The following is a 60,948-nucleotide window of genomic DNA, read 5'->3' as shown; positions in this document are numbered from 1 at the left end:
GTGGGGTGAGAGGGTTCGAGAATAGCTATTCTAGAACCCCTTTTAAGGGGGGTTCGAGAATAGTTGAGCTCACAATATATATATCTCTCTCTCTATATCTCTATATATACTACTTAAAAAGACTAAAGTGGTTCCTTATTCTGCCACATCCACGATACGATTCGTCGTAGTCTTCGTCGAGCATCTCTTTTCCGCACGGCCTCAACTGGGCCGAAGCCCAGCTACCTTGTCGTGATGGAACATGAAAACAGCACCCGAAACCCTCGCTCCTGAGCTCGTGATCCTCCTCCCCCTGCTCCATGACCCGAGCCGCCGCGCTGCACGAGCTTGCCGCCGCCGTCGCGCGAGTCTCCCCGGCGCAGCCGCTTCAATCCTGCACGATCCGACGCGACTCACACAGCGCATCCGGATCCGCGCTCGGACACAGGGAGACCCGCTGTCCTCCGCAGATCGTAAGCCAAACAGCAGCATGGAAGCGCGACTAGAGGCATGGATTTGGGCATAGCTGCCCGAGATCGTACACCCTCTCTTGAAATTCCCCATCTTCGTACCTCCGCGATCCCCGGCGTCGGCGAAGACCTCGCCCGACGTTCGGCGGCGGTGGGGATCAACCGGTTGCCATGGCAGCGGTTATCGACGGCGCGGAGGCAGCGCGGCAGGTCTGGGCCTGATTTTGCAAGCCCTCCAAGATGGAGTCCTCGACACCTGCCGGGTCCTTTGGCCGGCTAGATTTTGAAGAAGGTGCATGTGCCGGCGGTGAGGACTGAGGAGCAAGCTCTTCAAGAAGAGCAGGCTCCTTTGTGCAGACTCTCCCTACTGCTTCTTATTGCCGTGGTTCAGTTCCAGGTGATTGGTACGTGTGTTCTTCCGTCTGTACCATGCTTATGCATTGTATTGATTTTTTTCAGACATATATTTCTTCAGTTCATGTTTGATTCACTGACTCATCATTTGCACATCAATGAACATTGGTTTATCGCTCTTGATAGGTAGCATGCGAGTATTCAGTGCCGCAGGTAATAAGAATCGACATGTTTTCAATCTTCTACAATGTGGTTGTTTGTTTCCTTAAGCCACGGAAAGAACCATAGTTTATGATGTCAATTTGTGAAATGCAGAGGAGGAGTTCATCCCAGAGGCCAGAGCCACACCTGAGCTACGGATTTAATGGCACGAGGTCCGACAGCTGCGAGCTAGCAGCAGGTCCTTGACGGGAATTACTCATCCAAGATCATATCAGTCAATAATGGGCCCGGTAGCCAGCCTGCTTTGTACAATGCATGTTCGTTCATAGATATCCAGCTTTGTATATCACATGATCATCCATTGTCTTTTGTGAATACAATACTTTTGCCGTATCACGTGTGTTGTTAAATTGCTAATTTTGAGAGCAGATTTGGTGCACCCAGGTGTCAGTGCTCCTGACTTTTGTAATATTTAAAAATATATTTATGTGTTTCAAAAGAACATAAATTTTGTTCCACAAATACATACACATGTTCTGAATACTTGTATAAATTTTTGGTAGAAATTGTCTTGTATTTTGAGCTCAGGAAAAATAACAAATTTATAGGGATGGAAACTTTAAATTTTTGTCAGAAATTTGTCTTTTTCGTATGGCTCAAAATACAACATATTTTCATCTGAAATTTACAGCATACCTTCGGAATGTTTATAAATATGTAGGCATTTAATTCAGATTTTTTGGAATTACAGAAATATGTTTTTGAAATACTGGGATCACTGGAGCTCATGTGCCAAAGAGACTTTTGGGCTGATTTTGTGTTATTCAATTAACTGAGATTTCACTGCATGTTGTTCTCTTTTTCATGCTCATTATTCAGAAGCACATATGGTGGTATCTTCAAGACCGCTGACACTCATATTCAGAAGCTTTAAGGTAACTCTTACTTTGAAAGCTTCCAAGTACGTAGATATTTATTCCTTCATAAGTAGATATCCCAAGTATGATACATGCTACTCAATTTTCATGCTCATTTGTTTCCCTAATTTTGGCTGACTCTCAACCTAACCAGCATATGCATTCATATAAAGTCACCACCAATTACATTAGATGGGATATTAATTATACCACTCTTCTCAAAACTCTGATCTTATAGAAGGTTCCCAGAAAATCTACACTAAGAGTTCTGGCGAATTCGGCGGAACGAGATTACAGCGAAGCGGTCATAATAATGAAACATCGGCGAATACATGGTGAGACGGCGGGGTTCCGACGAGGTCGGTGGAACAGCGGCGGAGTCATGGCGAGATGGCGTTGGTCGTATTGCGCGATTTCCCTGCGATTTTGATCCATATTTGCATGTTAATTCTATTGGAGACAGTTGAGCCCTATGGATTTGCGGCTCTTTTTTGTTGTGGTTTGTGCTGAAACTGTCATGAATCTGAGTTAGGCTGGGGTGTTGCTGGCGCGTGGGCATTTTCCTTGCACATATTATTTGTCATTTCATTCTTCGGAAGGTGTTTTCCCGATGTGCAGAACCCGTGGCTTCCAAGTTAACTGATGAGCTTCACAGAGACAAGCACTAAAAAGGATCGTCTACCTGGACATACTTTAAATCCTGCTGCTACATAATTACAAATTGTATTGCATGACTTGTATCCATGGAAATTTCTGGAGGGCATCTCTTACATGATACATATACTTGATGACACAATTTCTTATGGTGCAACAGTCCTGATAACATGATAACAGATGAAATGGATTACGCCTTCGATAACTATCATTCCAGCCGTATGATCAAATGTATCATACTTGGTACGGCATTTTCTCGTGGAGACAGGTATCTTGAATTTACTCATCGATTACGCCTTCGATAATTATCATCCCAGCCGTATGATCAGAGGAATCATACTTGGTACGGCATTTTCTCGTGGATACATGTACCTTGAATTTACTCATCAATATGTTAGTTCTTTAATGCCTGTCAAATTTGTGAACCACGCGCTGAATAAATTTTTAACCGTACTGCACTTTATTGGTCTGATACTTTATGAAAAATTATGTTTTGATATTCTTTGAATTTGGTTACTGCAGTTCCAAGGTAGAAACAACATTTCTGGGATCTCATGATTCCAAGGTAGAGGATCTTAGAAAACCAAAATTATAGGTGCTTTTTTTTGCGAGTATAATGAAAACCCTGGACCATAAAGCAACGAAGAAGTGAGGGCCTTTCTGGGCCTAGAGTGCAAAAAATCATGGTATGTTTGGATATCTAGGCCTAGAGCGCAGAAAAGTATGGTATGTATTTCGTTAAATCTGCCTGTCACCTACTCCCTCCGGTCCTAAATATAAGCCATATAATTTCTGGTACGGAAATTAAGAATCGCATATTTAGGAAAAATTACACCATGTTTGGCTAGGATTAACCGTAAGTAATTGTCGTGAGCTAACAGAGGAATTTGCATAAGATAAGTAAACCTAATCAAATCTCCAAAAATATTGTCCATACAAGTAGGGCAACGCAATAAACCTTATATTCTGAAATTTTTGTCAAAAAACTATATGGCTTATATATAGGAACGGAGGGAGTATTAGATTGCAGGCGAGAATGATGAGCTTCATAAAAACAACATTGTAACACACATGCATTTTACTATATCCATTAATGTCCCAGATAAATTTTATGTGCCAGCAATGTGGAAGTTCACCTCATTATCCTTTTTACACCAGCAGTAGCTTATGAGAAAAATATAAGACTCTTATATTTAAGTAGGCATACAAAACTACCCTCTTAATTGTATTTATATGTGCCGTTCTACAAGTTTTCTGTGCTGGAACTTGGGTTTATCTTATGAAATTTGGATCTCTGCACTATAATTTGCAAGCTTTATCTATGCATGTGAAGTTTGATGTCACACCGTTGTACTTATCAGTAGTTTGAATCTTGTCCAGGTCATTTGGGGTGTGAGACTCCTGCAGCTGAATGTATACTGCTTTAAAGAAGATATGTTGTTGATGAATATCCTAAACCAATCATACTGTCCAAAGTTCTGATTCATATTCATCAATTGACCGAGGATAAACTTTCTGGCTATTGTTTCTCGCAAAATGCGGCTCAAGAAGTTTCGCGTCCCCAACCAGGTGTGTCTCGTCCCTTCCCTGTTCTGGACACTCCTTCGGTTTAGTTCTTGTGTTATTTGTAGTTTCATAGAAGTCTTGTGTGGTTGATGGATATGTTAGTTTCTGCTTCTTCTATTCCATGTTAATAGTTTTTTTTTCTAATTGCTTCAGCCCGGCATTTTCTCATAGAAGAAAAATGAGAACAAAATGAGGTTACCTTGAACTGGTCTGCACTTCTTTACCCTTCTTATATAGTAAATGGTTGTGAATATAATTTTTCAGTAAGCAATGAAAGCACCACTGTACAGACTTTCCAGCACAATAGGAAAGATAGTTTTTCTGCACGGTGGTTGTTCTGTATGAATTGAGATTCCACAATGATTTGAAAGATGCTCTTAAAGATGCAGTTAGTAAATGGATAACTAATTTGGACGTTTTTCAAAATGATTTGAAAGACTGTCCCATGCCCCTTTGTTTCAATTTCTTCTCCAGCTCCGATTTTTGATGTTTGGCCTCATCAATTTGCTGTTGTAAATGAATAATCTAGGTATCTCTATTCTAGATCAATGACTGGAACTTCTTTATCATGATCTCAGATGTCTTGAACAAGTTCTTCTGCTCATGTATTTTAGAAAACAAGCGTGAATCTTATGGTGATGGTGCTATTGGTTTAGGATTTTTTTTCTCTCTGTAAGTATGCTTAGAGTTATGAAAGCCTCGTGAGGTCATCTGTGACAAGCTTATCAGCGGTTTGAATCTTGTCCAGGTCATATGGGGTGTGAGACTCCTGCAGCTGAATGTATACTGCTTTAAAGAATGGGATATAGTTAGCTCTGGATTTTGCAATAAAAGAATGATATTACAGCCACAGGCTTTCGTGGTGGTGTCATATACTTCGGATATTTTTTACCAGACAAACACTTTGGGTTGTGTCCCACTCCCAACTATACCGACAGCGTGGAAACTTTGAAGAACACTTTGGAGGCCTCTTCCCGAAGCATGGAAACTTTGAAGAACATTTTGCATGACCACGAGATTAGTTTGGGGCAGCGTGTCAACCTTCAGAAGTCCTCCATTTTCTTTGGCAATGGATGCCCCGTGGAGACGAAAAATAACCTCAAGCGGGCAGTTGGTACTGAGTGCGAAGCCCTCTCCGAACGATACCTGGGACTGCCCACGGTTGTCGGTCGCTCAAAGGAGGGGTGTTTCAAACATCTTCGGGAGCGTTCATGGGGAAAAGTGAAGGGTATAAAAGGTCAAGGCATGTCCAAGGCCGGTAAGGAGACTCTTGTAAAATCTGTTCTCCAAGCAGTCCCCGCCCATACCATGAGCTGCTTTATGTTGTCAAAAAAGATGTGCCATCAACTAAGCTCAGTCTCGTCGAACTTCTGGTGGGGGGATACAGAAGGAAAACGCAAGGTCCATTGGATAGGTTGGGATCGCATGTGCAAAGGAAAACATCGAGGGGGCTTGGGTTTTCGTGACTACAAATGCTTTAATCAAGCGTTTCTCGCCAAGCAAGGATGGAGGATGGTGATCGAGCCCGACTCCCTATGTGCACGAGTTTTAAAAGCACGCTATGACAAGGAAGGTGATTTCTTGAGTGCCGCCTGTCCAAAGCGTGCGTCAGACACCTTGAGGAGTATTATCCATGGTCGAGAGGCCGCGTCTTTGGCTTAGTCTCGGCGTATTGGAGACGGCTCCAATATCCCGGGCCTGACCAAAGAATCGGATCCCAAGAGAAGGACTCAGAGGCCAATGGGACGAAAGATTGAGGAGTGCCCAGTATGTTCGTGATTTCATAAAACCGGTTAAATCACAAACCGGGTGAGAACATATGGGATGAAAATAAACCGAGAGTACATTTCCATGACCCGTACGTGGAAGACATTCTTCGCACCCCCTTAGGAAATTCGGTGCCGTTGATGTGCAGGCCTGGAATTTTACGAAGAATGGCCAGTTTTCCATGAGGTCAGCATATCACTTGGCGATTCAACGGAAAAACTTGGCAAGAGGACGTCCTTCTTCTTCTAGGTCGTGTGATGAACATGGGGGTTGGCTCACACTTTGGGATGCACCAGTACCAAATAAGCAGAAGATTCACACTTGGCGACTGATTGAGAATGGACTAGCGGTGGGAATTGAACTACACCATCGAAAAATTAAAGACGGAATCGTCTGTCTAGCGTGCAGGAGAGAAGAAAGTTTAGTGCACCACTTCTGGTCCTGTCCTCATTCAGTTGCAGCGTGGAATGCCCTCACGGAGCATGTCAATGTCAGCCTGGGTCAATCACCGAAGGTTCTGCGGTGTCACTCTGAACTGAAGGGGTGGATTCTGGACTGGATTGGGAAGAGCAATGATGATAAGAGGGCTTGGTTTATTACAATGCTTTACAACCTCTGGATAGCGATAAATGATGCGAGGTATACTAAGAAACTAGCTTACCTCAAGTCTGTTGCCATGAAAACAATTGCTGGAGTTGAGGAATGGCATAATCTTCATGCACCATCTACGACGATGTCCGCAGCGAAGGAGCGCTGGCTCGTACCTGATTATGGTTGGTGTAAAGTCAATGCGGATGGTGCTTTTCACTCAGCTCGGATTGGGTGGAGGTGGGGTGGTTCTTAGGGATCACCATGGAAGCTTCATAGCTGGAGCGACCCATTTTTTTCCTCACACCTTTGATGCTGAGGATGCAGAGCTCATGGCCTGCAAAAGAGCGCTCCTACTCTCGCAAAGGACATGCAGGTTCAAAGGATCTCCCTGGAAACGGACAGTGTCGGGGCTGCGGTGAAGTTAAACAAGGAGGGACAGGATCGGTCGATTCATGGTCCTCTGGTCATGGAAATAAAAGCTCTCCTTGGAAGCTTTGAAGCATTCTCGGTGCGTGCTGTGCGGCGATCAGCTAATGAAGCTGCTCATAGATAGGCAAAAGTAGGCTGCGATAATAAAGTTTGTAAGATCTGGATGGGTGTACCACCGGATTGTGTTAGGAATTGTCTTGTACTGGATATGTCTGAAGTTTAATATAATCGCAGCGTTGATCTCAGAAAAAAACTATACCAGTGTGTATTTAGACCTGGTGTGAATACTTTTGTAAAGCACGCCCGCTTCATTGTTGAAACAAGTACACATTGAGACATTGAAAGAAGCGTATGTCTATTCATATTTGTTAAAGGTGAAATAATAATAATCTTTATTGAAACCCTATGATTGGTTATGAGTTCCCCCTGCCTCCCAGGCCGCGCGCGCAGGCGACTCCGGAGGCGACCGCGAAACCCTAAAAGAGCGCGTCGCGACCCTCCCTGACCGGCGTAGGTGGTGGTGGTGGCGCCTGGCCGCCAAAGGCGGTGGGCTGTGTGGCGTACCACTATGAAATCCCTTCGCACGGAGGGGTGTTGTCGCGCGCGCCGGGAGACGGCGCGGTGATGGAGCGGCGGATGATGGCCTGTTGGCGCGACAAGGCGATGCTAGAGGCTACATGGCGGTAGTGTTGACAGTTAAGTAACAAAACTTATCTCAACTACTTACAAAAAAGCAAACTAAGCAAGCCAATTAAATCTTAATCGTCCATACGCATCCATCCCAAGCTTCCGGCATGGCTCGGTCATTTTCTTTTTATTTCATTTTCTTTTCTTGCTTTGCTTTTTATGTTATTATACTTATCTTTCTTGTCAGTTGTGATTACATATGTGTATTGAGAAATAAATTTGCGGACCCGTGGCAACGCACGGGCATTTGTACTAGTATATATATATATATATATACATACATCTAATAAATGCACCTTAAAAATGAAACCATCTTTTGGGGAAATATATTTTTGTTCATGTTCTCATGTAATATCATTTACATTTCTATTTTCTATAGAATTTGAATAATGGAGCGAACTTTGCATCTTTCTTGTAACCTAATCTAAATACATTGATGAAGGAAAAAAAGTTAGTACGTATTAGTTTACAATTCAAATGTTGATTTTGCGCCGAAGTCGTTTCAATTTCCTCGCAAACTCCACAGAAATACGTGGCATTTTTTCAAATTCCCTCTCCCAAATCGTTTTCCGCCGACGTCTGCAGCCTCTCCAGGTGCGACGGCGGAAGCTAGGGTTAGCTCAGCGCCGCCCACCTCCGGCTGCCCCCTGCGCCCTCAGATCTCCCGCCAATCCTCTCCGAACCCACCGGAGAAGCCGCCCCGGACACCGGCGGCAATGGCGGCATCGTCGACGGCCTCGGCGGGCGGCGAGCCTCCGGTGGAGCCGCAGTCGCTCAAGAAGCTGAGCCTCAAGTCGCTCAAGCGCTCGCTCGACCTCTTCGCGCCGGCCCGCTCCCTCCTCTTCGCCCCCGATGCCGAGAGGTGACCCAGCCTCCCCCCCCCTACCCCAGAAGCCCTAGCGCGCGCCCTGGCACTACTAACCGCTTCTCCTCGATTCCGGCTGCAGCAAGCGGACCCGCGTCAGCTGCAAGGTGAACGCGGAGTACGGCGCGGTCAAGAACCTGCCGGCCGACCAGGGGCGCTCGCAGGGGAAGGGCGCCGCGGCTCCTTCCTCCACCGCGCTGGCGCTTACAGGTAAATAAATAAATGCTGCCGTCCTTCTCAGATCAATGAATGAAAGCGCCTACTAGCTTACCAAAATGAGCAATAAAATTTGACTAGCTAGACGGGGATTTCATGCATTGTGATTTAAGGACTGGCTGATTAACGGTAGCAAATTTAAGTGTAGATTGTTTACATAATGCTGAAAATCAGGGCAGCTGTGAGAAAGATAGCAGGCTGTTTTTACTGGCAATTCTCCATCGGACTGCGGGTGCTATTTTATTCATTGGCTATGTGGGTTTGGAGATGTTGTAGATTCTATGTGTTTCCTCTGTTTCTGGGTGTGAATCTTTTGATGTGGGTGACATGAATATACACATTTTTGACATGTCTAATAGATCCCAGCATAAATATGTATGCCTGTATTCTTTTCATACATCAGGCCTTTCTTTTCTGCAATCACATATTAGTTACGTTGGAGGAAATCAAACAGAGGAAAGAAAGTTAGGATAGTCTAGCTGAAAACTATGCTTGTTCCATTGGAAGTGATGGAGGAAGCCAAACCTGGATGTTCAAATGTATATTAGTTAATCATTCTGTTTCCACGTTAATCCGGTGGAACTGATTGGCGTACTTCGGTGCTTGCTAAAATATTAATTGATATTCATATAGTTGAAACAATTGTTTCAAGCTGTTCCTTGCGCTTCTGTACTATGATTTTCCATCTTTGTAAAAGATGTATTTTCTTCTATTCTGGGTAGTGGGTACACTGGATATGGGAACTTTTGCATAATATTAGTATGTGTATTTCTTTTATTCTAGCTCACACTTATTTAATCAGGTACGCAAGACACAACAGATGCTCGTAGGGAAGGCACCAGTAATGCCATTATCCCTGCACCACTTATGCTTCCTAAAGCACCGTAAGTGCATTCATACCCTCTTCTATGTTGTTAACATGTTAATTATGTTATTTTTTTATTGCTACTAAAGTGTCAAATTTTTGATTTCTCATCAGTGAATCTTCAGTACCTGGCAAAAATACAACAGTACTATCGATTCCTGGGTCATCTGACAGGTTTGTACACTTGCATTTCCCTTGTATCGCTGTCTGGTCATTGTACAGCATGACATCAATATTATTTCTGATATTTCTATTAGTTGTATTGACTGTGGGATAATTGTTGTACGCAGTTCCTGCTGTTACTTTGAGTTGCTCATGTCTTGATATCTCTTTCAGATTCTCGACATCTGCGCTGATGGAAAGGTTACCAAGTAGATGGCCCAAACCTGTATGGCATGCTCCATGGAAGAACTATCGGGTAAATTTATGTCATTCAAGTGTCGGGTTTCTTATTGTTTGTTATGCCTAATAGGTTTGGCACCTCAGAGTTTCCTGGAATTTTGATGCCATTTACTGGAAAAAAGGGATTTATTCTGAGCATGGATCATGTGGTTCTAATATCTTAACTCTGAATTTCTATATCAGTGTGAAGTGTTAAACCCTCCCATGTTCTTCTGCATGTGTCATTGGAATTAGTCTGTTCTATGAGAACACTCTTGGTTCTCTCTAGCAGTAAAATACATCATTTATTTTCCTGAATTTTCTTATGATATTTCTAAACGTATGCAGGTCATCAGTGGTCACTTGGGATGGGTGCGATCTATAGCATTTGATCCGGGGAATGAATGGTTCTGTACTGGTTCTGCTGATAGGACAATAAAGGTGAGCCCCACAGCCTGGATTCCTGCTTTGGAAATTTAGGTTAGTTGATATCACAACCTGTATTCGCACTGTTAGGTGCTCAGATGTTTGATTTACAGGTGTCTGCAATATTTAATGTTTTGTAATTCTATTTGCATGACTCAATTGTTTTCAGTTTTGGGGATCTTGTTGAACCTAATAGGATAGTTATAGTTATATAGCTTTCTGTGGACGCAGTTCTATGAGAGCCAGAAAGTAGGTGCATGTATAGTATCTGAGTTGCCTATGCTTCTGGTGCCCATATGGTTTTATTCTGATATCAATTTTTTATTTGAATTATTTTGCTTCATGCAAGGATAACTACTATTAGTGCCACTAGGCTTTGTGCAATTGTACATTAAGCAATCCAACAGCCCCTACATGCCACGCTACTTTCTCGTGTCGTTCATTTACTGATCCTATGACTACTGTCTTGCTGTAGATATGGGACCTTGCATCAGGAACGTTGAAGCTTACACTGACTGGTCATATTGAACAAGTTCGTGGTATGTTTCTCTTGGCTTTGGCTAGCAGGATCTCATCAGGCACTCAGCATCCTTTTCAATATGATTTTTTTACCCAATCTGAAAGTTCACTAGCTGATGAACCTAATGTGTATTGATGTAGGACTTGCTGTCAGTCAGAGGCATACGTATTTATTTTCTGCCGGTGATGACAAACAAGTCAAATGTTGGGATCTCGAACAAAACAAGGTTTGCATTATTTTTTTAGTCCAGCTTATATTGTGGCATATTGACACTTTTGTGACGCCTGATCTGTATTCTGTTAAAGGTTATTCGGTCTTATCATGGGCATCTCAGTGGGGTTTACTGCCTAGCACTCCATCCAACAATTGATGTCTTGCTGACAGGTGGCCGAGATTCTGTTTGTAGGGTATGTGCACTTCTAACTGTTGCTTATTATGCAAAATCTGGCAGCACACTATGCACTAAGATATTCTCCTTTCATACAGGTGTGGGACATCCGAACAAAAGCACATGTTTCTGCTTTAACTGGTCACGATAACACAGTTTGTTCAGTGTTTGCTCGACCAACGGTAAGCTATTTTTACGAGTAACAACTCACTGTAATATTGAGTTTTTGCCACTCTCTGGCTTCTGTTCATCTAATGGTATGTCAAAGTTCAATTGGACTCTTTAATTCTTAGTCATGCTGTAAGTTAGTAAATCTGATGTGTTACTTCTTTGAGTTTTCTCCTGAAAATTCAATAAAAAAACGTTAAAGAAATATCTTGGTGCATGCATAGAGCTCTGATTTGTTCACTATGATATTCTCTAGACCGGGCTTGTAACATCTGCTTGGGGTAGTATTTCCTTGTCTATTGCAGTACTTGTTGATACTTATCCACCTTTTCCTTTCCCTTTCTCAGGATCCACAAGTTGTCACTGGATCACATGATACAACCATCAAGTTTTGGGATCTTGTAGCTGGTAATTCAACTATCAAACTCGAAGATGTTCGCCAAATGATTTCCTCGCTGCATATGTTTCTGTTCCCATTACAGTTTGTTTGTTTCTACAGGGAAGACTATGTGTACTCTTACACACCATAAGAAGTCTGTTCGGGCTTTGGCAATGCATCCAAAAGAGTGAGTTTTTTTTTCCACGTGGTGATTTTCATATTATCTACATTGTTGGAATCTTAACAATAACCTCTTGTATGTAGGAAATCTTTTGCATCGGCATCAGCAGACAACATAAAGAAGTTTAGCCTTCCCAGAGGCGAATTTCTGCACAATATGCTGTGAGTTCATCTATCTTTTTTCATATATTCTTTCTACCTTGTGTGTAAGTGGCATGGTTATGATTTAGTTAACCATAATTTTGAAACATCTAAATACTGAAATGCTAGTCAAGTTCCATTATCCATAGTTAAGATATGTTTAGTTATTCTTTGCAATCCATATAGTGGCCTTTTTTGGTGAATGAGAGCATGCCATGTATGCTGATCAGGATGTCTTTTTTTTGTCGTCATGTGTACTGCGACTTTGATATTTTCCGCGATTGTATTGAGTATATTTGCACGTTTGAACTGTTTCAACATCTGAGTATGAATGTATATGATTTTTCTTGCTCAGTCCAACCTAGAGATGGTGGAGAATGCACTAACTTCTAATCTGCTATCACAACCAGGTCTCAGCAAAAGACAATTCTAAACGCCATGGCTGTTAACGAGGATGGTGTCCTGGCAACAGCAGGTAAATGCTGTGATAACTTACCATGTTCTTGCTAGTTTCAACTTCTGCAGGGGCTCCCCTCACCATGCTTCCTTAAACGTACATGTTTTGTTTGGTGAACTGCAGAGGTCACAACTGTGTTCTTTGTTCCCTATCTAATGGCTGAATCCTAATGGCATCTAAGAGCACATATAGAAGAACCATTTCACAATCTCTAACATGTTTTTAGAGTTGAGACCATCTATTTATAATGGAATATGTTCGGATTTTTCGCTGTTGCAGGGGACAATGGAAGCATGTGGTTCTGGGACTGGAAGAGTGGCCATAATTTCCAGCAAGAACAGACTATTGTCCAGCCTGGTACGTGTTACTTCTCTGCACTCCGCGTTGGTTGGTAATGGGCTAATTAGCGGATAAGTGGCATTTAAACGAACGGATATGTTTGTTAAAGCAGTAGAATTATTGATTATCCACATCCCTGTTATCTCCAATTTCAGGATCATTGGAGAGTGAAGCTTGTATATATGCCCTGTCCTACGACAACAGTGGATCGAGGCTCGTGACCTGTGAGGCGGACAAGACCATCAAGATGTGGAAGGAAGATCTGACGGCGACGCCAGAGACTCACCCTGTCAACTTCAAGCCACCAAAAGACATCCGGAGATATTGATGATGGCCACAAACGTAGATTACAAGACTGTAATTGAATTCAACTGCCTAGATTCTACTGCCTCTTGGCCCAAGTCATAACCAACGTCCATGTCACCAACCATGATACAAATATAATGTTGTAGTATTTGTTGCTGAGTTGTGATTCTGTGAAGCATGTTTTCTACTGTACTAGCTTTCAAGTCAAATTTTGTTGTATCACATTGGGGAATGAGTTTTTGTGATGTATCAAAATAAAAATAAAAGATCAAATAGAGAATTTGTCACGCTGGCTTATATCACATTTGGAAATTCCGCTCCATCAGAGTTACAATAACTCCCAAGGAATCAGAGGTTAAATTTAAATTAGTTCCATGGATTATATCACGTTGGGATTTTTTGTGATCCTGTTGCTCTATAGTATGTACTAGTATAAGAAGAATCTTTACTGTACTATAAGAATTGCAATCCTAACAAATGCCCTTGAAAATGTTTTGACCCAAGTATGGCTGAATCTTCCACAAGAGAAGTTCAGTGAAGTGCAAAAGAATTGCGTTAAGGAGTGTGTGCAGGCAAAGTTATGTATGAGGGAAAATGCAAATACTCCACTAGGTTATTTTCAACTTGCCCAATTCTGCCTCTTGGTCGAGTTTGCACTAAGTTGTTTGATCGCACCACGTGAAAGAAAAAACATGTAGAGAAGCTTTGAAGACATTTTTATTTATTTTTCTAAAATTTTGAGTATATTGAAATCATTTGACTCGAATATGGCCTGAGATTTTAGTGGAAACAGAAAGATTCTGACGCGTTGGGGCATCCTGAAACGGACCAAAAGCAAAAAAGCACGTTGCTCAGTCAGTTCCCCTTCTATCCTCACCGACGGCGAAGACCCACCGATCCGGCGATCCCCACCAGAATTCACCCACCTCCCGCCCGCGTAGGGCTCGCTCCGCCGCCGCCGCCGTCATGGACCTCCCGGCCGCCACCGGCGGGGGCCGGCGCACGAGCTACTCGCTCCTCTCCCAGTTCCCCGACGACCCGGCCGCGCCGGCCGTCCTGCAGCGCCAGTCCAGCGGCGGCAGCAGCTACGGGCCCGGCAGCTCCGTCTCCGCCTCCAGCGACTACCCCTTCAACCACCACCTCCCCCCCTCCGCCGCCCCCGCCGCCGCCGCCGGGGGCACGCCCAAGAGCTGGGCGCAGCAGGCGGAGGAGACGTACCAGCTGCAGCTAGCCCTCGCGCTCCGCCTCTGCGCCGACGCCGCCTGCGCCGCCGACCCGGGATTCCTCGACCCCGGGGACGCCAAGATGATGGGAGGGCCCGGCCCCGGGGGAAGTGGGAGCGGCAGGGCGTTCCCGCTCGCGCCACCCACGCCCACCGCCGAGGCGCTCTCGCACCGCTTCTGGGTGGGTCTCCTCACACACACCTTCCTCCTTCCGCTCGCGTCGCAACTGACAGCTTCATGCTCAGTATCATCGATTGAGTGCCTCGTGACTAACATGATAGGAACTTTGTTCATTCATCATGAAACAATGAGAGACGCTATAATTAACTAAATTCAACTGGCACCCAAACGAGTGGAACTAACAGCCAATGACATATGCATCTCATCTGTCCAAATAGTTATTCTCAATCAGAGATAGAAGTGCATTATTCCCTGGCTCTGGCTTCTCCCCCCTTGAAAAATTGTCTCTTGATTCCACTTGTCACTTAGTAGTCACATGAAAGTAAAGGAAACAAAAAAAATATTGCATTGGCAATTTTATCCAAGATGTGAGAAGTACAAATCTTGACGACTGTACTATGCATATGACTGAATTTAGTTGAGATACAAGCTCACAATTTCACTTCAAAGGATTGCCGATGTGTTCTCGAGATACGATCAGGATAATTAGTATGTTTCACAAATAGAACTGATGTCAAGAAAAGTATAAATGCCTCCACTCACGTTTTATAAATTCAACATGCTTGTTGTCTATGAAACCTAAGCATATTCAAGGTTGCTAGCGCATTCCCCTGGTCGCATTGTGGTGCAACTGCTGCGAAGAGATGCAAAAAAATGTAAGCAAGTGGGGGAAATATAACATGGGATAAATAGATATATAGATAAATAGATACAACATGAACTGAGTCCTGAGATTATATAGGCTTCTTATCCAGGGCGACCGTGCACCAGCTGGATCCTATTGTTTATGAACATCAGCATCAGCAATCATTTCTACACTTCTGCAAGTACCAACCAGAGCTAAACAACCAGTGACGATCCATTCCAAGTAAAGATAAGATAAATTAGACAAATAACTATGAGGAAAGAGGGTTCAACTGATAGAGATTTAGGTTCTTGCCTACGGAAAGCAGAATCTGGGTCGTAATTATTCGTTTGACCCAAGAAAATGAGATCAGTTGTATGCTCCAGCCCCATACAGTTTCTTTCATTGGTGGTATCTGTAACAACTGCCTACCTGCAAAACAAATACTTACAGTTAGCTAAGATTCTAGCTATGCAGATCCAGCAAAAAAGAAACTTGACTGTGATTACAGACTAATAAACACATCGTCGGTTTGATGAGATCCTGTATGCTAGGACACAGTATTAGATGTGCAAATTTTGGTGAAGGTCGGCCATGATGGCATATTGTGTGGCGAACAACCGCCTACGCGGGAGACCTCGCCATGTTGAACCAACGGAGGCAGGAGTTATGAACGAAGCAGATCAAACCGAGATTGGCTACAGACCTGGACGGTGCACTACTAAAGGATGCTAGGATTCAGTGGGAAGGAGGTGATCTTCCTTGAGAATAACTGAGTCGAGCTACGGTGGCAAGAGGAAGGAGATGGATTAAACTGATGCAGAGAGTTGAGAGGCTGAAGTGAGGTTGGATCGTGAGTAGGAAGCGAGTGATAGATCGATATATTTATACTGCACTATATGAATGTCGTTTCTGTTGAAGAAAATTGGAAGGGGAAGAGATAGGGTCATGCGTGTTGAAGCAAATTGGAAGGGGAAGATATATGGTCAGGCGTCACCGAACGGACACGACAGCCGTATTTGGTCTGCATGCTTGTTATGACGTGGACACAAGTTGGGTAATGTGGTGGGGCCGCTGACGTGGCATAGCTGCATGTTAAGAGAAATAGGTTAGTGGGGATGAACTACTTAGTTATATAGGATACTTATAAATATATGAAATTACACTGCAGCTGTTAGATCGACCCTACTGCTCCATAGTTTCGTAGACCCTTCATCTTTGCTCTGCATCTTGCTAGGTAAACGGCTCGTTATCGTACAGCAACACGATACCGGACGGGTTCTACCTGATCCAAGGGATGGACCCGTTCGTGTGGTCGATGTGCACCGACGTGCACGAGGAGAACCGCATACCCTCCGTGGAGTCGCTCAGGTCCGTCCGCCCCGGCGACTCCTCCATCCAGGTGGTCCTCGTCGACAGGAGGGCCGACTTCGATCTGGGGATGCTGGAGAACTATGCGGCCAGCTTCCTGTCCAGCTCCGCCGACATCAAGGATGTGATCAATCAGCTGGCCAAACTCGTGTCTTCCAGAATGGGGTGAGTTGGTGGCATCCCGTAAGCTCATGAGCAATGCCTTTTTAATTTCACCTTGAATTCCTGTTGTTTGGTGGATTTTTATTTTATATGCTTTTTTTGATCGTGAAGGGGTACAGCCTCCAATGAAGAAAACCTGCTTCCGCGCTGGAAGGAGAGCAGCGAGGCGATCACGTCGAGTTCGGGGTCTATTGTGCTTCATCTGGGGAAGTTGCCGATTGGTCTCTGCAAGCAACGCTCTTTGCTTTTCAAAGTATGATTGCTGTTTTAAGACCTTTCCTGTTTCTTCGTCTTGTAGAACTCTTACACCCACAAAAACAACTGCAACAAAATTTAACTTCTTCATCAGAATTTGCGGACACCTGTAAATGTGTAGCTTTGTTAGGAATGCGTGCGTGCCATCTTTTAACTGTGTTTTTCTTGAGCCATTGCTTATTGAAGCTTATACATATTGCAGATGTTAGCAGATAAAGTCAACGTACCATGCAGATTAGTCAAGGGTTGTAAATACTGCAAAGCTGAGGATGCCTCGTCCTGTGTTGTACGTTTTGGGCTTGAAAGGTATATCAATACATGCCTTATGAAGATACATGTACTAGCATTGAATAGGATCTGCATTTCGGATGTCAATAGTAATCTACTAGTAACTTGTCTACTTGGATAACCAAATTCTGGCTTGTTCACAAAAAATATGGACTAGGATTCTTGTTTGAATGGAATATCTGTCTTGTCTTCCTGTTATTTTGATATGCTTGATTGATGACTATGTTTTGACTTCCGTTATTTTCCTTTTGATAGGGAATACTTGGTTGACTTAATCGGGGAGCCTGGCCAACTATCTGATCCTGATTCCTTTGTCAATGGTCCCTACTCGCTATCAGTGCCCTCACCTCTCCGTCCTCCAAAATTTAGGTCATTAGAGATCACTTCAAATTTCAGCTCAGTTGCCAAGCAATACTTCTCAGATTGCCACTCCCTCAATCTATTGTTCAGTGATGCTTCCACAGGTTATATCTACCAAATTTATCGTAATTTCATTCCTTATGCTTCAGCACGACTTCATTACATATATCATATCTGATTGTGCATCAAATAAGTAGTTGGTATATGCCAAACTTGGGTCTTCCATCTTTGATGGTTTTGTTGGTCAGGAGCAGTGGCGGAGCTTCCTTGAAACAAAACCATGCCATGGCCCGCCCTGCCTATCAAAATTTCCCCTTCTAACAGCGATTATTCAGTAGTCAAATAAAATTATTTCTGCCCAAGTTGACTGCTCCGTCATGTTTTCTCCCCAAAAAAATCCATGGCCCGCCTTAAGTTTTCTGTCAAGCTCCGCTACTGGTCAGGAGTGTGACAAAGACCACAACTTTCATGTTTCCAGGTGCTTCTAGTGGTGCTGCAGTTGCTGTAGACCAAATGTATTCGAAGAAACATGATGCAGGTGACGGGATCGCGAGCGGCTGGGTGCCAGTGAAAGGTATTAGCTCATGACAGTCTCCTGGGCCTGTTGAATCTTGAAACATAATATTTCCTTTTGTTTTAATTTGGCTACTAAATAAGGGTTCCTTTGTGTACCATGTTGCATGTAATACAATTGTGCACCAAATAATATACCCCACTGGATCTTAGCTTTGTGGCAGTCTGTGCTGGAGAATCCAAAATATTAACAGTAGCATGCACATTATATTTGCATACTATATTGAGCTGGTATATTCTGATTATGTAGGGCAACCAACTATAAACTCGGACATTATTCTGCCAGAAGCTCCTCGGGAGATTTTGCCACTTATGACTTCCTCCAATTTAACTGCTGATAAAAAGAAAGAATTCCAGTTACTCGAGGGGAATCAGTATCTACGGAGTACAGTAAGTGATCTGTCACTTGCTGTGGATGATCTGATAATTCCATGGAATGAGCTGGTTTTAAAGGAGAAGATTGGAGCAGGTACACTTCCGCAATGAAACTCCTAAGTTTATCCTTTGATATTCATTTTCCAAAAGGAAGAAAAGGAGTATTTAGTTCTTAAATTTTCTACTAGACCCATGTCATCACTGATGAGTGGCTGGAAATTTGCAAGTTATATCTTCATATAAACCCAATTGAAGAACAGTTTCATGAATTTACATTTTTCTAAACTTACTTTTTTTCCAGGTTCTTTTGGAACAGTTCATCGTGCTGACTGGCATGGATCGGTATGCCTTTTATATCTGTGGATATTGAATTATTGATAACTATTACTGCTAAAAGGGGAAAAGTTTCTCCTTTGGATTCTTTATCCTCAGAGACTTTTCTCTGCAAATTCCCACTGAACAGTGCACAACTGCATCCTTCATTTGGGCTCTTCTGTCTTAGGGATTGTAACTACAAGTGAACTTTTTCCGTTGAATGCTTTTGAACCCAACACTGCAATGAACTCTGTATTATTGCAGGATGTTGCTGTGAAGATACTGATGGAGCAGGATTATCATCTGGATCGCTTCAGAGAATTTATGAGAGAGGTTTGTTGAACAATTCGTGGCATGGGTTGCTGTTGTAAATGTTGTTGGTTTTTTGCGTGTTGGTCAGTGTGATGATTCTTGAATGAGTGGCAATCACTTATCAGTGATCATCTTCTGTATCTGGGCATAGTTGTCATTCATCAGTGATTATGTACTATAATCCGGATGTTGTTGCCACTACCAGTGATCATGTTCTATATCCACTCGGTGTTTATGCCTTCATAAAAGCATTTCTGTCAATGTTAAGCACCTTGTGAATGCTTTTTCTATGTGGCAGGTCGCAATAATGAAAAGTCTGAGGCATCCAAATATTGTTCTCTTCATGGGTGCTGTTACTGAACCCCCAAACCTATCAATAGTTACGGAATACTTGTCAAGGTATTAATATGCATTTCATATTAATTGGTACCATGGTACTTCTCCCACTTGACTGATTCCAACACGTGATGCACTCGTTTAATTGCAGAGGTAGCTTGTATAAACTTTTGCATAGGACTGGTGCAAGGGAAGTTCTGGATGAGAGGCGCCGTTTGAACATGGCGTTCGATGTGGTATTGCCTTCTCTCACATTACCTGTTTCTCAAGATTGTTTTTATTCCTTGGCTATACAGTTAAAGCAGTCATACTACTATCTAAATTCTCTGCCTGGTTTACAGGCGAAGGGAATGAACTATCTGCATAGACGTAGCCCCCCTATTGTTCACCGTGATTTGAAGTCTCCAAATCTTCTAGTCGACAAGAAGTATACTGTGAAGGTATGGTCTATACACTATGTATATCTAACACCTTGTTATACTTATATTATAGACTGTATGTTCTGGTGTATTTTTTATGGTAGATGGTTAGAAGGCATACACATTGTGCCTGAATATTGCTGTCCATGAGAATCCATGTCACTGTGCATCGAGTTGTCAATTTTCTCCTACTGCTATGTCCTCCTTTGGTCTATATTTTTTATCTTGATTTTGTCTTGACATGTCCTCACTGGTTGTCAAACTTGCAATAATCTATACGTAACACTTTCTTGCAGTAGGCTATGTGAAAACAAGATCAGGAAGGCCAAGCATCATTAGTCATTCTTGTCAGTAAACATATTTAAGGAACACCCTTGCAAAAAGCTGCTTATTTCCCCGAACAAATGCTAACATAGCTGTAGGCTTGACATAGTATGTGGATATTCAGTCATCGCATTGTTATTCCTTTCAGAGTCTGCATCTGAAATGATATTGTCCATGTGACGGTTTTACCTATTGTGTTATAGTCTCATATAGGATTTACTAGCTACTCATACTTGTTTGTCTACTCACAAAATGCCAAATCAAGAACTGGTACATCCGCTTAGTTTTACCTATTTACTATTTGTAGGTATGTGACTTTGGCCTTTCACGACTGAAAGCCAACACCTATCTGTCCTCGAAGTCTTTGGCCGGAACTGTAAGCGCCCTTTTCCAATTTTTAATGGTCATCTTTCCCATTCGTGCCTTTGGCTTATCTTCTCGTTTTCAACATTAGCCTGAATGGATGGCACCTGAAGTGCTACGAGATGAGCCGTCCAATGAGAAGTCTGATGTCTACAGTTTCGCTGTGATCCTATGGGAACTTATGACATTACAACAACCATGGTGCAACCTGAATCCTGCCCAGGTATATATATCTAGCTTGGCACCAGCATTGTTGACTTGGGCCACTGTTCCTGAAATTATTTGATTTCTCCAGAACATATTTTGCTTATCCACAGATGAACACCTGAAGTGATATGCAGGTAAACGCTGTATTTAACTTGTATACACTGCACTATGCTTTTCCGCAGGTAGTTGCTGCTGTAGGCTTTAAAGGAAGAAGACTCGAAATTCCAATAGATTTGAATCCTCAAGTAGCTGCATTGATCGAAGCCTGTTGGGCTAAGTATGTCTTCCATCCATATTGGCCTTCATATTTTCCTTTGTTAAGCTGAGTCCTTTGATGTTTAAGGCTAACTAGAATGTTGCTATGCCTGTTACAGTGAGCCATGGAAGAGACCCTCATTTGCTAATATCATGGAAACTTTGAGACCTTTGATTAACAAGGTTGCGGTGCCACAGTTGCTCCGTTCAGACTCATAGCTGTTTCGCGCTGTTAAGGAAACAAGCATTTCCTTAAAGCTGCCGTGATAATATCCGCATGGTTTTTTTTTTTTCCGGTGTTTAACCTGTTAATGAAGGATAATTCATCGATGTTATTACTCAGTGCTAAGAATAAGGAGTTGTTGATTTGCAATTTTAAGTAAAGTGTAACCTGGCAACTCCCTTCCATGGCCTAAGGTATGCTGCAAACTTTTTAACTTCCTGCTTCTGTTCAGTATTATCAAAAAATGTGAGCTTGCATGTTTCAAGAGAAGGTTTTGATCTCAGTTAAATGCTGAATGTTGAATGTTTGATAACATGATACCAATCCTGGACCTCTAACTTTGACTGCCAATTCTTTCCTTTCGTGGTGTGCGAATTTGCAGATAATTCAACCTGTGTTATTTGATTAGTCTTAGCTGAGCACTGTTGTTGCTAATATTTCTGATAGCTGCGTGTCTTGCACTTCTGTTCTATTATACTGATATAAATTTGCAACATTCTGATCTGAACTTATACATGGAACCGGTAGGGGGTAACCTGTCACTTTATATGATGCTGTTTGAAACATAACTTATTCATGGTCACTGTCGATTCATCATGACCCTTTTAGGTAGTTTCGAAAACCTGAGCTTCCTACGTCACAGTTCACTGAAGAAACATGTGCTTGAATACTTGCCCACCTCTATTTATGACAGTACACATAGCGTTTAAACTTTGAAAGATGTGCTGATGGGCAACTCACAGATCGGTTGATTTTTGTGTGTGTGAATCAGTGAATGAGTATCTGACCAAAGAGGCTATCTAACTCATTCACAAGATGTGGTGTGTGGCTTTGCCGCGTCATTTACTGATGCATGCTATCTGCTGTCTGCAGATATCACGAAGAGAATTATCCTCCAAAGTTGTTGATCACAAACCAAGTTTCGAACACCAGAAAGCTTCTGGTTATGATGTGTAAATTTTGGTTTCTACTGGATACCTCTGTATATTATGTATGTAAAACTAGATTAGCCCTGAAAATCAGGCCTTTGTTGGATGTCTGACTGTGACCTCAGCCAAGCCTGGAGCAAGCAGTGATGTGTACATATTGTTGTATGCACTCTAGACCTTTTAAGTTGTAACACGTGTATGCATCTTGTATTATGAGATGGTTGTTATAACATGTCTACCAGTGAGCCGAGTAAGAGTGCTCCAATCCTTCAACCTGTCCATTCTACCATAGCTGTTACTGAACAGGCTAACCTGGAAATCAAGTTAATTGGACCAAATCTGTTGGCATGTTGTTCTTGATTCATATCATTTTGGCCCAGAATTTTTGTTCCCATTAAAGGGTGTTTTATTATTTGAAAGGTTTAAGCATTACACCCAATCTCTACATAACTACGATAACTATGATGTACACATAAGCAACAAATCCAGCAAATGAAAAGGGAAAAGAAGGCGAAGTACTGTAATCATCTCCATTGACCTGAGCTTTTGCTTCGGTGGACATGAGTGTAGGCATACCCGTTTTAAAATTAAAAAAATGCTATTTCAAGGTTTTAGAAAAAATTAAAATAATTCACGCATACTTAAAAAATGCACCGATATATCGTTGTATTTTTTAAGGTGAAATACAAGCATATGTTGCCTACAAGAAAAAGAGAAAATAATTTGTATTTCTTTGAACCGTAGAAATCCAATCATTATATGTCATTTTTGTGCAGGCCACATATAATTGTTTTTCTTTTTGAAAATTTACATGAGTAATATCAAAATAATATGTATATGCAAACAAAAAATTATTTCATTTTTTAGAATTTTAAATAGCATTTATTTCATTAAAAACCCCGGATGCGCCTAGATCCAGGTTTCCTGCACTGTTCGCTATCAACTCTATTTTCTTTCTTTTCCTTTTCTTCCAATCAGCAATAACTTTGAATGAGTTAATAAATACATCAATTTAACGTTGCTGCCTCCTTACACCAAGCAGCTGACTGATGAGTCAAACCAATACATATACATGCATCTTTAGCAGCTTAAACTTAGGTCACCAGGGTTTCATAAAAGTAACTTCATGTCAGTCACCGTCAAAAAATGCTGGAGAACCTAGGTCTAGGTGCACCCGAATTTTCAAAATTAAAATGAAACGGGTGCGTCTACGTACCCTATCCACTAAATCCGTGTCGAACTTGATAAACTCTCTGGAGATTCTGAAACTATAGGGTGTCAATTGCAAGTGATTTTCTTGTAGGTGTTGACTCTTATCATGGACCGACAATCCAAAAGACAAACCACATCGGCTAAGGCATAACGTAATGTTGATGAAATGAAGGGATTGGGAAAGGGCTTGATGGCAGTTGAGGGACATAAATCTTCGGGGCTAATAACTTTAGGTGGTCTTCTTCGTCGTAACCTCTGATTTTCTTTCTTCTTGTGGTAGATGGGATATCTACTCTTTAGTTTTACAGTTGTTCGTGTGAGTGATTGTCTGGTGGCTGTTGACTATCGTAAAAAATAGCCCAGGAGAAAATATAACTGTTGGGCGACTCTATGTGCGTATTGGTTCTATCTTCACTAGATCATATACATAAAAAAAATCTTTACTTCAAATAACCGTCTAGTAACTCCCTTAGATCCTCTGCATTGTTGTCTCATTTCTTCTTCTTTGCTCGTGTTAGAGTCAGGGCTTGGAATAATGGATAAGTTGGAACCAAATAGGATCGCGTATGAAAACTACATCAACTCCAACTTCAAGTTGGGGAAAGTTATAAGCACGAAAACGTTCCTCGTAATGTTCCTCACACAACGCCACCTTTCGCCAAAACAAGACGCTCACACGGAATTAAAATTGAAAGCAAACCCAAACCACAAATCCATCCATCTCCACCTTGTCCACTCCCTTTCTCCAACCCCGAGCACAGTCCATTCTCCGTGTTGTTGCGATACGAAACCCTTCTTATAACTACCTACATTTTTCTATCGATCCATACGTCCCAAACCCTATATCTCATCGCTCCGCTTAGCATCCTCGCCGTGCGTGCCTCCATAGAGGAAATCTACACCCCCCTTCCCATGACCGATATTAATCGCCAACTCTTTCATAAAGCCAACAACTTTGGAGTCATTAGCACCATATAACCCATCTCCCGACTCTACCTAACGACGAGGGATCAATCCAAGTACCCACTGTCGACTCTATATTCACAAGCTTTGTGCCACAGAAAAAAGAGAAAGTCATGACATCCATTGAGATAACCCCACAAATTTAATGAGCTCCAAATCAAAACGTTGTGCCTAATAACTCCAGACGATCCTCTGTATTGTTTCCTCTGATTCTTTTTTCCTTCTCTTTTCAATAGATAATTTATTTTGTTCTTCTCGTGGTAGGTGAACCCGGTGAACGAAGACATGAATTGCATGGGGGGGGGGGGGGGGGCATTCAAACTTTATACAACTTAGAGGGGGGGGGGGGGGGGGCACATAGGTTAATTTGAAGATAAAATACACACATTATAAGGGACATATGGGAGCCATGGCGCTAGCTCGTCACCTTGTAGTTCCATCCTTGGATGACTATGGGAGGGAAAAATGAAATACATGATGAAAGAGCATGGCTAAGAACATCCATCTTTGAACTCCAATTGAAGAGATAGAAGGGGGTGGGGGGGGGGGGGGTGAGAGACAGAGGGCTTGACGAAGTTATAAAAACCCATGCCTCAAACAATCACAATCAAACCCCAAATCCATCCACCTCCGCCTCATCCGAGCTCACTTGTCCACTCCCTTCCCCCAACCTCATAGAGATATCTCTTGCCCATAGTTCAACCAATGCACCCCAATCCCCTCGTACCTCCGTCTCCCGTCCTCACCACGCACACCTCCATAAAGGCCCACCTCCGCCTCCATCCCAGCCCACACATTAGTCGCTCCATCATAGAATCAACAACACAACCCATATAATCAATCTACCGGCTCCACATAACATTGCGAGATCCAATACCTTTGCAACAACTCTCCTTGACGCACTCCGCGTCTCACAGAAAAAAGGCCTCGGTGAACAACCCAATAAGTCTAGTGAGCTCCAACACACACTTTTTATACCCATTAACGTCCGGCGATCCTCGACATTACCGCCTCAGATTCTGCTTTACTCACCCCCTTTAATAGAGATCTCCTCTTTCTTTCTCCTTATGGTATGGTAGATGAGGCCTAGGAGGATGGAATGAAATCCATGAAGAAAGTCCATGTGTGAAGGAAGAACTCCCAAGAGAGAAGAGAGAAGAGAGAGGGGTTATAAAAACGGCAGCTTTGCTCTGGTCCCATCATCTTCCTCACGCATCCCATCCCATCCCGCACCGAATCAAAATCCAAACCCAAACCCCCCCAAATCCATCCACCACCACCGAGCTCTCACTCCACGCTCGCCGCCGCCGCCGCCGCCGCCGCCGCCGGGGTCTCCGTCCGTCTGCCCGTAGTCCATTCCGCTCCACCCAACCCAGCCCCAGCTCGGCCGCCCAAACCCTAGCTCCCGGCCCATGCGCCACGAACCCTAGCCGGCCCGCCCCGCCGCCATGCGCGCCTCCATGGACGCCCCCTCGGCCCGCAGATCCGCCGCGCCGGACCCGGGCGCCGCCCCCAAGAAGCCGCGCCTCCTCGCGCCCCCGCCGTCCAGGGACCCCAGATCCTCCTACGCCGCCGCCGCCAACGGTGCCAGAGCGACCGCGGATGCGGCTGCGGCCGCGGCGGCGGCGGAGCAGCAGGCGCAGGTGGACGAGCTGGTGGCGCAGTACCGGACGGCGCTCGGGGAGCTCACCTTCAACTCCAAGCCCATCATCACCAACCTCACCATCATCGCCGGCGAGAACCTCCACGCCACCAGGGCCATCGCCGCCCTCGTCTGCAACAACATCCTCGAGGTGAACCTTCTTCGCCCCTCAGACCCCCCCTTCTCCCCGTCTCCATGTAAAGCTTGTGGTTGGTACCCTGTGTGCTAGATAGGATAGGAGGATGGATGTGGTGGATGCTCTTGGATAAGCCACCACATACACGAATGGTACCTAGCTAGCTGGTCAGCTTCAACTGTATTTCTTTTTGGGCTGTGCTGTGTGTAAGAATCGGTGCAAGGTTAAATTTTGCATCGCCCAGTTTTTCTACGCAGGGTAAAGATACCTCATCTCGATTCTCTTGGTGTGCATTACGATTCGCTTGTAGCGTGTAAATGTTGTCAGGCCAATGAGGAAGTCTCACCTTAATTCCGTTGGTGTGCATTACGATTCGCTTGTAGCGTGTAAATGTTGTCGGGCCAATGAGGAAATCTCATCTTAATTCTCTTGGTGTGCATTACTAATCGCTTGTAGCATGTAAATGTTGCTGGGCCAATGAGGAAATCTCATCTTAATTCTCTTGGTGTGCATTACTAATCGCTTGTAGTATGTAAATGTTGTCGGACCAATTAAGAAACCGTTGTCGGCTCCCTCCCTTCCTCTGTATCTCTGCTCGTATATGCGTCCCACTCTCTCTCTATGTGTGTGTATGATGCAAATAAGCTTTACGCTTTTCAAGCTCCTTTTGACGGCGATGTGTGGTTATTTTCTCAAACCAGGGGGTCATTCCCTATATGTAAATCAGACATGTGGCAGGGCAAAAGAAGTACTAATTTTATGTCACGCTTTGAAGCACCCTTTCTTTGTAATAGGAGGGCTGCAGCAATGTTCGGTGACACCAAAACAATATTGTTGCAAAATTGAACAGGGTTTCATATCTATTCTGCAGATAAGTTCAAAGTTCTCCGTGGCACTGCATGTTATGCCATGCTAACAATGATCATGTCCTCAAACTGTGCGTACCTCATATGCTTATCGTCGCACCAGAAATGATTTCAGATTTCGCAGTGCCTTATTTATAGCTGGAGTCTGTCGTGATATGCTTGCACAATTAAAATTTGTTGAATGGAATGGCGAATATATTGGGAAACATTAGGCCTCTTAATGTGGTAGACACTGGGTCTTCTTTTTGCTGCTTTTGGATGGGCTCTTGGCATTTAGGTCGCTTTCAGTTGTGCATGTATTTTTTCTTTGTAACCTTGGAGAAGCTACTGCTACATCTAGCATTTCAGCTAGATTTTTTTTTTGTTATATCCTTTGAGATGCTTAAAAGAGACCTTCTATGGAAGTATGGGTAACTCCTTATGGCAATTCCAAAAGAAAATGCATTGTGCTGTGTCTAGAGGGGGTAAGGCATACTGGTATTGCTTTGTTGTGCAGAATGGTTGCCATTGTTTTAGTCTAGTGAAGCAGATCGCCATCAGAAAGGTTTTCACCTGTTGGCTTGCTGTGACCATTCCCTTGCTTCAGTTTTCTTGTTCTGTTGGAAATTTGGGATAGTTGGCACTGTGATTGTATTCCATTATGGTGGAGGGGTTTGTCTATTTCATTTGATGGTTACCTGTGCTTGTAGGTTCCAAGTGATCAGAAGCTACCATCTCTTTATCTGCTTGACAGTATAGTCAAGAATATTGGAAAAGATTATATTAAACATTTTTCTGCAAGATTACCTGAGGTTAGTCTCTTAACCATACTCTTTCTTATTTGTGATGACCATATTCATAACAACCTAATGAACCAGTTTCTTTTTATGATGAGTCTGGCTTTGGCATCCTAATGATCTTAGTTCTGTTTCGGTTTAGGTTTTTTGCAAGGCATATAAACAGGTTGATCCTCCTGTACATTCTAGCATGAGGCACCTTTTTGGAACATGGAAAGGAGTGTTTTCTCCAGCTTCACTTCAAATGATTGAAAAGGAACTTGGTTTTCAATCATCTACTAATGGATCTTCAGGTTCTGCAGCATCAAAGCCTGATTCTCAATCCCAGCGCCCATCCCACAGCATTCATGTTAACCCCAAATATTTGGAAGCAAGACAACAGCTCCAACAACCAAATAAGGTCAGCCACATCTTCTGTCTTCAAGTTCTGTAGATGTATCTATATCTATGTGCTCCTCTGACTGATTGGACAAATCCAAACAGTTACAATTATCTTTTAAATATGCGTCCTGTGTATCGTGTTGTGTGTAATGTTTTTTCTTCTATTCTCCTCATACTGTTTTCCCTTCACTTTGGGCAGGGGCTACTGGGAGCCGGTGCCAAGACGGCAATAATTTCTGATTCTGATGATGATGTCGACAGGGTTAACACAATAGCTATTGACAAAGGTGCAGGGAGACGGCTGGATAATCTTAACTCTAGACCCGTAAGTTCTTGCTGTTTGATACTTCTACATCCAAATTAGCATAGAAGTTCTTAAACTCGTATTTGTTTGCATGCTTTTTCCTAATATATTTTGCTATTATCTGCCATACTCACAGCGCGCTCAGAGGGACCCTTTTAGTAATCCTATTCATGAGAAGCCAGATAGAGATATCAGGGGCCTTGGATTTTCCAGCATCTCACAACAGCCTGTTGGAGCTGGTCAAGTTCGTTCAAAGTCCAAAGGCCAAGATGGAATCGGGGGATCATATTATACTGGAGGTGTTAGTTCTTCTGAAGAGCAATTTGACAGACGCAGCAACTTTTATGCAAATAAAGATACTCGGCCTCCAGAATCTGATCGTTTTGTCTCTGCACTTCTACCAACTCCTGTTAGTACTTCTGATAGGACTGGTAGGCTGTCAGCTAACAAAAGCTGGAAGAACTCTGAGGAAGAAGAGTACATGTGGGATGATTTACATACTCAAGGAGCAGATTATGGAGTTGCCAGTTCTGCAAGAAAAGGAGAATTGATGGCTGAGGATGGCAATATTTCAAGCTTTCAGAGGGCTAAATGGTCAGAGCTGGGAGACCATTTGGACCCTGACTTCCGCAAACAAGATACCATCCCTAGATTTGGACATGAAACAGGCCAAGATAGAAGAATCGCAGCATATATGGTATGTGGAGCGAAACTATTAAAATATATTTGCATGATAATTAGTCAGGAGAATCTAATTAGTTATACATAATCATGTCATGGATATAGTTAACTGCTGGGATGCATTCAACTTCGTGTTCTGAAACCTTAAGATTTACCATGTACCATGTTGAAATTTCTTAATCTATATTCAAACCTTTGCACTACATTTCTGGAGTTGTGATTATAATCTTATTTTCATCAATTGTTCAGGATCGTGAAGAGTACCTTCACAGCAAGCGTGAGTTGGAACCAAGAATAGATAGGGAAATGTGGCCTGAAGGACAACAGTTTCCAGATTCTCGTGTTTCCTCTCTCTGGTCATCCCAGGAGAAAACTCGCCCAGACATTGCGCGGGATCCCAGGATATCAAGATTTTCCAATCAGTCAGCAAGCATCACTTCATCTGTACCTGTAGGATTATCAGGAGCCTATGCTGGACGGTCAAGCCTGGAAAGTGCAACTAGTGGTCCTACAACTTTTGGGCAACAAAAACATAAACAGTGGTCACCTTCCCCGCCACCTGTCCAGGCACCTTCATCTACTGCATCCTTTGCGCGCCAGAGCTCCCCAAGCTCTGTGGAGCATGATATGTATGCTTCCAGATCATCTTTCCTATTGAGCCAAAATCCCCTGGAGGAACATAACCAAAGAGCTCATGCCTTGTCTCAAGGTGCTACGCACTCTCAGGGCCGGCCTAATCTTCAAGCAACACCACCACATACTTCCTCGCAGACTCAAAAGCACCCTTCTGTTCTGTCAAAGCCACATCTCAAGCCACCTAACAATCTCTTTCCGCAAGACAGTTCATCATCATCGCTGTTTAGGCCTTCTATCCATCTGCCACCTGAAGAAGTTCCCTTGCCCAGTGACCCAGCACATGTAAACTCGGATCAGGTAAGTGCTAGTAACTTGTTGGCTGGTCTTCTAAAGAGTGGATTCAAACCGAACACAGGTGATCATGCTAGCTCGAGGGCACAACCTCCTCTTCCATTGGTCATGCCATGTCTTCTGGCTGCTTCAGCCAGTGAAAATGCTACTTTGAAGCCTCATGTCCCAAACTCTGTTCGCCCACCTTTGCCACCAGGCCCGCCACCAACGCAGAAAACTGATAATCCTGCACCGCTCTCAAGTCTTCTCAGTAGTCTGGTTGCAAAGGGGCTAATTTCTTCACCGTCCACTGATTCGTCTGCTGCGTTGCCAGGAAAGCCCAGCAAATCAAGTCCGAGCACATCTGGTGTCAGTGCTTCACCTCCACCTTTGCAGATTGTCCAGCCTTCAGTTGGCAAGGAGAAATCTGCCCCAAAAAAGACTTTGTTGCCCCAACCTGTTGAAATCAAGACGGCTGACCTTATCGGTCTTGAGTTCATGCCAGCACTGCTTCGTGAGTTCCATACGCATGTGGTTGACAGCCTCTTTGATGACCAATGCCATCAATGTAAAACATGTGGTCTAAGATTCAGACTTGAAGAGGATCTCAGTGAACATGCTGCCAGCCACGAATCAGGCTCTTCCGAGCCTAGAAACAGTGGCATCGCACCTGAAAGATGGTACCCTAACAAGAAGCGCTGGATTGATAGATCACCTGAACCGCAGGACATCTTCCTGGACTCTGATACAGAGTTGTGCTCTGCAGAGGAAGGTTGTGAGTTTATGGTTCCTGCAGACGAGAGCCAGATTATCTGTGCACTTTGCGGGGAGCAATTTGAGGACACATATTCCATCGATAAGGGTGAGTGGATGTACAAGGGTGCTGTCTATTATGATTACTCAAAGGTAGAAAGCAACCGCGGTGGCGTTGTGAAGAGTCAAGAGCGTGCACCCATTGTCCATGGAAGATGCATGCCAAGGATTGCAGACGATGGCATGGAGGAGGATTAGTATTATTGGCATACACAGCAGCAGGAACACCAGCAAACAACAACTGAGATCATGACATTGAGGTTCATTTGCACGAGGGCAATGTCACCATTGATTACATATGGAGGCTCATTTGCACGAGGGCAATGTGCAGCAGCGATCAATATATACTGCAGCAGCTCGGTGGATTAGCGCGAAGCATCAGCGAATTTTTTGGTCGACTTGTCCCTCAGATGTCACCATTTCATCGTGTAGAAAAGGTGTTTACAGAAAGAATAAACGCCCAGTCATTAGTCGGGGGCATTTCGATCCCCCTGGTGGGTCAAATTTTTGGTGGGGGTTCTGATTACATGTGTTTGATCTTTCTGTTCATATAGGATGCCATGTATGCTAAGAGTGTATTGTTTGTTTGGTAACCAGGAAGGGTGAAACAGGTGACGCCGACAGAGTTACTGCTGTATCTTGACAACTTTCCTGTAGAGTCTCGATATGTAGTGGTTTTTGTACTTAAAACCAAACTGACAATAGAACAAGTTCATCAGTCCTTTGCTTGCTTTGCTTGACTGTCATTGCTTCTACTGGTGGCACTCGGTTGTGGTAACCATGTGTTGTTCTACTATATTGCATTCGGTTGAATGTATGCAGTATTCTGCGTCTGGGCATGCTATGTTTGTAAGACGTTTTTCTTGTTTGAAAGGCAGATGTGTTGGTACTTACTTTTATGCCCTCTTTCATATTTTGTTTGAAGGCAGTTGTGAGCTGAATGTACACAAGATTCTATATGCTTGGACATGTTGTATTCAGTACTTTATATGTTATATTTTTGAATTTCGCTTGAACACTGTCGTGCTCTGACCTTTGGTGAAATCTAAATAGATGTAAACAAGAAAGTTGGATGATGATGTGGTGTGATCCTTCATTGAGAGGCATGAGACCTTTTCGCTTCTATGGACCTTGTCCCAGCCTTGCTGCTAATTGTGCTAACTAACTAACTAACAAGACATGGACTTGCTGCCTTCCATGTCTCTTTTGATTTTTCTTTCTTGTTAGTAATACGATATTTTTGCCTCGCCGCACAGACGTGGACTTTCAGTTGGCACTTTCCATGTCTGTCTCTGCCTTTTAATAATTTCTCTCTGCTTAGTGCTAATATACGCTATGTTTCCCTTGATAGCTCTGTAATTTTTGTGGGGAGGAATGTTCCAGCCCAGCGTTGCCAGGGATCTCACAACCTAGCTACCAAACCAAACCCTGGTGGTTTCAGTGTCATGTAGGCTGCATGATTAATAACTTTACCCTTCTATCATCTCGTTTGTTGCCATCATTATAGATCACAACTCTGAACAACTTCAGCGACATCCGAAGGCTGGCGTGGACTGTGTGAAATCCACGTAGATTAGGTTGGATTGAGCATTTTTTGAGAGAGAAACCTCGTGGTCTCGCTCCTTCCAGACGCACTAAAAGCGTTTCAACTAATAAATTTTGGAGTCTCTGTCATGTAATCTTCACGATTAATTGATTGCACCACTTATTAGCCAATTGCTACTGCAAAGTCCAATTGCTTCTGCTGAATCACCCGAATGCCCGCGTGGACCACGGGATATCCACGTAGATTGCGTAAGATCAGTTAGCTATTTTTATCTGGACTTCAGCTATGGCTCCAACTCCCGCCATGGCCATGTTGTACAGTGCCTCTCTTGGATCTCCGGCAGGTGGTTTGGACGCGAGGATAAAAGCTTGCGTCGCCATGTACCCTGCCTCTGGCGTCTTAGGGATAATGTTCTCCCTTGTGTCTATCGATATAAAGGACATATCGAGGTTTTGGACTAGATTCTCCCTCTCAGCTTCAGGTATGTTGTTTAGTCGAGACCTTGCTCTGTTGCGAGCTCCTCTGTGACTACTTCCCGAAGTACCTGATTGTCGACTCAGTTCCGCTCTTCGCCTGCTCGATGCTGATGCTGCTTCTTGCCTTCTATCTAGTTTGATCTTCCGTTTCTCGAGTTCTCGCCTGGTACGCGCGAGCTTATATTGATATGCCTGTAACTCCTCTGGTGTTGCCGTTACAGTCATTGGCTATGTTCCATTGATAGCTCTTTCCACTCGATCCCATACTGCCCGCGGAAATCGCACCATCTCTCGCGTTGCCGTGCCGATATATATTGTCCCTAGACCTCGCGTGAGATCCGCAGGATCGACGAACGGATTTTCCGCCTCGTCGAAGTTCTCTGATGTCTGTTCTTGAGGTCGACTTGGTTCCCCGATCGCGTAGATCTGATGATACTTTATTTTTTCTATTTTTTCGGGATCGGTGACACCATCGTGTAGACTGGCGAAGACCTTTCCCACAGTAGTAGATTTGTCGATGAAGTCGAAACTATCGACACTGTCGGAGTCGCTGCTTATATTGGAATCCGCAGATGACTCGAAGGACATGTCGCTGAAGATCTTGGCGAGTTTTTCGCTTGCTCTGGTGCTGATGAAGCGTGGCGAGGAGATTTCTTCGTCGCCTGACTCGACTGAAGATGCCGAGCTTGAGGAATCAGGATCGACCGCTGATAATCTCGAGAAGATCGGAACTTCGAGACGATACGCTCCTTCCTTCCCGACGCGAAAGTGGAACCTTCCGAACGTCATCTCCATGGGCTCCTCCAGATACGCATATGCATCCAAACGGGAGGGCGGGTGAGGAACAAGATCAACGAGACCAGTTTCGATCTGTTTACCTTTGTCCATGATGTTGCTTGCTATCGACGAAGTCGACGATCTTGAACGTGCCATCGAGATCAGCTTCTTGACACCTCTAGATCCCACAGACGGCGCCAATTGACAAGGGGTTAACTTGTCAATGCCTACAAGTAGTAGACTAGGGTTTCGTTGTATGTAGAGGGCAAGTAGATCTCGAAGGTTTCAGCCGAAAAGTACTCGACGATGTAAAAGCTAGGGTTTGAGAAACAACGATTCGATCCTTTCTTTGTCCCTCGACTCCCCCTTATATAGGAGTTGAAGCCGAGGGATTCGTGATACACAAGGTTACAGAGTCCGGGAGGGTTTCTAACCCGTCCCGCAAGATTACAAATAATACTTTCTATTACAACTCTAGCTTTCCATAATAGTATCTTGGGCTTCCGAATCTTCTTATCCTTCGGGTCGTGGGCCTTCAATAAACCCGGGTACCTTCTTCGGCAGGCCCATTGGGGATGCCTATGTCACCGGCTCCTCCTATTTTGAATCCCATTTTGAAATTCGTGGGCGGGAAGCTTAGCAGTGGCGCACCAAGGCATGGGTGCGCCACCGCTAATTTTTTTCTATTTTTTGCCCAAAATATAAAACTTGAAAAAAGTCCTGTTTCTGTTTTGAATTTGACGAATCCATTTTTTCTCCAATCGGACGTAGATCGATTTTGATATAAAAAAGTTTTTCATCGGAGGTCGTATGCAACCAGAAAACCCGTTTTACCGAAAGATGACGCCATTTTTCATAATATATCGAAATTCATTTTTTCAAATTATCATGAAAGCTAGATTACATAATACATGGGCAGTTCAAAATATTTTATTTTTTGAATTTTCTATCTATTTCTTTTATTTTTTCCAAACTCGAAAGGCCCACCACTTTCCGGTGCGCCACTGCTATGTAGTAGTGGTGCACTGCCCTCCTGGTGCGCTACTAACACCCATCTTACGGCTAGACTTTTTTCTAGTAGTGTGATAGCTCATTTTGTGAAGGATTTTTGTGATGTTTGCAATTTTCCAACTTAAATAGTTTTGCTTGTAATTATGACACATAATATGACACCACGCGGAGGTTTCACATTGTTTGGATCGTTTTCGATTTTTTATGCCTGTTTCAAACTATATTCAAAACGGTGGGCAAGAAGATCCTAAAATTTTGGATGGATTTCCATTTTAGATGAATTTCACCTAAAATTTTGTACAAATTGGATTACACCGCATAGAACTACTAGGCCTTTGTTCCATGAAGAGGCCGGTTGACTGCAATTTCTAGTAGGGACTGAGAACGTGACTTCGTTGAAGGGCAAGGGCCAGGGTGTATGAGGCCAAGATCGTGGATTTGTTTCTTCTTCTTTTCTTTTTCATATTAGGGATATGTGCATCTGTCATCCGTAATGCTTTTAAGACTTTTGGTTGTTACGGAGGCTAGGTGTAATTCGTATCTTCACGATGTTAGTATATATATTCTCTTGAAAAAATGAGGCCAAAATCGTGGGTTTGTGCAACCAGCTATGGATTTATGGATTGATCGTTTATCTCGTGTTAGATTTAGTCCACCTAAAAAGGTTCGAGCATCTTTATGTCATGGGCAGGTGGAATAACTTATTTTCTCTCTCACTAAGTTATTACTTCCCTCCTCCGATCCAACTAATAAGACTTATAAATTTTGTCAAAATCAACATACTCTAAGTTTAGCCACTTTTTAGACAAAACTATGAGCATCTGCAATACCAAATCAATATTAGTAGATTCACTATAAATATATTTTCACAATATATTTGTTTCATGATGTAGATGTTTATACTTTTTTCTTTATATTTGGTCATACTTAGTAAGTTTTCACTTCAACAAAATTTATAATTAAGGCTCATTCGCTGGAATTTGGAAAGGAGGTAGAAGAGAGCATGCAGCATGTTTCGTTATTTTTCCTGTCCGTTGTGGACAAACATTGTCAGACATGAAAATGCTATTCCGATCTTGCCTGTCATTACAAAATTGCATTCTTTTTGTTAGTGGTAATACAATTTTGTTTTCAAGAATCAAGAGAAAATTCATGCAAGTGGCTATTTGCTAGAAAGTATCCTTGCATCTGTAATAACGTTATAACAAGACAAAATATATGATATTTTTCGGCAGATTTATGTACTACCCGCAAAAAAACCATGTAAGATAGCACATCGCAAAGTTATCAAATTGAAATGTCCATTGTACCCTTTAATGATTTCCTTTAATTTAATAAGAGGTTTTCAAGTCGGGAGATTCCACAAAGACATAAATAAAAAGAAATGGAGGAATTGCAATGTTTCAAAGAAATAGCAAAACAAACCACTATAGCAATGCGATCATGTCACATGCATGAATTCTTTTGAGGCTTTTTATGGTAAGGACAAACAAATACCAATCGTCCAAACCAACTAATTAAACGGCTCAGATCTATCAATACTTGTTGACCAGAGCACTAGTATTTTACCATCAATGGGCAAAGTCGGTATATGAAAACAAAATATATATACCATGCTTATAATAGTTTGTTTAACTTAATGATTTTCTCATAATAATAACTTCCTTATTTAACTTTCCTTATACGTATAAACGTGCATGGCTAGCAAATCTCATACATGGGATAGGTGCATGCATGGCGTCCGGGTGAGAAAATGATAGCTTCAGATTTCATTAACATTTTCTTATGTCTTACAAATATAAATAAAACTTAAATAAATTTGTAATAAAAATCAAATTTAATAGTATTCCTAGTTGTCGTTGCGACAAGCGCGGTAGAACCACTCGTAGGTGGCGGCGTTTGGCTCGTCGTCTTTGATGATGCTATTAGGGTCACGGCTGCTGGTGCTCATGTTGTCGCCTCCTCCTACGCTGTCGCTCGTTCCCGATGCGTTGTTGTTGTACATGAGGATACGAGGTGGCTTATATCCTCCACCGACCAGAGGAGGCCGACAGATAGTAGCGCCGCGATGGCGCATTGGTCGTTCGCCATTTTGGCAAGGGCCCCACACTAGCCCTGGCTTGTCGTCGGGGTCCTCAAAGTTGCCTAGAGAGGCCACCCCCACGTGTACTCCTCCTCTGGAGGGGCGCAAACAAGGCAGTTCTTCATTGGCACCTCCAACTTCAGCCGACGGAAGCAGAAGTGGAAGCAAGGCGACAATGGCTGCTGGGCCGCGCCACGGATGACAATGTTGCAGGTGCGGTGGCGGTTCCTAGGAGGATTGGGAGCCTCCTCCTTCACCTCACGCTTCAGTACGACGAAGGCATGCGGAGTGTGTTGCATTGAGGAGGAAGATCACGACCCTAAATATTAAGACCGTGAGGACGACGACACTGAAGTTGTCCTCCCCGAAGCCCAACGCAGATGCGAGGGAGGTTGTGAGTGTTCAAAAGGGGGTCGGCGTGCTTGCGGGTGTACACCTCATGTAGTCATGTGCCTACCACGCCGCCTACATCACCGGCACACATGTCGGGAGGCATGGGTTACCTGTTGTGGTACAACTACCATGCCTCGTCGACTGTGAGCTTCCGTCGGCAGAAGACGTTCGCGGTTGCATCTCCCTTACAACGGTTCTGCGACATGATCGGTGGGACGTGGGCGTTGTAGGTTTCCCGCCTTTGCTTTTCTTGTGGCGATGGAGGTTCCGGGCGAGGGAGGAAGGACGCGGTGGAGAGCGGCATCGTGGAGGTGAGGCGGACGGAGTACATTGCGCGCATTAACATCGTAGTGTGGGAATCTTGCCCATCGCCATGTTCTGTGGTGTCAGCAATGTCCCATGCCCCCCCCCTATGGGTCGGGGTTGGCCTCGGGGTGTTGTACAGTTTATTTGGACCGTGCCAGACCGAAGCTATGTTTGGGGCCACGACTGGCACCCTTTTCTGTCTGGCGGCCCGTTGCCATTTAGGGGGTTCTATTGTGACCGCGACGGGATATGGTCTAATTTCTAGTAGCATTTATCTCCGTTTCAGTGAATAAGGTTTACAAATTCAGTCAAATGTCAGTATCCTATAAGTTTGACAAAATATTGTAGGCAAACAATGAACATTTATGATACCAAATCAGTATTAGTAGATTCACGGTAAAATATGTTTCTATAATAGTACTCCCTCCGTTCCTTTCTATAATGCCTATAGATTTTTGACATTTGTTTCAGAATATAAGGTTGTAGCTTGGCTCTTTTTCAATTACCCCCTTTACATGCGTGAAAAAAATCCATACAAAAAGGAAACAATTAATTGAGATTCCTAATGCATGACCCCAACGATTCCTTAGATTTAGGAAGCAATGTTTTTATTTCCTTAATATAACCTGGTTGCACATATATGGAGAGTCAATCAGAGAGATTTGTGGGATTTGTTATGTTAATTTAGGAAGTTACCGATTTTCCTCATTTTACTGTGATCTCAAATCGTTAATCTAGTGGGTCTTGTGTAAAGAACACTCTTGTGCTAATTTCCGTGCCAAAAAACTATAGGCACTATAGAATGAAACGGAGGGAGTATATGTTTATATTTTGTTCTTTATATTTGATTAAAATTAATAAAATTTGATTTTTAAATTAAATTTCTAACTCTTATTCATCGGAACTCGAGGTAGTTCTTAACTAAAAGAAAGCGAGTGCTAATTCACAAGTTTGTGTGCACGTTACATTTTCCCCTTCCCACAATTTTTAACTCACATTCTCTCCTTCTCATGATTTTTAACTAAACTTTCCATTTAGATCTGAACCTAGGTGGAGGCGTCGAGCTACTTGCATGCATCGTTTCGCCAGAATTATACATTAACAGTAAATTGTACAGTAATAAATCAAATCAAATCTCTTCTTTATTTGAAAGGAAATAAAACAGTAATATCATACATTTCTAGATACTAGTTGCCACGGGAAAACAAGACATGGAGAGAGGTGATTTCATTTTGATAGTCGCCACAAGCACGACGATTTGTAGTTTTGACCCAACGTTATACGCCGACATTTTTATCCCTCATCCTAACCCTTGACCAATATCATGTGTTTTTTTTGTCTCTTTTATACCTCTATCAATTCTATAGTGTACAATCTAGCGATTTCCCACCATGTTAGCCATCTTTTCTTAAGACAATCAATGTTGAGGAAATCGCTTATCGGGGTTAACTCGGCCGGCTGACGATTAGCGATTAATAGGCAAATCGGCCGATTAATCGGGCGATAAATGAATTAATCGGGCGATAAATGAGTTTATCGGCTAATCGGTGACCACCGAATAGGGATTAATCGGACGATTTTTTGAACAGTGGACAATAGGTAATTGCAAATGCGTTGCAACAGGGTTATAATACTCTAATGGTTCTACACCAATCATGTCAAACATGTAACTTAAAATTGTTGTACACATCAAACGGTAATTGTCAAGTTTTAAGCACACACACATAATATTATGTGTAAGTCAAGACCTAGACACTAAACAGATATTTCGAGAAATAAAACAAGGTTTAGTATGCTCGTGCTTTGCGACGAGTTTGAATTGAATTAAACATCTTCAGTTTGAAGCATATTTAATCTCACCAAAATTAAAATGCACTTAAATGTTCTACTATATAAAAAAAAATCCTCATAAAAGTAAGAGAAAAACTCGTCATTTGCCTTACAATCCTTCTTTGCATCATTAGATATCTAAAGTATAAAGTTCGTCATGCAAAAAATTAACATGAGAAAGCACTAAATAAAATATATCTTCCTAAATTGCCAAAACATATCTTAAAGTTTTTTCTGGGAAAGCCGTCACGTGAGGTCTACATTGCGCTGTAACTACAAGTTAATACATTGCATGCTAAAACTATTTTGCAAGAAGAGAAACAACAGTGAAAATACATGTCTTTGGTCCAGTTCTTTTGGTGGCTTCTCCGAAAAGCTACCCTCCCCCAGCTTCCTGGGGAAGCCGATGACAAAATTTTGTGAGGCTTCCAAATTAGTTTAGCCTTAGCTATTCTAGAAGTCTTGGAAAATTTTAGAACCGGCTTCCCCAGGAAGCTGGGGGAAGGGTAGCTTCTCCGAGAAGCCGCCAAAAGAACTGGGCCTTAATCTCACAACAGAGCCATCTGTCTCAATGTTGCTGTTGAATATTGTTAGCTAAGACCTAACTCTAAATGTTTAACTCCCAATGGATGTTGTTCCTAATGAAAGAAAAAATATCTTTGAATTTTAGGTCTGAATTCAGCGGCCATCCTATATTGTTATTAATACATATTTCATTATCATTTAATACAGATAGCATGTAATATTTTCTCTATACAATTCCAAGCATTCCATAGTAGTCAACTAAGAAGAACTATGTATAGTACAAAGTTGATCTAACTGGTAGATTCACAATTGTTCATGCATTACAAGCAATCTCCGTTTCACTTGACTCTTCCCACTTCAGTACTACACACATACAGCTAAGCACAGTACAACATCATAAAAGATGATCCAATTTTTTTACTAATTGTCACCTCCTAGCTAGAAGCTTAGTCGTAATCTTTGAAAGTTATCTTCTTCAATCAAGAAGTGTCTTGGTCATGTACATCAGCTTTTTCTAATCTTCTACCAAACTCTATGCATCAGTTTCCTGCCAGGCTTCAGTTTACACCTGCAATTTAATGGGAGGGAAACATGTGACAAGATGAAAAAATGCACATACTCGCGGCACTGAACCACTAATTTAAAGCTATCCTCCCAGTTCAGTCAGTCCTACTTCATTACTTCCAAACAAAAACACGATAGTCGCAAGTTGCAAGAGCATTGGTCGATGTAGCCAGCTCGTCAGATGGAAGTAATACAAATGTGTTCATGCCTAATTACTAATGAGGGCTTTACCTATCTGCAAAAATCAGTTCACTATGCAAACAACAACATAAATTCGTGGAAATTCTTCACATCATCTTACCTCAATGATAGATTAAGAGATAACACTTTATATCTTCAGAGTGAACAATAGTTACAACCATTGAACACCATGAAGAATTAAATTAAATAGTCAGAGCACAAAACATATGTTTAAAATTATATCATAATCCTTCAAAGAAGCATGTGAAAACAAAAACTGACTAAACATGGTAAAAAAAGGAGGCAATGCTACTTGATCTATTGATTTTCTTTTTCTTCTTCTTCCCTGAGAAAATTATCTATTGATCTCTTGGATGTCCTAGTTGTTTAATTGAGAGAAGAACTAAAATGTAGACATAGACATTCTTTTCTTCAAAGTTGTTTCAGAAAGTTACACTATCATTGAATCACAAGTCAAGTGAAACTAAATTTTAAACATGCATGCAACTCTATATCTGCGTGAATCGAAAAGCTAATGGCACATAAATTCTGACCATGGGCATCTTTGAACTCGGGATGACAATAGCACCAAAGAAACCAGAGAAACACCAGTCATTTATTTCAACAGGTAAAGGACACGAGTGAGCATCGTAGCACAAGCTAAAACTGAATAGGTGGCCAACATAAGCACCTCCTATCTTCGGCAGTTTGAGTAAAAGAAGCATTCGGATTTAAACACCTAGAGTGGTACAAAAGAAACACGTCAAGATTTCCATCTTACCAATACCATTGGGAGTTCACCATGCTTACCCAACGCAATAAAACCTTTTGGAAAAGGATAGCGAAAAGGGTGTAGTACATACCTTGAAGAGGCGGCGGTCAAAGCTTAGTTGCACGTTCTTGAAAGCATCACGCACACGGCGGCGCTTCAGGGCCTGGTCCAGACATGCGAGCAACACCATCGTCTCCAGCGCTGGGTCCACCCCTTTCACTTCCTTGGTGGTGCCGCAGCTGCCTCGGCGTTCACGTGTGGCATGGGGGTTTAGCTGAACCTGAATCATACATACAGGATCCTCAGAAAAAATACTGCAGTAATAATTCTATAGAGAACTGGAGTGATGAGAAAGGATTTGATTCGCATCACAACGGAGAAGAACAATATCAATTAATTACACAATCTAAGAGTAGGGTTACTGCCGATGTCGAGTACGAGCTCGGATGGAGGTATCTCCACTTGACGACAGTGAAGCACCAGCAGGGTGGGGTGGGGCCGTGGGGCCGTTGCCCGGAGCGAGCGTGCCGGCAGGGGTGCGGCCTCCATGTTGTGCCGGTGACGGAGAGCGAGCACGCAGGTAGGAGTTAAGGCTTCCACTCTGTCCAACCTACGATGAAGCACGATGCGCTCCTTCGATCTGTGACATCTGTGAAGAGTGAAGACAGTGCCCGCAGCTGCTGTGGCAGCTCCCCTTTCGGCCACCAGCCTTCCCAAACATCTTGCACCTGCTTCTTTAGCCAAATTTCATGGTATCATAGCCTATGGCTTGGGAATTCCGTAGTAGCCGATGCATGCTACTGAATCGTGAGGTTTGTTAGATGCATTGCATGGCATCATAGCCTCTAGCTTGGGAATTCTGCAATAGTCGATGCATGCTAATAAATCCATCAGTGGAAAATGAAAAACTAAATATTTAGCTGCACAGCTGAAATATTGGTGATTCTGTTTTTTCTTCTATGATTTCAAACACAGACCACACAAGACACACGGCAAGACAGTCATCACTGAACCCCTTTCTTTCCCTCCTTGAAGTAGAGAACACTGATTATAGCAACCTTACTCTCCAACTATAGCACACGAGAATTATCTAATTAAAAGTGTGTTATCTTTATGGTCTTCATAATAGACATTTTTATTTCAACTTTTAAAATCACGACATCCCAATGTATATTTCTATATATGCTTTAGTGGTTAAAGACAAAAGACAGTTCCATACAATTCCACTGTACTACTGCCTAGTACTTGTCAGGTAAGTAACATGATCCTTCGCTGCAGCGTGCGGTGCCTAGCATTCTGGAATCCATCGCACGGAGATTTTTTTGTTAATCAGGTGATATATACAAGAGTTTAAGCGGTTAAATAGGGAATATATTTTATGAATCAATCACCTTGTTTCGCTAACCATTGAAGGCAGACAACACATACCGATTTCCTTTGCTTTCTTCTTCTCCCATCTCCGCATTATATTTTATGACTCAATTAGTCAGATGGCGAACAACAAAAAGTAATCTGATGCAAGCAACTTTTTTAGAAAAGGATAAACATGAACCTGAAACAAAATTCAGTAAATAAAATACTAACTGTTCAATAAATAATTCTAAATCGTAAATTTAACTATTTGTTACAAAAGTTGTTATTTTGTTATCACGTAACTATCTCTCGAAGCATTGTCAAATATTGTTGGTTAAGTTAAATCTTTTAGACACTTAAATCATGCTTAAAGGCGCCCGAGAAGTTTTACTGCATAATATATTACTAATTTCTTATAGGAGTTTTCATTTCCCATGGACCGACCACGTGACAAGATTATACATGAAATAGTTGCCTACTTACACCCAGCTTACATGTAATCATATCAAGAATTCAAGACCACGATTTTAAACAAGAACCAGCAGTGACTTACTGTAGATGTAACATGCATGTATTCAGGAGACCAGCCAACAAGCAAAGGTGTGGGATGTACTGTGTCTCCTCGGCCCCCACTGCCACGTCGATAGAACCATGTCGCCCTTGCGCCACCATCGCGACTTAACAATAAGTATATGACACATAGTACCATTGCGAAACGCCGTCACCTGTCATCCACAAAATAGTAAATATAAACCTTTAGAAATTGCATCCCTCTTTTCCTCCTGCCAGCATCATCCCACCGCCATGTTCTGCATACTGTCAAGTTGTATTCTAAGTTAAAGTAGCACCGTGTAGTCTCTGTAAATATAAAACATAAGAATTTTTCCAGGAGTTTATTTTTAACCATTCATTGATTTCTTAAAGAATTCTTCAGATGATGAAAGTTTTGGTCATTCATCAACGATAAGAAGATCCGCTACAACTTTCATGAAAAGGATACAAACATTCACCAGCGATAAGAGGATCAGCTACATCTTTGACGCAAATCCGGTTTCAGTACTTGTTGCAATAATACGCACCAAATGCGACTCTCTAATATTATCACAAAGCAAATTTGATTTAAGAAAAGCTAACAAGATAGCTGCATATCTGATAGAAATTATGAAGAAAAGTATGCCGACATATCATTTATGTATACAAAATCATATTTCAAAAAGGAATGACAGAACATTATAGACCAACTTACAGTTGGGATTTTATTCTTAAGATAAAAAGTGAAACATTCATATGGTTTGCTTGGTTGATTTTTTTGGTTAAAAGATACATATAAACAAACTTGCAAACTTGATAGGCGTGCCGCTCCTAAATAAAGCCGTTATGTGAACTACGTATACAATGAAGGCATCGCAAGGATTGCACACTTGCAGGATTTGGCAGGCAAAATTGGCTGCAAACACAACTAAATATATTACGGTTTGTTGCTAGCTGAAATATTCCGGTGACAAAAAACATACATAATCAAGACCAAATTTCTGGATCATAGAGAAAATCAGATCAATTACAAAGATTTTTCTGAAATCCTAATAGTTCGCGTAGAGCATGCCACACCGATACTGCTGATAAAGTCACTGGAAACAAGAAACCTGACACTGGTACGGCCGTAATTCCTTGATGCAAAAGTGCAAAAATGACACAGTAAACATCACACAAAAACCTATAAGCAGGCATGGTAAATCCAGACAGATATGGGTGATGTGAGTACCGGATTAGGTCGACGCAGTCTCGGAGGGATCTCATGCGCCCATGCCCCATCCTACTCCTCCTCCGCCATGGACGGTGGCGTAGGGATTTTGGTGGTTGCGATATCTCGGTCGCTCGCCAAAACATCTCCACGAGCTAATCATCGTGGCCACCGCCAAACCAGTATCCTCCCGCGACGCCGTCACCGTGGAGGAGATCGGGCCACAACGACGCGGCGATCTCGGCCACCACGGGTAGCCGGAAACCCATCTTCGGGGACCAAGGCAGCACTGCCGCAGTGAACTTGCCTCCCCCAGCCTTTACTGCGATGGCGGCCATGGCGATAGGGAGAAAATGGGGAGGGGATACTGTGACGGCGGCGGGCGGCCATGGCGAGAGGGAGAAAATGGGGAGGGGATAGATGCGAGCGAAGAGACGGATTCGTGTTCGTGGGTGTTGTGCGGCGTTGAAAATGGATTTGTTGGGCTTGGGCGCTTGGCCCATTCGGCCGCGACAACGCGCGAGGAAGTGCGACGACGAAGGGGTTTGACGTATTGGCAGAATAAGGAACATGTTCCTCCTTTTTAAGTAGTGTAGATGACTCAATACTACTAAACCACGTGACTAGTAAATTGTACCGTAAAAGAGCTCATTCTTTTAATTTATGCACGTGACATGCATCCATGATCGGCCTTATTATATCTTAGTGGATTTCGTGTAGGTAACGCCTATAAGCTTGGCCGGCCAAGATGCCTCCCCCTCTACGATGAACGTCACGTACGGGAAATCGAAGAGCCACGTCTATAGGCGCAAGAGCGACATGCCACTTTTGCACCAAAATATGATTTTTCGTAGTGGTTTTAATTTATTTAAGAAACTAATTTTTTTTAAAAAAAATTTAGGACCTTCGAAGAAATACATTGGTAATGAAATGGTATACATAGATAGAAAGAAATGCATATTATACTTTATCTGCACATGAAAATTGAACTAATTTGTAGAGATCCTCATTAAGAAGCCCTGTCGGATGGGGGATCACTGGATCCGAAGTCCAAGCAGCAGATCCAAAGCCAATCACTCCTCCCATGGCCTCCAACCCAACCACCATGGCTAGGCACGGAAGGGGAATAAAAGAGGACAAGAGCCTCCGATCTGGATTATTTGATAACAGAAACCTATCTAAAAAACTACCTATACTTAGCTCGACCTCCCTCCCACTCGCTGGTGGCCACCTTGGCCACCGGTGATGGGGTGAGAGAGGCCAGAGCGGGGGAAGAAAAGAGGGGTCAATGGTTGAGCTCCACGAAGGGTAAGTCTCCACAGGGGCTGTTTGAGAAAAATGATGAAGTCTGCACTGCAGTGGTAGTACGTGCTAACTGTTAAGCCATCGGTGACCATCCATCGCTAGTACAAAGAATACTAAAGTAATAGAGAAAAAAAGCTCTCTTATCCTCTCCCTTTGGTGCTACAGAGGTGAGAGGCGACTGAGAGGGCGACCGCGCTTTTCTCCCCGTTTTCTCCGGCGCCGGCGTGGGTTCCCCTCCCCTTCTCAGTCCGCTGCGGCGGCGGAAGGGTGGGGGAACCCCGGGTCCGTGCGTTCGGCTGTAAATAGGCTAGGGTTCGTTGTCGGCGGCGGCGTCTGCGAGGGGGCGGCGTCGGCGGGTCCGGTGTTTTGGTCTTCTCGGATCCGGCCCTCTCCCGTCTCCGTTCGTTGCGGTGGCGGCGGATCTGTGGAAGTTCTCCCGCGCGGCCGGCATGGCGACGATGCAGGGCGTGCGTGGTGGAGATGCCGTCCTCGAGCTCTTCGGTCGTCGCGGCGTCGTCTCCTCCAACGACAGCGCGGAGCTGCTGAGGTAGGTGTGTGGAGGAAGGGAGGATCTGGTGGCTGGGCTAGTTCGTGGAAGAAGGTGGAGGGATCCGGCCGTCGCCTGTGCGGCGGCGTGGCGGTTGCCATGGATCCGGAGCTGAAGAAGGTTGGGAGCGAGTCTCCCGCCGATGAGCTTTTCGTGTCAAGATCCAGCTTCCTGGAGCTGGTGGCGATTGCGGTTCTTCAAAGCCTGTGGGCTAGCGGCCTCTTCTGTTCCAGGGATGCTGCCTCTCCGTGCGGTGCCCTCCCTCCGGCGACGGTGGTCGGGTGTGCGCGGTGCGGCGGCGACGGATGCGGTGAAGACGGAGGACTAGCGTTCTCTGGATTCTTCTCTATAGCTCTGTGGTGCCACCTGGTTGGCCTGTATCCTCTCTGTTTTACTCGTATTTGTACTGCTCTGGCTTGTATTTCCTTACCGTATGAATACAAGTTACGTATGCCTTCGGGCGTACGTTGTCAAAAAAAAAAAAAGAATACTAAAGTAATAATTTTTTTAAACATGTTCTTAGACCGTCCATCGGTGAATACAAGCACTCGAGTGAGCAGAACGAGCGCCACCATCATCGCTCCTCCCTCACTGGAACCAATCAAAGCTTGCTGTAGTAGTGCTTGATATAGTAGACAAATTGGAAGTGGGTAATTAGTTACTTTGGGATATAAAACTATTAATTTAGGACCCAACCGAGAAAAGAGACACAAGCTCGACACCCTTCTAGCCGCAAGATCTAGCATCGATGGCGAAGCCGAAATTGATTGGTTATTACCAAAACTGAACTATAATATTTTTATACAAACGTGTATTTTCCAAAGTATTCAAACTGTAGTTACCCAAAATACTTCTGAAAATACGTGATCAAAATCGCCTGCTTTGCCCTGCAGCCTTCTCACCACAATATAGCACTCTCTCCATCTAATGAAGGGACGTCTCATATACAGCTGGGCATGGGCAGCCCGGCCCGGACGACCCGGCCCGAAAATCCCGGGCCGGGCCAGGTCGGGCTTGCACTTCGGGTCGGGTTCGGGCTTGTATTTTGAGCCCAAACGTCGGGCCAGGCCGGGCTCGGGTTTGCAGTTTTCACACTTTAGGCAGGTTCGGGCCGGGCCGGGCTTTTTGTCTGTTCGGGCCGGGTTCGGGCTCTCGGGCTTGGCATTTCACGTTCGGGCTTTTTCGGGCTTGGCCCGAAGCCCGGCTCGGCCCGAGTTTTGCCCAGGTGTAGTCTCATAGCACCCTACTTGGATAACTTAGAATGATTTTTGCCAAATTCATGGGCCAAACTAAAGCACATTAGAAATTTTAATTTTAATTAATTTTGGATTGATCGAAACTCGTTCCAATTGCAAAAGTAATTGCAAATAGAGAAAATCAAGATATCAGGGATATTGGCATCCCATATGTTCTACTCCCTCTGTCTAAAAATAAGTGTCTCTACTTTTTTCTAGATACGGATATGTATCTATAACTAAGATGTGTCTAGATACATCCGTATCTAGACAAAACTAAGGCAATTATTTTTGGATAGAGGTAGTAATAGTGCTGGAAATTTGAATGGTGCCATTTTGCCGCGTATTTTAGGTGGCCGCTACACAAAATAAACCACATTTAGCACTAATAAAATAAACTCAACTCTTTCACACTTTTGTTAGCCATGCCAAGATACATGTTCAAAATTAGGACGCATTATCTTAAGGTCTAATTTGTAGAATTCTATAGTCGTTCCGATTAATTTATGTTGTAAAATCGTAGAATCATATAGTAGAATCACTATTCTAACAACTATGGTCTCACTGTAACTAAAAACTTTTGTTAGTGCTAATGTCTATGCTGCCATTTCTTTCTTGTGTACTTACACACCATTTTGCTATTCTTGTTCATTTTGCTCTTGAGTCCCTCAGTTCACATAGAAGAGTATGCTAGGGATACGTTTGATAAATCTCAGCCCCCCAGTGACCCAAGAGCGAAGTCGGGAAATACGCAAAAGCCAAGGCCCATATTTGTACTCAGAATTTATACTTCTCTCTTGGATCATTTGGGACATTTCTACTAAGCATTTGTACTTCTTTATAGACCAATTTATGATCAATAATTCTCAATTTTTTTTGTCCATTCATAAAAAATTTAATATACAATGCAATAACATTTTATATTTGAATTTGTGTTACTGCAACATGCATTACTTTATCTTAAATTTTATCAATATACAATTTAAACATTCATTGTTGTGAATCCAACAATTCTAAAATAAAAGATTGTTTTGACACGAAAGATATGTCATATTTCACATTTAAGTTTGATTATTCTATTGAACTGAATTTTATTTAAATTGAAGAATATAATCTTCTATGCAATAGTATATGTCACTTAGACATATGAAACTATGTTTAAATGTGTTCGTGTTAATTACCTCTAAATATCTCGAGTGGATCTGCAATATACTAGTATAATAGATATCACAATGGATCGATGTTTGAAGGGTAGGATTGTCCAACTTAGATTTTTAGTGATACTAGTCTGATAGGGCTTCGTAGGCTAGAGTTGTCCAACCATTTTTTTATCAGTTTTCGAACTATTGGGTAAATGTATAGGCTGCTAGTTATTAGAAATGGTACGTTCTTAGATTCTTTTGTCATCCTCGCCAGGCGGCATTGCTCTTTTTCTCATCGACAAATATTTTATTCATAGGTTTCTAACTGGCATCGTAGTTGGCTAGCTGTTTTGACATGTTATAAGTGTGTGTAATATTCAGCTTATACAAACTGACGACATGTTGTTATGATTCAAGGAGTTCCTTGTAAGAGCATCTCCAGCCGTGTCCCCCAAAGCGTCCCCCAAAGGGATTTGGGGCGCGTCGGACAAAAAAAGCGTTCCAGCCGCGTCCCCCAAAGCCCTTTTTTGTCCGGCGCGCCCCCATTCGGTGTCCGGCACCCCGAGCCCGTCCCCGTCCCACAGGGGACGCACCGGGGACGCCGGACACAACGAAAAGCGAGGCGGGGAGTGGCGGGGCCAACTCGTCAGCGACACAATAAATTTTTAACCTAACCGTCGCCTACCTCGCGACGAAAGTTATTGGCGGTGCGGTTCCCGCAGCGACGCAGCGACGGTGCAGCTCCCGCAGCGACGCAGCGACGCGTCCCGTCGCGCCTAGCTCTGCGTGCCGGCGTTAATGCGCGCCACCGCTCCCCGCCTCCCTCCGGCCTATAAAAGGGCCGCATCTCATCGTCCCTCTCACACACAAACCCTAGCGCCTCTCTCTCAAACCCTAGCCGCCACCATCTCAACAAGACTCGACGCTATGTCCGGTAGAGGCGGAGGCCGACCTCGCGGTCGTGGTCGTGGTCGTGGTCGTGGTCGCGGTCGCGGCAGAGCTGAACACTCGCCGTCGCCCTCCACGCCGCCGGCTTCATCATCGTCGGAGATGGACGTGGAGGCGGCCAGCCAGTTCGAGTTTGTCCTCGTCCTCAAGGGCGACCCGCACGGCATCCAGAGGCTGCCAGACTCCTTCGCCGACTACGTCGCCGGCGACGATCGCCCGCGCACGATGCATCTGCGGGAGGCTGCGTGCGGCTACGGTGGATCGTCGACGTGATCTACGACGCGCGCGGCAAGATGTACCTCAACATCGGCTGGGAGAAGTTCGCGCGGCACCACGGCCTCCAAGCCGGCTTCATCCTCCAGTTCTCCTACTTCGGCGACAGGGACATGAGCGTCAAGGTCTTCGACGAGACGCGGTGCCGCCGGGACTACCAAGGCGACAACACCGACGAGGAGGACGACTGAGTGTTCTTTCTTCGCAGCGAACACGTGCACGGAGGTTTCTGGATGTTCGCCTCATCGGTAGAACCAACAAGGGCACCATCCTCCCGCTGGATTTTCCAGTTTAGGTGACTGGGTGTGCCCTCGAGTGTTCTTTCTTAGCAGCGAACACAGGAAACCTTCGATGCACGGCCTAGTTAGGTTTAGTTTCTTTGCAAAATTTTATATTTGTGTCCACCACGGTTCAAACTATGTATTAGTTTGTGGAGAACCACGTTCCAAACTGTGTTTTCGTGTAAACCACGTTCCAAATTATGTATTAGTTTGTGAAAATTGAAATAAAAAAGCCAAAAAAAAGTATTTTAAATGTTTGGGGGCGGCGTTTGGGGGACGCGGCTGGGGAGCTACGTCCCCCAAAGGCGGCACGAACAAAACACGTCCCCCAAACGCTCAATCCGGCGCGGTTTGGGGGACGCTTTGGGGGACGCGACTGGAGATGCTCTAAGGGGTTATTTCATGTCACGAATGTGTTTCTCTGTTGTCCCATATTCTAGGATTTTGTGTGACATACACACTAGTAGAAAAAGGCCCTTTAGTCCTGGTTCATAACAGGCTTTAGTTCCGGTCGTGCAACCGGGACTAAAGGGTCGAGACTAAAGGCGAACCGGGACTAAAGGTCCATCCACGTGGGTTCCGCACGTCGGGGCGAAAATATCTCCAGATTTTCTATTTTTTTAAAAAAAATATTTCACTCCATTTTTTTTCTATTTTTTGGAATTTCTATTATTTCAGTTATTTGCATAGTTTAGTCTCTATCTCTAACTACACTTATCTCTAGTCAAATTACTTACTCGTGGTCAAACTTCCCATTCGGTCACCCATCCTCCCACTACTCTAGCATTAGCACGCTTAACTTCCGAGTTCCATTCTGTCCCGCATCCAAGTGCTTCGCTCGCATGTATGTGATACTAATATCATATCAATCCTATTAACATGTTGGTCGATATCACATTTATTTTTTGTTTGAATTTCAAATAATTCTTTTAATAAACAAAAGTAATGATGTAATAATAATCTTGAATAAATAAATACACATTAACTTTTCAATTTGTATTATTTTTAATTTTTTTTTGCCAAACCTAAAACCTAAAAATTTGAAAATATTGGGTAAAAGTAATAGTACTCTTTATGCATGATGCAATTATTAATTTTAATTTTAAAAAAATAAAAAAAGTATATAAAATCCGTAATTTATAGCAAAAACTAAAATCTTCCTGCTTTTATATTTTCATTTGGAATTTTGAGAATCTAAAATTTGGCTAACCGGGTAAACCCCGATGAATTCGGATGTAACTTTTTCCCACGATGATTTTGATATATTATACGTTTTTTTCCGACGTCGTATGCAAAAGTTAATGCGATTTTACCATTTTTCAAACCTTTTTTGCAAAAAAGTGAAAATTAGAATTTCTTAATTTTTCCTAATCAGTAGGTTCTGTAACATACAGGAATCTCAAAAGATTTTATTTTTTGAATTTTCTATCATTTTTTTTCTATTTTACAGAGTTAAAAAGGCGATCCACGGGAGGGGGGGGGTGTGTGAAGGGTGCGTGGGGACACCAACCGGGACCCTTTAGTCTCGGTTGGTAACACCAACCGGGACTAAAGAGGCATGCGTTGGACGCAGCCCACCATAGCTCTTTAGTCCCGGTTGGTGCCTTTAGTCCCGGGCCGGATCGGAGCATTAGTCTCGGTTCACCAGCAGAACCGGGACTAAAATCCCATTAGTCCCGGGTCAAAGTATTGGGGAACTACTGGGTTGGGATGGAAGGCCTTTTTTCTACTAGTGACATTGCCATTTATGTTGCAACCCATTTATCAATTGGTTATTGCAAAGGTGTTTAGAAACTTGTTAAATGCATGTTTTAAATGTTCCAACATTTTTTGAACAATATTTTCTGGATAGCACGAAATAATAGGGCAAAAATGTTACACATATACATAAAAGATGTGGTCTACAAGAATAACGGCCTTAGTTATAAAGAAATTTGTGGGATATAAGCTACTAGGAAAAGAAGTCCTATAAACAAGCTATCTATGGATTATAACTTTAGCAAATATTGTTGGTGGTTGTTCATCAAGACCTTCGCATCTTCTGCTCCTAATAGATGCACGTACTTGTATCACACATAAGGTTCTTAAAAAATATAGTGCCACCGCCCGCATAAGTTTTCTTGTTTTTAAGTCACAAACAAGTCAACGAGTGCGCGACGGGTAGGTTGCTCATCGTTGCCGAGTGAAGTGTCAACCAATAACACGGTTTTCCTTGTCGGATGAGTGAGTTTATCCCACAACACACAATCGGTCCAATTTAGGAGTAGATAGAAGAGAGTGAGCACCGTGGTTCAATTAAAAGTTTTACACTCTATGCAGCTACCCGAAACTGTAATATATATAGAAGAAACAAAATATCACTGACGCATGTGCCTGGTATTTTGTGTGTACATGCTGAAGAGGCACGTAGACACATGTTGTGACTGCATCCTTCATTGCATTTGATGAGGCCAAGCTAATGGGTTTGTGCACGCGTCGACCTTGTTTGATCAAGTCGTTGCAGTTTTAAGCCTGAGGTGGAAAATATTTTTGTTTGGCCAACTAAGTAGGAAGCAGCACGAACTTGCTACTCTCTCCGATCCATAATAAGTTTTGAAGCATTAGTTAAAATTTGAAGTTCAAATTTACTAATGATCCGACACTTAATGTGGATTGGAGGGAGTACCTATTTTTCACTTAATAATAATGTACATTACATATTTTTATGTGGGAATTAATTTTTTTGCCGTGACCTCGATCTGCCATTTCTTTAACATTCACTTTACATATCAAATAATCAGCAATGCAAGCCCACATGTCATAGGCTCACAGGGCAGCTCAAATTGCATCGGACGGAACGACCTAACTCAGGCCACATTGCCAACTCGATTATTCCTTTAATCCCATATAGGTTGATCCACTGGAAAACTAATTTTAAAGTTGAAAATAATGAAAATGGGCTAAGCAATATACTTATTTCAACATTAACATCATATTAATGGACCGTGCTAATAAGGGCACGTGCCCAAGATTAAGATTTCGTGGGTACGGTTCAAATATGCTAACTGAGTCATGCATGTATGCAACCACTTAATATTCTTTTTGGTTTTTAAACTTTAAAATGTTTTATATCTAAAATTGTAAGTCAATATTCAAATCCATTTTTCACGGATGGCTTTGTGGCGACAAGATCTTCGAAAGTAGATCCCATATTAATATGTTTTGACAATATTGTTTTTCAACCCCTAGTTGCAAGATTATAGTTACCTGGTCACGAGGTAGAGGCAAGTTGTTTACTAGGTTAAAAGCGAATGGTTACTGAGTTTTCTGATCTTCGCTCCTCACCCATGTAAGCTTTGCATGATGGTAATGTCAATTTTTTCCGTGTTTAGAATCGACCGAATACTCACTCTCTATAGACATGCACATCACAGGTAACATCTAAAAACTATCGGGTTATTATGTACACTTAAAGTGCTAATAGTTAACTCATAACCTGGTAGCTACAATAATATCCTGCTAATTGATGTTGAAAAAAAAGTTTTGTCAATACATATTAAGAAGGGATCTTGTTTTAAAGCCCTCACTCGTCGATGCGAACACAATGGTGAAGATGGATTATCAATCGGATTAACGGTATGAGAGTTGTTTTATTTTGATTCCGAAACCGTGAAAAGATTTCCTACATGGTTAGTCTCTCCACCTATAAGGAGCCAAATAGCTAACTCCCATAGTTGCATGATGAAGTTTTACAGGGACACGTTCCCATATTATGTTTGCTGCATATTAGTTTGAGATCACATGCGGTTCCTAACGACTTCCGCGTCTCCGGAATACCGATGTAGATCGGTCTGGATCTCTTCTTCTAAAGAGAAACGTCATCATTTCGTGTTACTTCCAGACTTTCTAGAAGCGGTGTTTCAAATCAAACAAATAATAAATAATACACAATAATTTTTTGCATGTAGATGATGTATGCACGTAGCTGCGTTTCAAATCTGAAACTTAAATATGAAAGTATCTAATTTGGGGAAAAAAACGAAAAAAAAAATGAACATGGTACAGCGTAGGTGGATTGTAAGGTTCTTGTTTTAGTCTATTTTCTCTTTTGTACGTAGGGCACACACGGTTATATTTTGTTTATAAATGTACACGAACAAGGTACAAACTCGCACGATTTACCTCGTAATTTTAAAACTTGTAAATAATGTTGTTTGGTCAGTCAAACACCACGGGTTGTTTCAGTTGCTAACCGTTGGTAGAGTAGGTGAAATCGTCACGTTTCACAGGCGGCGAAATTCGTTAATTTACTAGTGTTTGAAACAACTGAGGCGTACGTTCATCTCTTTGGAGACGAAATATGATCAGCGAGTCAGAACTGGATGACAACTGCTCCAGTATACGTGCAAGTGGTTGAAGATGTAGTACTAGCTGGACTAGATAATAGTTTGACGCGAAGGAACATAGTAGGTGTAGACAACAAATATCCTTTTAGAAAAAAACTTTGGCTTTTTTTCATGAAAGACTTTGGAGCCGACACACATATCCGGCCGGTGCTAGCTTGCTTGACTGCAACTCGGTTTAGGCGGAGCAGCAAATTTGTGGTTAGAACATATCCTACTCATCTCACCTACCTGCCAAAATTGCAGCAGAAACTACCGAAAGAAACATCACCCACTCTCGACTTTCCAATATATCCACTCCCACCATTCTATATTAGTTATCACACATTCGAATATGTCTACCAACAAAACGTGTTTGGATACATCTAAATCAGCGACAAACCACGTTTTGATAGCCATTTTACGTGAATTCTGCCCAATTTTTTTTTTGTTCAAATTGGAATTTACTTTCTTGAAGAGGGCGGTTGACCACAACGCTCAACGAGATGGGTTGATGATGGGCTTGAAAATTACCGTAGTATATGGAACTCCATCTTTCTGGTAGCTCGAATCGTAGTGGGATTTTGCATCCCCAAGACGCCTCCCATGAGTAATGTGTACGGGAAATTGAAGAGCCACGTCCATGAGACAAATCCACCGTTCAGAGCGGCGCGTGACATTTTCGCGCCAAAATATGATTTTCCGTAATGGTTTCATTTTATTTCAGATTTTTTTTGAAATTTAGAACCTTCTAAAACTACATTGATTACCCACCCATGTGGCATGGAGAGATCTTAAATGTACGGATAGATGAGCTGAATCGTACGGTAAATGATTCTTTAGTGGGGTTTTGCTTTATAAAAGATATAGATGGATGGGTTGACGATGGGCATGAAAATTACCATAATATGGAACTCCACCTTTCTGGTAACTCGAATCGTAGTGGATTTTGCGTCGGCAAAGCCTATGAAGCGCGGTTGATACTCCCCAAGACGGCTCCCATGAATGTGTTGTACGGGAAATCGAAGAGCCACATCTATAGCCGGAAGAGCGACATAACTCCCTAGCGTTCTATCTTGATACAAATCCACCATCCTGATAGCCCCACGAGATCCCGAGTTCGAGTGCTAGCGCCCGCTGCTTCTTACCCCCCAAGTCGTATTTTTGGTAGCCCCCACGTGTGGCACTTTCGCGCCAAAGTGCGATTTTCGTAACGGTTTCATTTTATTTAGGAAACTATAGTTTAAAAAAAAATTTAAGGACCTTCCAAAAATACACCGGTAATAAAATGGTATACATACATAGATGGAAAGAAATGCATATTATCATTTATCCACACATGAAAATTGAACTAATTTGTAGAGATAAGGACATGGGCTATCCAGTCTAGGAAAATATATGAGGCGTGACGAAAATGTGCTCGTGCTGGTGCTGTGTGTGTGAGCCAGTAGCACCGTTGAGACGTCGAGGAGACGGGAAGGAAACGAGACACGTTTCCACGACGGCGAGTCCCCACCAACCCTCTCCGTCGCCGCCCGCCGTGGCCGTGCGCATATAAAAACGGCGCCTTTTTCCTCCCTCGACAGCTCGGAACAGCGGAGCTCAGCCGCACCGCCTACCCCACCACGCTCGCCACCAGCCACCCACCCTCCACCGCCAGCCGGAAGAAACAAATCGGCTGCCGGAGGCGAGCTCGCTCGCTACCCCCGGCCGGCCATGGAAGCCGCGGCGGCCATCCGCAACACGGCGTCCTTCGCCTCGCCGGCGCCGCGGATCCGCGCGGCGAGATCCGCCTCCGTGGCCGCGCGCGCCACCCCCTCCGGCAGCTCTAGCCGCGGGGACTGGCAGACCACCTGCGCCATCCTCTCCAGCACCACCGACAACCAGGCGCCGGCGCCCAAGGTGAACGGCCAGACCACCAAGCTGGCGCCGCCGGACGCCACCACCCCCGCCTCCCTGGATCTGGCCCCGCCCACCACCACCAACCTCAAGCGGCCCCTCAGCATCAGCGACCTGTCCCCGGCGCCGCTCCACGGCGCGCAGCTCCGCGTCGCCTACCAGGGCGTCCCGGGCGCCTACAGCGAGGCCGCCGCCGGCAAGGCCTACCCGAACTGCGACGCCATCCCGTGCGACCAGTTCGAGGTGGCCTTCCAGGCCGTGGAGCTCTGGATCGCCGACCGGGCCGTGCTCCCCGTCGAGAACTCCCTGGGCGGCAGCATCCACCGCAACTACGACCTCCTCCTCCGCCACCGGCTCCACATCGTCGGCGAGGTGCAGCTGCCCGTCCACCACTGCCTGCTCGCCCTCCCGGGCGTCCGCCGCGAGCTCCTCGCGCGCGTCATCTCGCACCCGCAGGCCCTCGCGCAGTGCGAGCACACGCTCACCCGCATGGGCCTCAACGTGGCGCGCGAGGCGCACGACGACACGGCCGGCGCCGCGCAGCACGTGGCCGCGCAGGGCCTCCGCGACACGGCCGCCATCGCCTCCGCCCGCGCCGCCGAGCTCTACGGCCTCGCCGTGCTCGCCGACGGCATCCAGGACGACGCCAGCAACGTGACCCGGTTCGTGGCGCTCGCGCGGGAGCCCATCGTCCCGCGCACGGACAGGCCGTTCAAGACCAGCATCGTGCTGGCGCACGACCGGGAGGGCACCTCGCTGCTCTTCAAGGTGCTGTCGGCGTTCGCCTTCCGGGACATCAGCCTCACCAAGATCGAGAGCCGGCCGCACCGCCACCGCCCCATCCGGCTCGTCGACGACGCCAACGTCGGCACCGCCAAGCACTTCGAGTACATGTTCTACATCGACTTCCAGGCGTCCATGGCGGACGTGAGGGCGCAGAACGCGCTCGCCGAGATCCAGGAGTTCACCTCATTCCTCAGGGTGCTCGGGAGCTACCCCATGGACATGACGCCCTGGGACAGCACGGCGCCGGCGTCGGCGTCCTCCAGCTCCTCCTCATCGGATCAATGAAGTATTCATTCATTCAGTTCGGTCGATCGATGTGCAAAGATTTGCTTTGCTAATTTATCTTCTTCTCTCGACGATTTTTCTTTGAGAAAAAAGACAAGTGAGCATACCGATGTACGCGATCAGGTTGGAATACAAGTGTTGGCATTTTGATGGTGGTATCTTACAGTTTTTTGTTCAGTTCCATGATCCTTTTGCCCCAAATCACACACAGACTTGGTAGTAGTATATGTTGCATGATTGGAACACAGATCGGCATTCATGGCTGGCACGGGCACAAGCGGTAGCTAGGTGACGTGTCCATCCAAGCGTCTTCCTTCCTTCCTTCCTTCCTGCTGCAATTCTGGTAGCTGGGGCAGTCGTTGCTGACTTGCCGTGAATGTATGTAGACGGGTCAATCTGGGAAAACAAGAGATATGACTAGATTCGTATGCTCTAACGACAATTTCCTATCTCTGAAAAACATGCCACAGATACGGAAGGTACAAACTTGCATTCAGCCACCTGAATGAATCTCTGAAGATTGTCTCTGTCTGTTCTCTGCTGGGCGTGAAATGCTTATCATGTGTGAGCGTTTGGATTGTTCTTCCATTTCAGTTCTCTTTTTGGGGTGAATGAAAGCTTGCCTCAAACCAGCAGAAATGCAGGGATAGCTGTCTGCTCGGTATCTGGATTGCAATTGAGATCAGCGGAGAGGATTCGAGATTGACTGACAAGTGACAGCACAAGAGGTAGTTGGGTGGGCGTCGTGTCTATGTGTCTTTCTTAAGTTTTTGATAGGCGCGGCCGTCTTTCCTGTCAATGGGGAAGTCGGCAGAAATTACCAGGAAAATGCTCTAACTGACAGTCTACCACCGGCATCGAAGACTGAAGCAAAGTCAGGATGAAATGAAACGAGAGACGTGGCACACCAAAACACAAAGGCACAATCAAACTTGTAGTCACGTTTGTCTTGTCCAAGTCTTCCACCCAGAATGTTTACAGATGTTTCAGCACGGAGTTGTTGTATGAAAGTGCATATGGTGGACAGTTAAATTGAAGCCATGTTGGTTCTTCTTTGGGCGCTCCAGGCGCTCCACCCGCCCCAACTCCTAGGCTTCTTCCTCGAACCCTGCCTCCCCTGCATCCCTCCGTTTTTGAGTGATGGATGGATGGCATGCAACACTCTTCCTTTTTTTGGATGCCCTACAATTAGTTTTATGATATTTTTTGAAAAGATTCAGATAATTGTGACAGGTTTTTGGGCTCGATGGTGGTGACATCTCCTTTCACAGTGAAATATGTTCTGTTCCATTATGTAGATATGATATGTATCCTTGTGATTTAGAACTTCAGATACCGCGTAATGCTGATAGTTATATTTTTCTTCTTGAGTTGCTTTGAGATGAGATGTAATGTTCCCATGTGCTTGCTTCTTACAACATACTAGCTCTAGATTATTGGCAAAATTCCCTCTCATTTTTTAATTGGCTCATAGTAGAATGTGGTCATATTGCTTCATTATTCTGTGGAATGTTTTCTGGGAAGGATAGCATACTTGGCTCATAGTAGAATGTGGTCATAGTAGAATGTTTTCTGGATCTGCACCGGTGGTGCTTGAACTGTCGAGCCAAGGTCAGGGTGGAGGTCCAGTGGTGGTGCAATCAGTTTTTCTAGAAATGTCCAATTTAATTTGGCACGAGTGCTGAATCTGGTGAGATAAAAGATAGTAGATCTGGCGATTTCTGTACTATTCAGAAATTGGAGTACTGCTAGGCTGTAGTTACTGATTTGCTTTAGATAAAACATGATATAGCTTAGCATTATCAGAGACATACTTGATTTGTGTGTGCACAGATGTGCTTGCTTGGACACTACTGTTTGAGTTGATAAAATATGAAATTGGAGTAGTTCTATCCTTATGCTAAACCAAAGATGACCATATGAGGTTCTCTAATGACACAGCTCTCTTTTTTCCCTGTTATTGTTGTCATACTTCACTTAGTAACGCATGCTACTTACTCCATTGCCATGTCGTTTTCTCTTGATCTGTGATGAACGTTGGTTTAGTAGAATTCTGTCATTGATGAATCATAAATACTCAAGTCTGGAGTATTAAAAAAGTGTTTGTTCTTTGCTGGAAGTTTGATGCTTGCTTGTTCATGCTTGTGTGTTGATCCGAACATCAACTAAAAGTGTTTGTTCATGCTTGTGCCTCAGACTGAACACTCTTCGGGATTTAGTGGATCAGACTGAACACTCTTTGGCAATTTTTGTGCAGCTTGGAGTGGTGGTCGTGTCATTTGAAATCCTTGTGCTCCTCTCTGGACTCCTGCCGAATCCTCAGCTTGAGACATCAGTGCTCTCAGCACACGTCGTCTTTCCTTACTATTCAGCAGCTGAAAGATTATGAGGTACCCTCGAATAAACCACAGCCATCCATTTCAGTCAATCTAATGGCCTTTACGTGTTCATATTGGTCGCTAAAACATGAAAAGTAGAACGGGGGCTACTGCGGAAATCGCCTCCGCAACTCGAAATCCCGCAGGTTCTGAAACAGGCCGAAGACAGGCCCAGCCAATAGAGCTCGGGGGTGGGCGCGGACTGAAGGAAGTAGTGCCTGGTACTTGGGCGGCTTGTCTGCGGCGGCCTGACGGAAGGAGTTGGGCGCCGGATCTCCGGCCACCGGTGCGTGGGACTTGGGCTCTAGGTGGCCTACTTACGTTGGCATCTGGGCACGATGGCTAAAATGGAATTAGGATTACCTACATGCCGCTCGATGGTCACGGACATCTATCAAGGAAATACGCTTCCATGTTTCGACCGACACGTGCAGTTTCATTCCTTGTAATCGAACACTGATCCAGGGTAGATAGAGAGATGCTTTTCAGGATTTTCATTTAGTTTACCAAACAATGGCATGACCATGTGGAAAGGTATAACATAGATTGTTGATCTTTAATTAGGAACGAAATCGAGCGATCCGTGTAATGTAATGAATTGCTTAAGCTCGACGTACGAGCCTCCTCGATTCGGACCATCTTATTACACACAAACCGATCGAGACGAGATGTGTCGGCCGGCTCTGTGGCGTGGCTGCGTCGTCAAGGTATGCACCTACATCGTGCTCGTCCTCATGGCGGCCGTCGTCGCCGGCGCCATATGGCTACGGATAAGAAACCAGGACCACCCACCGCCGCGCTTCTACGCCACGATCACCACCGCCGATCTCGACATCGGGCGGCAGGACGGGATGATGTCGACCTCGTTCGACCTCTCCCTCGGCGTGGCGGCGTGTCCCGGCCGCCTGCTCACTTGCGGTGGGTACTGCCTGGAGCGCGGCACCGCCGTGCAGGTCAGCTACCGCGGGG

The 60,948-nt window shown here is 43.8% G+C and overlaps 3 protein-coding genes across 3 annotated transcripts; all 3 read left to right on the top strand.

The window, feature by feature from the left end:
- Nucleotides 1-8,118: 8,118 nt before the first annotated feature.
- LOC127303048 (protein pleiotropic regulatory locus 1) lies at nucleotides 8,119-13,504 on the top strand. The gene is made up of 16 exons (XM_051333807.2): nucleotides 8,119-8,438; nucleotides 8,524-8,651; nucleotides 9,460-9,541; nucleotides 9,637-9,696; nucleotides 9,859-9,940; nucleotides 10,252-10,344; nucleotides 10,805-10,868; nucleotides 10,990-11,075; nucleotides 11,155-11,256; nucleotides 11,336-11,419; nucleotides 11,753-11,813; nucleotides 11,905-11,971; nucleotides 12,049-12,126; nucleotides 12,516-12,580; nucleotides 12,842-12,919; nucleotides 13,057-13,504. The coding sequence occupies exons 1-16, from the start codon at nucleotides 8,293-8,295 to the stop codon at nucleotides 13,227-13,229; spliced, it is 1,449 nt and encodes a 482-aa protein (XP_051189767.1). The 5' UTR covers nucleotides 8,119-8,292; the 3' UTR covers nucleotides 13,230-13,504.
- A 511-nt stretch (nucleotides 13,505-14,015) lies between these two features.
- Nucleotides 14,016-31,704, top strand: LOC127304444 (uncharacterized). Its single transcript, XM_051335131.2, has 24 exons — nucleotides 14,016-14,611; nucleotides 16,473-16,771; nucleotides 16,880-17,021; nucleotides 17,226-17,329; nucleotides 17,567-17,775; nucleotides 18,150-18,245; nucleotides 18,495-18,713; nucleotides 18,921-18,961; nucleotides 19,199-19,267; nucleotides 19,545-19,645; nucleotides 19,734-19,818; nucleotides 19,924-20,022; nucleotides 20,633-20,701; nucleotides 20,780-20,911; nucleotides 21,078-21,172; nucleotides 21,270-21,368; nucleotides 21,606-21,619; nucleotides 21,821-21,897; nucleotides 25,908-26,270; nucleotides 27,811-27,912; nucleotides 28,040-28,297; nucleotides 28,478-28,603; nucleotides 28,719-29,279; nucleotides 29,513-31,704. The coding sequence occupies exons 1-24, from the start codon at nucleotides 14,174-14,176 to the stop codon at nucleotides 31,178-31,180; spliced, it is 5,466 nt and encodes a 1,821-aa protein (XP_051191091.1). The 5' UTR covers nucleotides 14,016-14,173; the 3' UTR covers nucleotides 31,181-31,704.
- Nucleotides 31,705-56,079: 24,375 nt separating this feature from the next.
- LOC127303047 (arogenate dehydratase 3-like) lies at nucleotides 56,080-57,620 on the top strand. The gene has a single exon (XM_051333806.2). The coding sequence runs from the start codon at nucleotides 56,348-56,350 to the stop codon at nucleotides 57,599-57,601; it is 1,254 nt and encodes a 417-aa protein (XP_051189766.1). The 5' UTR covers nucleotides 56,080-56,347; the 3' UTR covers nucleotides 57,602-57,620.
- The last annotated feature ends 3,328 nt before the right edge of the window (nucleotides 57,621-60,948 follow it).

Source organism: Lolium perenne, chromosome 5 (assembly GCF_019359855.2).
Source record: "Lolium perenne isolate Kyuss_39 chromosome 5, Kyuss_2.0, whole genome shotgun sequence".
Lineage (NCBI taxonomy): Eukaryota > Viridiplantae > Streptophyta > Magnoliopsida > Poales > Poaceae > Lolium > Lolium perenne.
This window is presented reverse-complemented; position numbering and strand designations above follow the sequence as displayed.

Excerpts from the sequence above, each read along its gene's own strand:
- LOC127304444 (XM_051335131.2), top strand. The coding sequence starts at position 14,174 with ATGGACCTCCCGGCCGCCACCGGCGGGGGCCGGCGCACGAGCTACTCG. Across the intron at positions 20,912-21,077 it reads GCAACCTGAATCCTGCCCAG|GTAGTTGCTGCTGTAGGCTT; the intron begins GTATATATATCT and ends GCTTTTCCGCAG. Across the intron at positions 21,173-21,269 it reads ATCGAAGCCTGTTGGGCTAA|TGAGCCATGGAAGAGACCCT; the intron begins GTATGTCTTCCA and ends TGCCTGTTACAG.
- LOC127303048 (XM_051333807.2), top strand. The coding sequence starts at position 8,293 with ATGGCGGCATCGTCGACGGCCTCGGCGGGCGGCGAGCCTCCGGTGGAG. Across the intron at positions 12,127-12,515 it reads GAATTTCTGCACAATATGCT|GTCTCAGCAAAAGACAATTC; the intron begins GTGAGTTCATCT and ends TATCACAACCAG. Across the intron at positions 12,581-12,841 it reads TGGTGTCCTGGCAACAGCAG|GGGACAATGGAAGCATGTGG; the intron begins GTAAATGCTGTG and ends TCGCTGTTGCAG.
- LOC127303047 (XM_051333806.2), top strand. The coding sequence starts at position 56,348 with ATGGAAGCCGCGGCGGCCATCCGCAACACGGCGTCCTTCGCCTCGCCG.